The following is a 72,089-nucleotide window of genomic DNA, read 5'->3' on the forward strand; positions in this document are numbered from 1 at the left end:
TTTTATGGTACAGTGCACCAGGGTGATGATACCCCACATCACCAAAGGCCAGATGGTAAGCGCGCTACCAGATATCAGATACTTTCCTCCTCCTTCATAGATATCAATGCATATGATACTAATGCAACCATAAACTGCAATGATGCATGACTCAACAATGCAACCTAATATCGTGATAGTCCACATGGCGGGGCCAGATAACAGAAACAGATACTGGGCACAGGTACCAATTCAAAACAGAAAACCAATTTGTACAAATCAATCAAAATCAATAAAAAATTTCAGATATCAAATAATAACTGATAGTGCAATTCCAATAGTGTATTTCAATAATTTCAGAGAGTCGAATAAATCAAATCAATTCAATAAAATCAAATCAATCTCAAATCAATTCAATAAAATCAAATCAATCTCAAATAAATTAAGTAACACATCGGTAAATTTTATAGTCAAATATCAATCAATATGAATACATTAAAGGCCTGTTCCCGGAATCCTAATGGGTCTAATGCAGAGATAGTTTGCAAAATCAATTATTTAATCAAAATCGAAATAAAATTCAATAATAAAATAAAACTCTAGAAAATCACATATAAAATCATTGTTAAAATATTAATTTAAAATTTTATTTAATAACAAACTTAATGCTAAGAAATTTTAAAAGGGACAAAAACGGTGCCATGCACTATAATTACCACTCACCTGGAATCTCCAAAATAATAGCTAGATTCAATAAAAGAGAGACAATTTCAGCTGACAGAATAAATATTTGAATCTCCTACATACCCAAAATATAAAAGAAAAATATTAAATAATAATAAAATAAAATAATTTTAATATATATATATATATATATTGGATAGACGAACAGGGGGGACGAATTCGTTGGACATATGTGGACGAATTCGTTGGACATATATATATATATATATATATATGGAAGAACGTGGACGAACAGAGAATAAAAGGGGATCAAGGGACGAACAGAAAATAAAGGGTTTATATATATATACGGACGTGGACGAAGGTACAAAGATATATATATAATAATCAATTATTATCTAATAATGATTACGATCAATCCAATTTAATATCAATGATCGAAAATAAATTTTTAGAGTAGTTGTAACAGATCAAGAAAATAAAATAAAATTAAATTCACCCATTATTGAATAAGGAATGAGAATTCTTACCTTGAAAACAGAATCGAATGTGATGAATAGAGAAGGAAAAATTTAGGGATTCTCTGTTGAGAATATTTGATAGAGGTGACAACCAGGTTTTGAGAGCAAAGTTTAGCAGAAGAGATGATTAGGGTATATATATATTTCAAGAGTTCTATTAGGTGTATAATGGGATAAGAGTTATTATTAAACTGGATTGTTCAGATTGCAGATATATATTTAATTTCAAAAATAACATATATATATATTTTATAAATATATTAAATTATTGTTAGCTTATTAAAATAAAATAATAATAAATAATAAATGTATATGGGTTTCCACAATCTCCTTTGCCAAAACATTTGTAAGTGCATCAAACTTTGCATTAATCATGTTGAATGGATCAAGGTCATACATTCCAGCAGCTTGCCTCTTTTGAGTTGGAGCTGGTCCTCTTAGACTACTCCAAAGATGAGTATTCTTTGCAAGTTTCTCCAATAGCTCATAAGCTTCATCTTTATGCTTCATAATCAATTCTCCTCTTATTTGAGCATCAATAATCCCTCTAATTGCAAGAGTAACATTGGTGTAAAAATTCTGGTTTATGATGCATTTTGGAATGGCATGATGTGGACATTGTCTCTCTAATTCCTTCCATCTCATTCATGATTCATAGAGAGTTTCATCTTCTCTTGGTCTGAAAGCTGTCATTTGATTCCTCAATTCTTGAGTTTTTCTAGGTGGAAAATATTGTGCAAGAAATGCATCAGTGAGTTGCTCTCAATTTGTAATAGAGTTGTGAGGTAAAGAATCAAGCCAATCCAATGCTCTATCCTTCAAAGAGAATGGGAATAGCTTCAATCTTGCTGCATCATCAAATACTCCAGGTTGTTCTTGCATATCACAAATCATAGCAAACTTCTTTAGATGTGTGTGTGGATTTGCGGAAGGATGTCCACCAAATTGGGAATTTTGAATCATTTGAAGAACCCCAAAATCCATCTTGTAACTATTTGCATCAATTCTTAGTCTTGCTACACTCTCTCTCAAGTCATCAAAATGAGGAAATGCATGATCCATCATACTTCCCCTAGGCACATTAACATTTACAACCTCTTCACCTTGGGCTGTATTTTCATTGTTTCGATCATTTCCAGCATTACGACCACCAATTCTAATCTTTCATCAGCCATTTCTGCTTCAATTTCAGTTGCCCTCAAGACTTCTTTCCTTTTTCTGGTTTCTTTCTTGTTGGCTCTACAAAATTTCTCAATTTCAGGATTAAACAATAAGGATGTGTCACTTGTGCTTCTAGCTATTCTCATAAAAGATTAAGAGTACCTAAAAAGAACAAACAAACACAAAAAATGAAAAGATAACAAAAGTAAAAAAAAAAAAACTATAAACAACTAAAATAATCAAGAATTCAATATTAAACAAATAACTCCCCGGCAACGGTGCCAAAAAACTTGATGTGGCCCAACCGCAAGTGCACGGGTCGTACAAGTAATATAGAAAAGATATCGTTCCCACAAAGAGTTGTGTTAATGATTGAATTTTTGATATAAAAATTTACTAATTTGAACTATTTTTGAAATTCAAGCAATAGATTGATAGACATTGAAGTGTAAAATCTATATATACAAAATTAATAATCTAATCAACAATGTAAAGATTCAACTAAATTTGTAGCAAATTAAAATAAGCAAATTGAAATATGGCAAGCAATTAAATTTGATTAGAAATTAACAATGATAAGAGGGGCGATTCCGGAGTTTGGGAGTTCATATTCAAGCTATTTTGGGATTTTTAAATTGGTTATCCAATCTTATGGAATTTATGGGTTTAAAGAGATTAATCCTTAAATCCTTTGAATACTTTTTCAAGTGAGACAAAGAGTGCCTTAATCAATCTAATCCTACTTTCGTGGAGTTAAAATTAATCAAGACCCATTAAGTTTCTTAATTAATCTGTAAATCCTCTTAATTCTTAGTCTATTTCTAGATCTAAGTTAATTAAGTCCAATTTCTTGATTATCTATCACAAGGTTTTCTCCTTTCGGTGCTTCAACTATGGATTAAGAACAATACTTAATGGGATCCTACACTAAGCATGTCATTGAGCACACAAGAAATGAATAAAACTTCATTAAAACCACAAAATATGGATTACCCAATCAAAATCCATAAAATATCTCAAATATTATATCCCAACTCCAAAATCTAATTAAAACTACTCACTATCCATAATATTTACAATAAATTCTAAGTAAATATGGAAATAAAACTTGAGTCTATGCTAAGAACTAAGAAACCCAATATAAGAAAGATAGGAAATAGGGAAGAAAAGAAGAAGCCAAATCTGATCCAGAAAAGGGAAGTGGCGCCCCCTTGCTCTGTTTTCTGATGTTTTCTCTGCCTCTCTCCACTTTCTTTTTTTTTTTTTTCTGAAATGGGATAAGGACCTATTTATATCTTTCTGACAAGTAGCCCTAAAATGGTGTGTTTGAGGTGAAGTTCATGTGAGGGAATCTTCTGCCAGCTCATTATGAAGAGTTGCACAGGTTGTGCAAGTTTTTTATGCAGATTCCATGCAAAATTAGTGGTTCCAGGTGCTTCCCGTGATATTGCATAAGCTATGCGTGTTGGTTGTGCAGTTTTTTTTTCAAGCTTTGGAGTCTTTTATGAAACTATATAAGTGGACTGCATAAGTTATGCAGGCCCTTATGCAGTTTTCGGCATGTTTAGGGCTCTCTGCGTGAAGCTGCATAAGCAAAGAATGGATCTGCATAAGTTATGCAATAGCTTATGCAGATTTCGGCTATTTTGATTGTCTCCTCCGTGAAACTGCATAAGCAGAGTGCGAGACTGTATAAATTATGCAGTTTTTCGTGAAGCTGCATAAGCAAGGAGTAAGTCTGCATAAGTCATGATCGGCAGGCTTGGAAAATTACTTATTTTCCCTGTACAGAACTGCACAACTCATGCGGCAAGTTATGCACATTTCAGCTACTTTGCATTCTTCAACTTTCAAGCTTTGTTTTTGACATCTTTGGCTATAGGAATCACTCCTCTCTGGCATAATTTCTTTTTAATTCCTCAAAAATACCATTTTACCTACAAAACAAAGCAAAAAATTACAATTTAATCAAAAAATTGACAATCATGAAAAACTATCTAATAAAATTACCTAAAAGTGACTAACAAATAAATAAAATGGCCATAAAATTAAACTTAAATGACTATTCAAAATGCATATATCATCCAATTTTAGAAATAAATTCGCCATGACCAAAGCTAATTATGTTTGCATTGACACAATCTAAATTGTATCTATTGGATTAAAATCAATAATTTATAAAATAAAATAAATAATGCATGAAATAATTAAAAATTGTATTATATTTATACAATATGATTAAAAAAATCCCACCGCCTACGAGCGGACGGCTGCACAGCATAACACCAATTAGAGCATAATTGTACTAATTCTTTTTAATTTTCACTAAACTATTAATAATCTAAACTATTACCATAATTTTTTTTATGGTAATTTGTAAACCTCTAATTAAAAGTTAAAAAAAAAAAGAAATTTTAAATTTTAAGGGAAAAAAATTGAAAATGAGAGTACTAAAAAAATTACTAAAAATTGAGTGACTGTTACTGAAAATTAACCAGATTAATCTGGACTACAATATCTAATTATATTACCTTTAATAATATTAAATTAAAATTAAATAAGTTTTAGAAAGAAAAATTAAAATTAAATGACTTTTATAAATTAACTCATAAAATTAAGTGATATCAAGTGATAATTACTCCAAATTAAGAGAAGAGAACTTGTTAGTACTTTCCATCTGAATTGTGTGGTTCTGGCTTTACCTTTCTAGTTGCTGACCCACCATCACTTTCTCTCTTTATTTTTTTGTTCTTTTTTTAGGCATCTCTATCAAGGTTATGACGCTCATGTCGATATGTGAAGCAACTTGCTTATAACAAACTACAAACGACAATAAACGAATATATATTATTGAATCGAGAAGCAGTGAAGCACCCACCTTAATTAAAATTTTTTAAAGCGAGTTTACTAGGGCAGCATTCATAATATTTTTGCCCTTAAGACAGTGATACATCGACTAACAAGAATCAAGTGCATGTGAAGATGCAATTTAGTTATGCTTTTAAGCTACTTTCTAAACTGATAATGCCAGATAAAGAACATCACCATTATAGAGATAACCCACATATTGTCGGACGATTATTGCATAAAACCATCTATCACAATTTGCTAATGCCATCGCAATAATTTTGCATGTAATTAAAATTGGTGGTTATCATGTCGTGCAAGATACACTCATCTTGTAATTATTTATGCATCATTGTTTAGCAAATAACTATGCTATACCAACGAGTTTTTGTTGCATATCCAAGTCGTTTTTAAAATTATAATTTACGAGAAGTTTAAGCATTAATTGGAGTTCAATCAATAAGAAACGAGTCTGCATATGAATGGAAATTAAGAGATGAAAATTAAGTATATTGACATATATTGCAAAAATTAGTTGCCTCTTCTCTTTCTTTTCTTCTGCATAGACAATAGAGTAGTTTCATTAGCTTCACAACCCCACATGAATTATTTCATTAATTCATACGTGGGTCTGCCTAATTCTGGTTTCGTACATAGATAAGTAGAAAAGGAAAATCAACCAACCCCTTCTCAAATTCCATCAGAGAGATAATTAATAACCTACACTTCCGTTGAACTATAGCCATTTAAATCTATCAACTACTGTATGTCTGCATCCATGTATATATTTAGCACCTCTCTGATTGAGCATGGCTGATGCTGACACTGTACCAGATATCAAATATTGACAAAAGCATAGAGGTTAAAATAAAAATATATAATATTAAGAGTTTAAAATTAAATAATATAAAAATTATAAACAAAATTTACATAAAAGTGTAAAGTTGAAAAAAAATATAAAAATATTAGAGGAAAAATAGTAATTTAAAAAAATAAAATTTATAAATAAAATTTTTATTTTAAAAATTTTGGAAGCAAATAATAATTTTTTCAAAAAACACATGAAAGTTTACAGGTAAAAATTGATTGTTAATTATAGTAAAAAAGATTATAATAATTATAGTAAAGATGCTGTGTTAAGGGATGCAAATGGGCAGTTTCTTCGAGGGCTGTCGGCGTTCAGGGATGGTTGCTTATCGCTGCTCATAGTTAAACTACCTTATTCTATGCAAGTCCCATTATTTGGTCTCAGCATTCGAATTTTCTTTGTAATACTCGTAATTCTAATTTTATACCAGATTTTTATGGTATGCTAATCTAGATTTAAATTGAAATTTTTTTAGTTTTTCCTTATTGGTCAATAAAATATTATAATTTAAAAAAAGGGCCCATTTTCAGGTCTTTTTCACCCTAACCACCAACGCATCACGTTCACTTAACAACGCGAAAAGCGATAACGAGTACATTTTTATTTGTAAATTCCATGACTCTGTGTAGAGCTCAACTTGAAAAACATGTAATATAAAATAAATATTTATTTTGGTCAATATATAATATTACACCAAATCAAATGAAGTATCGAAGTTATCCACCCATCAGCACTCTATATATTGTTCTTAGTATTGCATCAACCATACCAAATTATCATAAACACTTCCTCAAGAAAGCCTGAAAAGATGGTCAATTTGGCTGATGCAAATCATGATGCTGAGCTTCTTCAAGCTCAAGCTCATGTATGGAACCACATCTTTAACTTCATCAACTCTATGTCCCTTAAATGTGCAATTCAATTAGGAATCCCAGATGTGATCCACAACCATGGCAAACCCATTACCCTTTCCCAGCTTATTTCTTCTTTACCTGTCCACCCAGCCAAAGCTCGCTGTATACCTCGCCTAATGCGCCTTTTGGTTCACTCTGGTTTCTTTGCTCAAGCAAAAATCAGTGAAGATGATGATCAAGAAGAAGGGTATGTTCTCACCAGTGCATCTCAGCTCCTCCTCAAGGACAACCCCTTGAGTGTCACGCCGTTCTTGATGGCCGTGCTTGATCCTATTTTAACAAGACCATGGCATTATGTGAGCACTTGGTTCCTAAACGATGATCCTACCCCATTTAATACGGCTCATGGGAGGACACTTTGGGAGTATGCTGGACATGAACCCAAGCTCAACGATTTATTTAACGAAGCAATGGCTAGTGATGCTAGGCTCGTTATGCATGTGCTGATCAATGAGTGTGAGGGAGCGTTTGAGGGGCTGAAGTCATTGGTTGATGTTGGGGGTGGAACAGGAACCGTGGCTAAAGCCATAGCTAAAGCATTCCCTCAGTTGGATTGCATTGTGTTTGATCTCCCGCATGTGGTGGCTGGTCTGCAAGGCACTGACAACTTGAAGTATGTTGGAGGCAACATGTTTGAGGAGATTCCTCCTTCCGATGCAATTTTACTGAAGGTAAGTCTTACCCTTCTCTCTGATTTTCATTCCTGGTATGCTGTAGCTGCCACTTAACTTCTTGGGGACTGTTGGAATATATTAGATTATTCTTATTTCTTGGGGACTGTTAAGAATATATTAAATTATTCTTCAGAAAAGAGAAGCTGCGGGGATCCTGTAGCCGCCCTATCTCACCAGTGAATAATTGGCCAGATCTGATCATTGGTCCAATTGGCTAAAAGTTCAGTTTGAAGATTCTCGTAGAGAAGTTCAATTCTACACTAGTTTGAAGCTCAAATTTTCAAACCAATTTTAATGGGGCAAGCCCAACCTGCGAACTTAAATAATCTACTATTTGATCTAAAATGACCTATAATTTATTTTAATTTAAAAAAAACTTAAAAAATTCAAAAACACATTAAAGGTTAAATTCCTGATAATCTATATGACTCGATTAATTCATATTTTAGTAAAGATAACTTGTTTTGAATCTGATAGATAAAAGTCTAATTTTTTCCCCTGTAATGATGAGCAGTGGATTTTACACGACTGGAGTGATGAAGAATGTGTGAAGATATTGAAGCAATGTAAAGAAGCCATTAAAGGAAGAGGAGGAGGGAAGTTAATTATCATAGACATGGTGATAGGAAGCCGCCAAAAAGATGAGGATACCATGGAAACACAACTCTTCTTTGATATGCAGATGATGGCCTTACTTACTGGACAAGAGAGAAATGAAAAAGAATGGGCTAAACTCTTTTTCGATGCTGGTTTTAGCGACTATAAGTTAAACCCCATGCTAGGTTTAAGATCCATCATTGAGGTTTATCCTTAATTTAGCTTATAGAGCTTGATTAAATTTATCTTAGCTTTTAATTGTATTTTGCATCACTATGATATTTTCGTTTGCAAGGACTGCGTTGGATATCTTGCTAAAGTTGGATATCTTCAATATTGATCTCCTTTGCCCCTCCTTGATCTTTTAATTATCACTAAAGCTTTTGTCAATGATATGCAAGGTTCTAAGCAACCTGAACACATCTTTAATTTGGATTTTGTAAAAAAAAAAAAAAATTAAAATACAATCTTGTAGGGCTTACAATATATACAAGTAGAAATTTTGTAAGTTATATATTAATGGTTTGAGTAAACAGAAAAACTCAAACTGAATTATATATTCAAAGCATCCCAGCTAACAAAACCCACACTTCTAAGGACTTGTTTTCCTTTTGATTTGACGTAAGATTGATGCACAAACCAACTCTGTTTCACAGGCCTCCGACAAACAAAGCCAGATCACAAACCACCTTTTGAGCTGGAGAAGCAAGAACCAATGCACAAACCGTTAACCCCAGCTGAACCTCCTAAAGAAGTGAAGCCAAGGACCAGGAGACAAGACAATAACCCCTTGGATCCCACACCACATTCTCATAATCCCCTGCACCTCTTCACCACGAAACTCAAAAATTCGCCCACTCCCCACCCATTGCTTCGTGGAGAAGGCTCCGTCGATTTCATTAGCAAAAAGCTAACAATGTTGGACAAAACCACGAAAACAAAATGGAGTTTTCAAACAACCAAGTCAATGGGCTAAACTATTTTTTTAATAAAAATATTATTTTATATGCTATTAAAAAAAGTAATTTGAAAAAAAAAAACAGTTTTATTATTTTAGTGTTCTTATGATCAAAACTTATCAAATTTAATTTTAAATTATTTTTTAATACTCTTTAACTAGTATATTTAAAAAAATAATTTTTTCAATAATAGTTCCAGCAGCAATGCCAAACAGGCTCTAAAACTAGAAAAGATCATTTTTTGTTATTTTATTTTAAAGATGAGCCTATAAACAAATAAACAGTAAAGGGCAGAGGCCTAGTAAAAAAGAAATCCAAGACTCATAGAAAATGTAACGACTCAATCAGAGGCCATTACTAGCGCTAGGGATGAGGTCAGCTTAAAGCTGTCGGAACCCGTAGCAAGCCTAAAAACCTGTTAATCATGAACATAATCCTATAACTCACAATCCAAACATACTCCAAATCCATTACACTTTTAATTTCTCATTCATCATCATCATCATAAAAATCCATTTAGAATTTGAACCTTTCTATACATAAAATACTAATATATAATTGGTTCATACATACATTCTCACATGAGGAGTTAGCTTAGATTTAAAATGTACATAATTACATTACTTATGCTTAATAACAACATCTATTAAACTTGAACACCAATAGAGTAATTATTCCTTTACATATTATATGTCCACTAATCATAAAATATACATTTAAACACTTCACAACTATCCTTGCTGCTCAAGCTCCATAAAACTCTTCTATTCCTATACTCCTACACCTTGGGTTAGGGAAAAGAGGTGAGCTTACACAGGTTCAGTGAGTAAATTAAACACATTAATTATCACATTTATTTCATACATATACATCATTTAGATGAGTTTTCACATTATAAACATTTTACATAGGATAGACATGTCACCATTGACTCCCCTAATCCAATATGTCCGGCTCATACAGAGCCTCCTCAGAACTTCTGCTTATAACATGACATGTGTCATGCATCAAGAGGTATTATAAGGTCTCTTTTTAGATTTTATGGATCCATAATATATATAATATTACATGGTAATAAACATTAAGGGAGTCAATGGGTCATCCATAATCCATCATGCACCATAAAAAAATTATCCAATTATGCAATATATTTACATTCTAAATACATACACCCTAAATAAATATGACTTGATAAATGAGGATGATTATAAGTTGAATTTAACAAGTTACATTTATTAAGGTTAGAATTACTCACCTCTTATAGACTATCAACCACCTATCACAAACAGTAGCTAACCTTGGATTCTTAGTTTCCTGAAACCCTCAAGTTCAATCCTATAACCATCGGAACCTAATGAGTTGTTCGAAACTCTAGAACTCTATACAAATATCAAACATCTTATTTTAGGCCCTTAAAAATCATAAAATCATGTTTTTGAACCTTAGAATCAAAGAAGAAATAAAGCTGGCAGAATCAAGTACGATTGCCAAAGTCTTAGACTTTGGTTGCCGAACCTTTGATCATTGGGTGCCTATTTTGGGTAGTAGCCACTGCAGCTGCCAAAGGCTTGAACTTCGGCTGCTAAACCTAGAATTTCTCTAGATTTTTCTAAGAAACTATATGCTTCGACTGTCGAAACAATGGTATTTGACGACCAAACCTGGGAATTTCCAAAATTCCCAAGTCAAAAACAGCAGAAATCTTCTTCCCAAAACCTCCAAAACATATCCCAAAGCTTCAAATCACAATTCAAACACATAAACACATTCCCAAGGCCTAGAACAACTTGAATCCATGCTCCAAGCTCGCATGCAACACTTACAAACTAATATTCAAGGTTCCATCAAACTTTCATCAACATAAAAACAAGAAATCCTTAGGTTTAACTAAGGAAACTAAGTATTCTAGATCCATAAACACTTGGAATAGACATAAACAAGAACAATACTTCTTTTACCAATCAAATAACCAAAACACATAAAAAAAAAAACATACTTTCTTTCAAAAAACTCAACAAGCAACTTTTTCCAAGATTAAAACTTAAAACCATTTAATAATCACATTCAATTCAAAATCCAACAAACTCATATGCTTAAGTGTACTTGAATTTCTCTAAAGGACCAAAAGAAAGAGGAATTATGTCTTTTCTTTGAAAAGGAGAAAAAAGTGAATTGACAGCTCTAACTTCAATCCATGTCCACCAAGCTTCCCTGAAGAAGAAATCAAGCTTCACCATGTGCAATAGCTAAGAAAATCTCCTTAGATAGCCTTTTTCATGTGTGCCAAGTTGAAAGAGAAAGAGGAATGAGAAAACAAGTCATTTTTGGGTCAGAAAACCAGTTGTGGGCCTTTTATACCATCACTTATCGAGGGACTTTTAGTTGCCGGAAGTCATAGTTTCGGCTGCCAGAGTCAATTCTGCCCAAAATCAATTTGAACAGTTAAAATGACTTCGGCTGCCGAAGTTCCATCTTTCGGCTGCCGAAGTTCCTTCTGCTCAAAAGTTCTTAAAACTTTTCTTTGAGCAAAACCACTAAAATATTTTTTTTTCATATATTTTGAAAACATCATACACTTCTTACCACCATTTCCTTACCTAAGGAATCTTCAAATTCGTTAGAATATTCCATCAATGATAGAAATTCTGACGTCAAGAAATTGCGAGTGTCATAGAAAACATAAGCCCAACTAAATTAAAAACACCCTAATCCCCAAATTTATGACTAGGCCTAAAGCCCAAACAGATGAACCCCTAGGTCTTGGTAGAATCAACCCATAGAGACCTGGTAGATGATGTGTTAGCTATGAAATAGCTTCCGCAAGTGCACGGGTCACAGTAGTATAGTTTTAAAAATAATATCGTTCCCACGGAGAATTGTGCTTAAATTGAAAATAAAAGGATAAGCTAATTAGAATGGTAAAATTTGAAGATATTAAAAAAAATAAAATTTAAAATTTAAAATTGGTATTTAAGAAATTTAAGCTAATAAAACAATTAACTAAATTAATTAAACTAGATTATCAAAATTTAAATTAAAATTGCTAATTATGAAATTGGGAGGAATTAAATCTAAATTCAATAAAAATTAAAGTGATTCTAGAGATAGGGTTTTCAATATTATTTGCATGTGGTTTATATCCCCAATTTAGCCAAACACATGAGAATTGCAATTTTGAGGGAAATCAATTCTTAGTTCAAACCCTGTTTTCACAGTATTTCAAACCTGATAAAAATCCAATTAAAGCTCTAATTGATTTTTGAAAGTCCCCTTAATCCTCTTAGCTTATCTCTAACACCAAGAAAACTACGTTTATTGCAAGATTATCTATCCCAAACATTCACTTTTCAGTCCATCTGTCAAGGATTAAAACTTAACTTAATGAGGGCCCATTCATCAAGCAAGACAACAAGCTCACAAGTAATAAATTAAAATGCAGCAAATCTCATTTAAATGACTAAATCAGTTCAAAAACTACAATACAAAGCAATATTTACAAACTCATCTCTAGAATCTCAAAGATCTACTCACAAATCATGGTTTCAAGACAAACCCAAGTATAGAAATGAAGAAATAACGAAAATCTAAGCTAAGGAACAGAAAAACCCAGTAAAATGATGAAGAATCTGCTGCTGGAGTATTACAGAAAATGTCCTCTGCTGCTGCTGCTGCAAAATGATTTCACGTGCTCTTCTTCCTCTCTGTCTCTCACTTGCAAAATCTCCTTATTTTTTTCCTTATGGAAAGAAAGAGAAAAAGAAGTTTTTATATAGTTCAGAGGTCTGCCCTAGAATGGGTAAAAAGGTAGAAGATTCTGGAGAAAGTGATGTATTAAATCAGAGGGACGAAAGTGTCACGTCAGCCATTTTCATTAAAATGACACTAGCTGAATCGGTTGTGTCGCGCCTTGTGTCGCAAGTTGTGTAACCTTCTGCCCGAGAAAAACTTCATATCTGACAACGACACAACCTATGACACAAGCTGTGTCATAGATTGTGCAACTTTCAGTTTCTTTAACTCAACTTCAAAATTTTGCAATTCAACTCTAATTTCTTCCAAATGACTGTTGTGATCAAAATACACCAAAATTCTTCAAATTTAACCTACAAAACAAATAAATTTCAAATATTTAACAAAAAAAGTGTAAAAAGGTAAAATTGACTAAATATATGCTAATATCTATAGTAATAGCTATAATCAAGGGTAAATTATGTGCAAAAATTATACCTAAATGATGATATAAAATGCATGCATCAAATTCCTCCATGCTCAAACTCTTGCTTGTCCCCAAGAAAAATTTCACTAAAACTCATTTGGAAGGGAATAGAATCAGTCTTTGAAAACACAAAAATTACTAATCCAAACCAGCAACTTACCCCTAGCCACCAACATTCCAAATTCTCACCAGCAAAGCATAAAGAACGAAGCAATCACTCTCAACAATTACAGAATAGCTAAGAATTAACCAATCAACCCAAGCAACAAATACCAACCAGCTACAAGAGTCAATTGTGCCTAAACAAACCTAAATGAAAATAGATAGTCAATGTGTCTCAAATAGATGGTGAGTAATGTATGGAGGATTATATTGCCAAACCCATATGCAAGCATAAAAGATCTAACTCCACTAATATAACAAGCATTTTTCAAAGAATCATTAGGTCTTTTTAAGGGTTGTAATGGGGTCAAATAAGGTAAAATTGTGGTTAACAAAGAAAGGGAATAAGGAAAACAAAATATGAGAATAATATTAATCATGAAACTCAAAGTGCATCCAATATTCCCTTTTTTTTTTTATCAAGAGGAAAGAAATTCACAATGAATCTTAAGTGCTATCATAATGATTATATAAGGGACTACTTTTTATACTCTTTTGATTTTGCACTTGTCCCTATTTCATGTCACACCCAAAATTACCTTTGGGATATTTTGGTGACGCTTTTTTTTTTATCAGCTTTTCAGAATTACTCTAGCACTTTTCAAGATGTTTCAATCCTCCAAGTTTTTTTTTTATGTGCCTTAATTGCTAAAATATTATTCTCATAAATAGGTGGTAGTGTTTAGGTTTTATGGCTAGGTAAATGATTTGTGTCCCAAAGAAATTAGGGAATTAAGGTTCAAGGGGGGTTTGCAAGGGTTGAAATGAAATTAAGGTAGGTTAAGGCTAAATATGAGGTTTAAAATATGAAGGAATGCCTAAATCATATTCTTATCAAATGCAAGTTAAAAATTTCACTTTGAAAGATCTAAGATGTTTGTTCTAGGAATGGTGAGACGACAATGACCATTTTCTTACTTAAAGGCTTATTCAGACACTCAAAAACTCAAAATAACTAATCAGAATCTGCATACCTAGATCAATATATTAATTTTCAGCTATTAAGTAAGAGAAAGAATAATGCTTAAGACTTTGTACCCAACTGGAAACTTTCATTCCACTAACCATCTAAAGGCAAGTTAGATTGCTTGAATAAGCAACTTCTGGAATTCAAAGACTGGTTTCAAAATCCAAAAATTTTAAATGAATAAATGAAATGCATGAATGTATAAATGTATAATCAACCTATATGCAACTAAGTATGCATAACTAAGTATATGAAGCTATATGCAGTGTATATATGTGAATATATACAAGTATGAATTAATGAATGAGAATGTCACTATATGCAAATGAAAAGGAAAAATAATTTTTGCAAAAAATTTACCCTCTCCCCCATACTCAGATTGGACATTGTCCTTAATGTTAAAAGAATGAAAGGAATGGGATAATTTTAGCTATAAATACAATGAGCTCACTCAAACACTGTGCAGAAAATATGTGACTAATTTGTGCATAAAGAATGGATATGTAAGCCTAAAGTGGATAAGGGGTACCCTGTTTCATAAGTGGTAGCACAACTTGTGCTGAAAATAACACAAGTTGAAATAAAAATTGTTACCTCATTGAAGGTGCAGCCAATTTAATTAAATAAAATTTGGACAACTGCTGCACTCATTGCAAAAGAAACAGTGGAATGGAATCCATTAAAGCAATTAAACTCAAAAAGTTGAAATAGGGAGGTTAAGCTAAAAAATATAACCATGAGATATCCACTCATCAAGTGAAATTCCGAAGTAGCATATCAAAAGCAAGTGAGCAAAACACTAAAGATTCAAAAGAAAAATGTACTTATGAGCAACTAAAAAAATACTGAATAAGCAAATGTTTCAAATAAAAGAAAAGCAACACAAGTAAAATATTTACTAAACAAGTCGCTAAAAACACTAATTAATTAAGCAACTAAAATAAAAACATGAAATATGTAAATTGAAACTAAAGGCTGGTCAGTCATGAATGATAACTCCTTTGCCCTTGCCATCTGGTGTAGGTGGTGGTGCAGGGTGTGAGGAATGGGGATGAGAGTTTTCAAAGAAAAGAGGGGAATCGGTCATGGCGAAAATGGAAGAGAGGGAGCAGAATAAAAAAAAAACGAGGAAGAAGAAGACGAGGAAGGTGTAGAAGAAGAAGAATATGGTTGTGAATCGTGGGTTATGGCGATGATTGTATATATCATTTAAATGTCACTGGTTCAACTTACTTATCTTATAAGTGCCCACTATGTTTGTTATATGGCATGAGACTCACCATTCTATCTTATTAATATCTCATACTAATCCATAGAAATAAATAGATGTGACAGTCTATGCGGGTAAATCAACCCAATGAGGTATCATTGACCGTGAACCAAAATTTATAACACTTGTATCATATTATTCCGTTACTCATATTCTTAACATTTTAGAATGGAACATCTAACAAACTGTTAAAGGATAATTTTAATTAAATTTAAACAATTTAAATTAAAAGAAAAGACATATGCCATTGAAAAGAAATTAATATTTATAAGATACAAATTACAAGTTATGCTCTAGGGTATACCACTAACACAAACATTGAGTTTAAAGTTTTAGTTTATTTTTCATATTTTATTCCTTCTTCTACTTTGATTTTATTATAATGAACATGAATTGTGAGTAGTTTCTTTAGATTATGAAGTTGGAGATGCAATATTTAAGTTTCTTTTGTGGATTTGAACTGAGTTAGTCCTGATTTAATAAAATTTATGAGGTTTAGTACATATCTTATCTGCTTATTGACATGCTTAATATAGGGTCTCATTAAGTTGTATTCTTAATCCTTGGTTGAAGGGTCGAAAGGAGAAAACTAAGTCATAGATAATTAAGAAATTGAACTTAATTAACTTAGATCCAGAAATAGACTAAGGATTAAAAGGGTTTCATAGATTGACTAAAAATTTTAATGGGTCTTGGTTAATTTTAAACTCCATAAAAGTAGAATTTAATTAATCAATGCATACTTTATTTCACTCGAAAGAGATCTCAAAAAATTTGAGAATTGATCTCTTTTAAACCTATAAATTTCATAGATTGGGCTAGCTAGAGAAAATCACAATTAACTTGAATAGGAACTCTTAATTCCGGAATCGTCTTTTTATAATTGTTGCTTATTATTTTACTTTTAAGTATTTAGTTTAATCTCATTTCATCAATTTTTATTATTAATCTCTCAATTTCTTTATTTAGTCAATTATTAAATTACTCATTTATTTGAATTTAATTTTACATTTTTAAACCTTAAACTTCATATTCTCAAAATTCTTTTATCTGTCTCGTTAAATTATAATTTTAGTATAGTTCATTTTATATTAAAAATTCAATTGAAAACATAATTTTTCGTAAGAATAATATCTTTTTCTATACTACTTAAATAACTCGTGCACTTGAGATAGTCCGCATCACTCCCTAGATTAAAAAAAAATCAGATATTTGAAAATTTTAAAATATAATAATTATATTATAATTATTAATTATAATAACTGGCGATTGTTAAAAAGAATGCATTGTGAAATTTTTGAATTTATATAAAAATGAGTTTGATAACTATTAAATTAAATATTTACATTTATATTCGTGTATTTATTATATAAATTTTAATATAAATATTTAATCTAATGATTATCTAATGTATTCTTATATGAGGATTAGCTTATATTAGAAATATCTATTTTAAAATAAGCAATTCAAAATCTTTTTCCTTTAAAAATTTTCAACACAGGGAAGAAAAATGCCAAAATTGATCTATTATATCTATAATAGTTCCGCTTAATTTCTAAGCAACTTGACCACTTGCAAAGGCTGGTTTAAACAAAAGTCTTTAATAATTTGTATTATTTTACTGTATATTTTTCAATAGTTAAATCCTGCCAACCTGCGAACCTATAGTTGCATAGCACAAACACGATGTGCGCGGGGACACACATATCCTCGATTAAAATATTATTTTATTATAAAAATTCATTATTTATTATTTAATTTTATTATTTTTCTAAAAATTTAATATAAATATATTTTATTTTATGATAGTTTATAAAATATATTTTTAGTTATTATAAAAATTAAATAATTAAATAAAAAATCTTGTTCAACTTCGATGATTATTATTATTATTATTTTGCCTTGTATGAATATTTAATGGGATGAGAATAAAATGATAAAATTTAATCCTATTTCGTTGTTCATCGTATTGAAATTTACTGTTTTTTTTTAATTGATACTATTCATGAAAATTTATTGTAGATATGAATTTATAAAATAAATAATAAATGGATTAGAGATTTGTTAGGTATTCTTAAAATAGATAGATTTATTAGGTATTCTCAAAATTGACTCTCTAACGCTCAAATTAGAGTTGATATGAGAGAATAATATATCAGATTGATTATGAAGAAAAATATACTTTCAAAAATGATTTGATCTCTTTATATAAAATATAGACAATTATTAATTATGGTAAGTTAATTATGTAAAATAATACCCTCTATTTTATTTTTTTTTTCTCTTTTATACTTTTTTTTAATTATCAATTATCATATAATTTTTTAAAAAAGGCAAGCACTAGAACTAGAAATTTTAATTCTTCTAAATCTTAAAGGGATACATAGGTAAAATTAAATTTATACACTTTTTGCTAATTTCTTTAAAAAAAATTATTTTCATTTCTAGTTTTTTAATTAAGTTCAAGTATTTACTTATTAGATTTTTCTTAAAGATAAATTATTTTCATTCTCCTTTTTCTTATTTTATTTTGATTGAAAGATTTCTAAGAAAAATTAAAATATTTTTACAAATATAATTAAATTCCGAATCAATAAAATTTTTCTTTAAATTTTTTTGTCTAAGTCACCCTTAAACCACCTCTAAACCGCTTCCAAACCGTTCTCTAAACCGTCTTGAACTATCTTTTTTCGAACCGCCCTTCAAACTGTTTTAAACCGAGGCTCAAAGCGGAACCGACGGTTCATAAACCGTTTTCCAAACCGTCCCCTAGCAATTTGGTTCAAGTTCATGATTTTATTGAACCTGAACCGATGATTCTTGAAATGTGGCCACTCCTACTGTTTTGAATATCTTGCCAAAGTTGGAATAGTTAAACTACATTAGCCACTGTAACATGTTCTTAACAACATAATCCTTTTTCCCTCACTTTTTTTTTTTTACTGATTAACTGTCTTTTTCCGTTACCAAACCTGTGGAAAAATTGACTCTCTAACGCTCAAATTAGAATTGATATGAGAGAATAATATATCAGATTGATTGTGGAGAAAAACACACTTTCAAAAATGATTTGATCTCTTTATGTAAAATATAGACAATAATTGATTATTCTAAGTTATCTATGTAATTATATAGATATTATTAATTAGCATAATTATAGACATTATTATATTTGGCAATCCTATCAAGAATATTTATCTTTAAGTAAGATTCTTTTCTTTTACTGAATGGGTCTTACAATGGTTGAACCGATTTAACAAATTTTATGATTGAACCATTAAATACGATTAGATTCATGAATTATCCAAAAACTTATGTCACTAGATTAATTATAGATTTTGAGAAGTTATATTATTAACAATTAATTTTTAAAATTATTTATAATACCAATTTTTATTAGGCAGCGAGCAATTAACGAAATTCACAATATTAAATTTAGTAAACATATATATTCAAATATTTTGTTCAAAACATTAATATTATAAAATTTATAATTTCAGATTTATTCTAATGAGAGCTGATTTTAACAAACACAAAAGTAAGTTTTTTTTTTAGAATATATAAAAAAATAATCTTACTTTATCCCTTTCATTAAATAAATAAGGGTATGGATGAGGCAGCAGTTTTAGTTCTTCTTAAGAAATAGAATTTCAATTTTCTAAATAAAAATTGGAACTGAAATCTCAGTTCTATAATACTGTAAATAATATTTTAGTTTGATTTTGATTTATATTTAATTTTATAATAATTTCAATTCAAATCTTGATTTATGTATTTAAAATTATAATATTTTTATATTTCTTTAAAGAGTAAAAATAATTATAAATTTACTAATAAAAATTAATAATAATATTAATGTTTCAATAACAATAATATATATATATATATATATATATATATATATATATATATATATATATAATCCTATATTAACAAGACCATGGCGTTATATGAGCACGCACTTGATTCCTAAACGGGGATCCTACTCCATTTAATAAGGCTTATGGCAGGACAATGGGACATTATGGGAGTATGCTGGACATGAACCGAACCTCAACAATTTCTTTAACGAAGCAATGGCAAGTGATGCTAGGCTGGTTATTCGTGTTCTGATCAATGAGTGTAAGGGAGGGAGCGTTTGAGGAGTTGAAGTCATTGGTTGATGTTGGGGGTGGAACAGGGACTGTGGCCAAAGCCATAGCTAAAGCATTCCCTTAATTGGATTGCGTTGTGTTTGATCTCCCACATGTGGTGGCTGGTCTGCAAGGCACTGCCAATTTGAAATATATTGGAGGCAACATGTTTGAGGAAATTCCTCCTCCCGATGCATTTTTACTGAAGGTACGTCTTACCCTTTTCTCTGTTTATCATTCCCTGTAGGTTGTAGCCGCCCATGTCCCACCACCATTGGGTAGATCTGATCATTGGTCTAACTAAGCAAAAGTTCGGTTTGAAGATTCTCCTACGGAAGTTCGGCTCTACTGTAGTTTGAAGCTCAAATTTTCAGCCCAATTTGAATGGGGCAAACCCAGTCCACCAACTTAATTAATATAATATTAGAGATGGTAAATTTTCATCTGACTCGTTAATTTAATTTAAATTCGTTACGTTTAGGATGATTTATAATTTATTTTTATTTAAATAAAATTTGAAAGTTATGATTTTATCAAAGACCCTGTGCTTTGTATGTATGTGTGTTTTCTTAACTAATTAAAAAAAAATTGAAACGATTCAAAAATTAAAGGTTTAATTTTTAATAATTTACATGATCTGTGTTCATAAATTAATTATAATTTTTTTTAGTAATTGACAAATAAAAAAATATAAATCTACAATTTAAAATAACTTGATTCATATCTGATAGATAAATTCTAACATTTTTTCCTATCTGATAAAGCAATAGATTTTACACAATTGGAACGATGAAGAAGGTGTAAAGAAATTGAAGCAATATAAAAAAGCCAATAAAGGAAGAGGAGGGAAGTTGATAATCATAGACATATGATAGGGAACCCCAAAAAGATAATGATTCCATTGAAACACAACTCTTCTTTGATGTGTTGATCATGGTCTTAGTTACCGGTCAAGAGAGGAATGAAAAAGAACGGACTAAACTCTTTTTTTATGTTGATGTTAGTGACTAGAAGATAAAATCCAAGTTGGGTTTAAGATCCAATATGCTTTTCAACCTTGTTAATGGAAGCTTTAGTCACAGAAGGACTACTTTATAAGGATGGTCACGGTCTGGTTTTGAATCGAAATCAAATCGGCATCGGTTCGGTTAAAACACCAAAATCAGCTTCTAACCGGACTGAAACCATTTTTCTGCGGTTTGGTTCAGGTTCATATTTTTTAGAAACCGTGAACCAGCAGTTCGAAACCGGATTTAACCGACGATTTCAAATCGGACCAAACCGGCGATTTAAATATAAAAAAATTCAATAAATATCTCACATTACTCCTAATTCATTTATATATATCATTAATTTTCTATACAATTATTTTCTACACTCTCTTTAATTCTTATTACTTTTTTAATTTCTCTCAAATTCTCTAAATAATTATTTTCTACACTCCTTTTAATTCTCATTACTCTCTCAATTTTCTTACTTTATTATTTTATATCCTCAATAAAATTTTCAATACCCTCTATTTTATTTTTTTTCTCTTTTATACTTTTTTAATTATAAATTATCATATAATTTTTTAAAAAAGGCAAGCACTAGAACTAGAAATTTTGATTCTTCTAAATCTTAAAGGGATACATAGGTAAAATTAAATTCATACACTTTTTGCTAATTTCTTTAAAAAAAATTATTTTCATCTCTAGTTTTTTTAATCAAGTTCAAGTATTTACTTGTTAATTTTTTCTTAAAGATAAATTACTTTCATTCTCCTTTTTCTTATTTTATTTTGATTGAAAGATTTCTAAGAAAAATTAAAATATTTTTACAAATATAATTAAATTCTAAATCAATAAAATTCTTCTTTAATTTTTTTGGTCTAAGTCACCCTTAAACCACCTCTAAACCGCTTCCAAACCGTTCTCTAAACTGTCTTGAACTATCTTTTTTTGAATTGTCCTTTAAACTGTTTTAAATGGGGGCTCGAACCTGAACCGACGGTTTAGAAACCGTTTTCCAAACCGTCCCCTAGCAATTTGGTTCAACTTCATGATTTTATTAAACCTTAATCGACGATTTCTGAATTGTGACCACCCCTACTATTTTGAATATCTTCCTAAAGTTGGAATAGTTAAACTACATTAGCCACTGGAACTACTTTGGATATCTTGCTAAAGTTAGAATAGTTAAACTACATTAGCCACTGTACCCTGTTCTTAACAACATAATCCTTTTTCCCTTACATTTTTTTTTACTGATTAACTGTCTTTTTCCGTTACCAAACCTGTGGAAAAATTTTAACATCATAAGGTAATTTTTTTATTTTATAATTCATATTTCATTATTATCTTGTTATGAGATTTTCTATACTGAAAATTATAAAAACTCAATTATAAAATTAAATGAGAAATTATTTATTAAATAATTCTTTGATTGGATATATATGAAGAAAGATATTTCTAATAACTTGAACAGAAAATAAAAATTTATAAAAAACAATGGTAAATTTAAGATTATAATAAGAATTTATTATTTTATAAAATTATTTTTTACTTGATTATTATTATTATATATTAAAAATTTACACATTATTATAGTTTTTTAATAAATAATTTATTATTACATATAATTTTTTTGTCTGTATTAAGAAAAAGTCTTAATATAATTTCGAAGCAGCTTGACCACTTGCAAAGACTGGTTTAAACAAAAGTCTTTAATAATTTGTATTAAATCCTACCAACCTACGAACCTGTGCCTGCAAAGCACAAACACGATTTGCACGAGGATATCTATCCTCGATTAAAATATTATTTTATTTTAAAAATACATTATATTTTTCTAACCACAATTTAATAATCCATAAAACCTAATTGTTATAAAATTAAAAAAATTAAATCGAAAAACTCGTTCTGCTCCAAAATTTTTTTTAAATCTTATAAAATCCAAACTTTCCAATTTGTATAATTGTGTTGAAATAGTGGGTATAGTGATGAACCACTATTTTTAAAATATCAATTACTCTTATTAAATTGCTACAAAATTACAATAATATATCTTTAGGATACAATAAAATATGAAATCTATAGACAACAACTCCTGAAAATTTTTCTTAAAAACTCTTTATACGAATTGAATTTAGAGACATTAGAAGAGAAGAAGAAAAAAAAAATAAAAATAATATATATGTGAATTGAAAACTCATTCATATTTATAGATGATGAAAAGTTATGGCATCTATTCTAGATAAATACATTTATTTATTTTTAATATATATGACTATTTATTTAAATTGATATATTCTCTAACAAATGTGATTATATTTATTCATTAAAAGATATTTCTTCTAATAGTTATTATAACTGTTTGTGAGTAATAGATATATTTATTTATTAACAGATACATCTACTAATTAACAAACACATTTTATAATTTACTTACGAAAATTAAAATAAAATAATTATTTTATTTCACACACATACATGTTAAAGTGTCATAATATAATAATATATATTTATTTAAATATATATATAATTTATGTATATTTTTCATTTTTTTTATATATTTCACTAATATAAAAATTTTTACTATAAAAATTTATTTAAATTTTATATATAATTTAAATATTTTATCTTAAATTAATAAAAAACAACAGGATGAGAATAAAAATGATAAAATTTAATCCTTTTTCTATGTCTATCCTATTAAAATTATTTATAATGCCAATTTAAATATTTAATGGGAAAAGAATCTTTATCTTATACTTTTTTGATTCCCTAGTTCTCACAACTTTTTAGACCAACGTGCTTTCACGCTTTTCGATGAAATGGCGCGCGAATTGTTATTTCCTTTTTTTTTTCTTTTGTTTTTTTTAATATTTTTTTTAAATATAAGACAGGAAGAACATGCGACTTTTTTTTATATAATATTTAACAACTGTATAGTGTGAAAAAAATTTTTTATTATATAAAAAATAATATTACTTTATCATTTTTATGTGACTCCAATCAATTCTTTTCAATTGTAAATAATATTTCAATTTGATTTTGTTTTATATTTCGATCTATTTTATTTTAATTTTGATTTATGTATATATTTTTATATTTCTTTTAAAAGAGAAAAAATTAATTAATTTTTATATATTAATTTTAATATATATATATATATATATATATATATATATATATATATATATATATATATATATATATAATCAATTTGATTGCTCAATTATTAATCTTGTTGAGTTGATGTATGTGTGTGTTTGAAAATTGCATATCAAAGAACATGAATAGATCCACTTTGATATTGTGTTTAGATCTTTTTATGGTCAGGATTGAATTTAAAATTAAATTGAAATTAATATTATTAAATTTAATATCAAATCAATTAATAATAGAGTCTAAATTAATTAGATTAAAATTGTTAATTCTATATCTCTTAAACCTATGACTTTGGATTGATACGTTATAAAGAGCTAAACTTATGCATTTACTAACAGTTTAAACTTTTAATATAAGCGTTCAATTCTATAAAAATTAAAACTTTATAAGATTAGATTTATTCTCTCTCCCTTTAATTTTAAAATTAAGAGACAAAAATTAATAGTGAGATTCAGTTTAATTTACTTTTATTAAAAAAATTAATATTATATTATATAAAAGATGAAATAATTAAACTCATTTTTAAAGTGACGAAAATCAAAATTACAAATTCAAAATAATATTTAAACCAAACTCATGCGGTCCAATTTTAAAAATAAAATCGCCATGACCAAAGCTAATTACCTTTGCATTGACACAATCTAAGTTGTATCTATTGGATTAAAATCAATAATTTATAAAATAAAATAAATAATGCATGAAATAATTAAAAATTGTATTATATTTATACAATATGATTAAAAAAATCCCACCGCCTACGAGCCGACGGCTGCACAGCATAACACCAATTAGAGCATAATTGTGCTAATTCTTTTTAATTTTCACTAAACTATTAATAATCAAATTTTGGGCGGTTGGAGGCCAAAATAAAATATTACAAGAAGTTAAATCAAATATTGACAAAAGTATAGAGGTTAAAATAAAAATATATAATATTAAGAGATTAAAATTAAATAATATAAAAATTATAAATAAAATTTACATAAAAGTGTAAAGTTGAAAAAAAAAATATTAGAAGAAAAATAGTAATTTAAAAAAATAAAATTTATAAATAAAATTTTTATTTTAAAAATTTTGGAAGCAAATAATAATTTTTTCAGAAAACACATGAAAGTTTACAGGTAAAAATTGGTTGTTAATTATAGTAAAAAGAATTATAATAATTATAGTAAAGATGCTGTGTTAAGGGATGCAAATGGGCAGTTTCTTCGAGGGCTGTCGGCGTTCAGGGATGGTTGCTTATCGCTGCTCATAATTAAACTATCTTATTCTATGCATTCGAATTATCTTTGTTATACTCGTAATTCTAATTTTATACCAGATTTTTATGGTATGCTAATCTGGAGTTAAATTGGAATTTTTTTAGTTTTTCCTTATTGGTCAATAAAATATCTTAATTTAAAAAAAGGGCCCATTTTCAGGTCTTCTTCACCCTAACCACCAGCCCATCACGTTCACTTAACAAGTACATTTTTATTTGTAAATTCCATGACTCTGTGTAGAGCTCAACTTGAATAACATGTAATATAAAATAAAATATTTATTTTGGTCAATATATAATATTACACCAAATCAAATGAAGTATCGAAGTTATCCACCCATCAGCACTCTATATATTGTTCTTAGTATTGCATCAACCATACCAAATTATCATAAACACTTCCTCAAGAAAGCCTGAAAAGATGGTTAATTTGGCTGATGCAAATCATGATGCTGAGCTTCTTCAAGCTCAAGCTCATGTATGGAACCACATCTTTAACTTCATCAACTCTATGTCCCTTAAATGTGCAATTCAATTAGGAATCCCAGATGTGATCCACAACCATGGCAAACCCATTACCCTTTCCCAGCTCATTTCTTCTTTACCTGTCCACCCAGCCAAAGCTCGCAGTATACCTCGCCTAATGCGCCTTTTGGTTCATTCTGGTTTCTTTGCTCAAGCAAAAATCAGTGAAGATGATGATCAAGAAGAAGCGTATGTTCTCACCAGTGCATCTCAGCTCCTCCTCAAGGACAACCCCTTGAGTGTCACGCCGTTCTTGATGACCATGCTTGATCCTATTTTAACAAGACCATGGCATTATGTGAGCACTTGGTTCCTAAACGATGATCCTACCCCATTTAATACTGCTCATGGGAGGACATTTTGGGAGTATGCTGGACATGAACCCAAGCTCAACGATTTCTTTAACGAAGCAATGGCTAGTGATGCTAGGCTCGTTATGCATGTGCTGATCAATCAGTGTGAGGGAGCGTTTGAGGGGCTGAAGTCATTGGTTGATGTTGGGGGTGGAACAGGAACCGTGGCTAAAGCCATAGCTAAAGCATTCCCTCAGTTGGATTGCATTGTGTTTGATCTCCCACATGTGGTGGCTGGTCTGCAAGGCACTGACAACTTGAAGTATGTTGGAGGCAACATGTTTGAGGAGATTCCTCCTTCCGATGCAATTTTACTGAAGGTACGTCTAACCCTTCTCTCCGATTATCATCCCCTGTATGCTGTAGCTGCTACTTTATTTCTTGGGGACTATCAGATTAGATTAGATTATTCTTGAGAAAAGAGAAGCTGCGGTGATCCTGTAGCCGCCCATATCTCACCAGTGAATAATTGGCTAGGTCTGATCATTGGTCCAATTGGCTAAAAGTTCAGTTTGAAGATTCTCCTCGAGAAGTTCAATTCTACAGTAGTTTGAAGCTCAAGTTTTCAACCCAATTTTAATGGGGCAAGCCCAACCTGCCAGCTTAAATAATCTACTAATTGATCTAAAATGACCTATAATTTATTTTAATTTAAAAAAAACTTAAAAAATTCAAAAAAAAAAAATTAAAGCTTCAAATCCTAATAATCTATATGACTTGATTAGTTCATATTTTAGTAAATAACTTGATTTGAATCTGACAGATAAAAGTCTAATTTTTTTTATCTTGTAATGATGACCAGTGGATTTTACATGACTGGAGTGATGAAGAATGCGTGAAGATTATGAAGCAATGTAAAGAAGCCATTAAAGGAAGAGAAGGAGGGAAGTTAATTATCATAGACATGGTGATAGGAAGCCGCAAAAAAGATAAGGATGCCATGGAAACACAACTCTTCTTTGATATGCTGATGATGGCCTTAGTTACTGGTCAAGAGAGAAATGAAAAAGAATGGGCTAAACTCTTTTTCGATGCTGGTTTTAGCGACTATAAGATAAAACCCATGTTAGGTTTAAGATCCATCATTGAGGTTTATCCTTAATTTAGCTTATAGAGCTTGATTAATTTTATCTTAGCTTTTAATTGTATTTTGCATCTCTATGATATTTTCGTTTGTGTGGTTAAAATTCATCTCCATGTTATGAGTGAGATGCCTCTGCTTTTTACATTGTTAATGGAAGCTTTAGTTGTGCAAGGACTGCTTTGGATATCTTGCTAAAGTTGGATATCTTCAATATTGATCTCCCTTGTTCTTCCTTGATCTTTTAATTATCACTAAAGCTTTTGTCAATGATATGCAAGGTTCTTAGCAACCTGAACACATCTTTAATTTGGATTTTGTAAAAAAAAAAGAAAAAAATTAAAATACAATCTTATAGGGCTTACAATATATACAAGTATAAATTTTATAAGTTATATATTAATGGTTTGAGTAAACCGAAAAACTCAAACTGAATTATATATTCAAAGCATCCCAGCTAACAAAACCCACACTTCTAAGGACTTGTTTTCCTTTTGATTTGACGTAAGATTGATGCACAAACCAACTCTGTTTCACAAGCCTCCGGCAAACAAAGCTAGATCACAAACCACCGGCAAACAAAGCCAGATCACAAACCACCTTCTGAGCTGGAGAAGCAAGAACCAATGCATAAACCGTTAACCCCAGCTGAACCTCCTAAAGAAGTGAAGCCAAGGACCAGGAGACAAGACAATAACCCCTTGGATCCCACACCACCTTCTCATAATCCCTTGCACCTCTTCACCACGAAACTCAAAAATTCGCCCACTCCCCATCCATTGCTTCGTAGAGAAAGCTCCGTCGATTTCATTAGCAAAAAGCTAACAACGCTGGACGGAACCACAAAAACGAAATGGAGTTTTCAAACAACCAAGTCAATGGGCTAAACTATTTTTTTAATAAAAATATTATTTTATATGCTATGAAAAAAAAAGAAATTTGAAAAAAAATTGTTTTATTATTTTAGTGTTCTTATGATCAAAATTTATCAAATTTAATTTTAAATTATTTTTTAATGCTCTTTAACTAGTATATTTAAAAAAATAATTTTTTCAATAATAGTTCCAGTAGCAATGTCAAACAGGCTCTAAAACTAGAAAAGATCAATTTTTGTTATTTTATTTTAAAGATGAGCCTATAAACAAATAAACAGTAAAGGGCAGAGGCCTAGTAAAAAAGAAATCAGATACTCATAGAAAATGTAACGACTCAATCAGAGGCCATTACTAGCGCTAGGGATGAGGTCAGCTTAAAGCTGTCGGAACCCGCAGCAAGCCTAAAAACCTGTTAATCATGAACATAATCCTATAACTCACAATCCAAACATACTCCAAATCCATTACACTTTCAATTTCTCATTCATCATCATCATCATAAAAATCCATTTAGAATTTGAACCTTTCTATACATAAAATACTAAAATATAATTGGTTCATACATACATTCTCACATGAGGAGTTAGCTTAGATTTAAAATATACATAATCACATTACTTATGCTTAATAACAACATCTATTAAACTTGAACATCAGTAGAGTAATTATTCCTTTACATATTACATGTCCACTAATCATACAATATACATTTAAACACTTCACAACTATTCTTGCTGTTCAAGCTCCATAAAACTCTTCTATTCCTATACTCCTACACCTTGGGTTAGGGAAAAGAGGTGAGCTTACACAGGTTCAGTGAGTAAATTAAACACATTAATTATCACATTTATTTCATACATATACATCATTCAGATGAGTTTTCATATTATAAACATTTTACATAGGATAGACATGTCACCATTGACTCCCCTAATCCAATATGTCCGGCTCATACAAAGGCTCCTCAGAACTTCTGCTTATAACATGACATGTGTCATGCATCAAGAGGTATTGTAAGGTCTCTTTTTAGATTTTATGGATCTATAATATATATAATATTACATGGTCATAAACATTGAGGGAGTCAATAGGTCATCCATAATCCATCATGCACCATAAAAAATTATCCAATTATGCAATATATTTACGTTCTAAATACATACACCCTAAATAAATATGACATGATATATGAGGATGATTATAAGTTGAATTTAACAAGTTATATTTATTAAGGTTAGAATTACTCACCTCTTATAGACTATCAACCACCTATCACGAACAGTAGCTAACCTTGGATCCTTAGTTTCCAGAAACCCTCAAGTTCAATCCTATAACCATCGGAACCTAATGAGTTGTTTGAAACTCTAGAACTCTATACTAATATCAAACATCTTATTTTAGGCCATTAGAAATCATAAAATCATGTTTTTGAACCTTAGAATCAAAGAAGAAATAAAGCTGATAGAACCAAGTTCGGCAACCAAAGTCTTAGACTTTGGTTGCCGAACCTTTGATCATTGGGTGCCTATTTTGGGTAGTAGGCACTGCGGCTGCCAAAGGCTTGAACTTCGGCTGCTAAACCTAGAATTTCTCTAGATTTTTCTAAGAAACTATATGCTTCGACTGTCGAAACAATGGTATTCGACGACTAAACCTGGGAATTTCCAGAATTCCCAAGTCGAAAACAGCAGAATTCTTCTTCCCAAAACCTCCAAAACATATCCCAAAGCTTCAAATCACAATTCAAACACATAAACACATTCCCAAGGCCTGGAACAACTTGAATCCATCCTCCAAGCTCGCATGCAACACTTACAAACTAATATTCAAGGTTCCATCAAACTTTCATCAACATAAAAATAAGAAATCCTTAGGTTTAACTAAGGAAACTAAGTATTCTAGATCCATAAACACTTGGAATAGACATAAACAAGAACAATACTTCTTTTACCAATCAAATAACCAAAACACATAAAAAAAACATACTTTCTTTCAAAAAACTCAACAAGCAACTTTTTCCAAGATTAAAACTTAAAAACATGTAACAATCACATTCAATTCAAAATCCGACAAACTCATATGCTTAAGTGTACTTGACTTTTTCTAAAGGACCAAAAGAAAGAGGAATTACCTCTTTCCTTTGAAAAGGAGGAAAAAGTGAATTGACGGCTCTAACTTCAATCCATGTCCACCAGGCTTCCCTGAAGAAGAAATCAAGTTTCACCATGTGCAATAGCTAAGAAAATCTCCTTAGACAGCTCTTTGCATGTATGCCAACTTGAAAGAGAAAGAGGATTGAGAAAACAAGTCATTTTTGGGTCAGAAAACAAGCTGTGGGCCTTTTATACCATCACTTATCGAGGGACTTTTAGTTGCTGGAAGTCATAGTTTCGGCTGCCAGAGTCCATTCTACCCAAAATCAATTTGAACAGTTAAAATGACTTCGGCTACCGAAAGTCTATCTTTCGGTTACCGAAAGTCTATCTTTCGGCTACCGAAGTTCCTTCTGCCCAAAAGTTCTTAAAACTTTTCTTTGAGCAAACCCACTAAAATATTTTTTTATATATATTTTGAAAACATCATACACTTCTTACCACCATTTCCTTACCTAAGGAATCTTCAAATTCGTTAGAATATTCCATTAATGACAGATATTCTGATGTCAAGAAATTGCGGGTGTCATAGAAAACATAAGCCCAACTAAACTAAAAACACCATAATCCCCAAATTTATGACTAGGCCTAAAGCCCAAACAGATGAACCCCTAGGTCTTGGTAGAATCATCCCATAGAGACGTGGTAGATGATGTGTTAGCTGTGAAATGGCTTCCGCAAGTGCACGAGTCACAGTAGTATAGTTTTAAAAATAATATCGTTCCTACAGGGAATTATGCTTAAATTGAAAATAAAATGATAAGCTAATTAGAATGGTAAAATTTAAAGATACTAAAAAAATGAAATTTAAAATTTAAAATTGGTATTTGAGGAATTTAAGCTAAATCAAACAATTAACTAAATTAATTAAACTAGATTACCAAAATTTAAATTGAAATTGCTAATTATGAAATTGGGAGGAATTAAATCTAAATTCAATAAAAATTAAAGTGAATCTAGAGATAGGGTTTTCAATATTGCTTGCATGTGGTTTATCCCCAATTTAGCCAAACACATGAGAATTGCAATTTTGAGGAAAATCAATTCTTAGTTCTTTGAAACCTTTTTCAAGCATTTCAAAGTTGGTATTCATCAAATTAAACTCTGTTTTCAAGGTATTTCAAACATGATAAAAACCCAATTAAAGCTCTAATTGATTTTTGAAAGTCCCCTTAATCCTCTTAGCTTATCTCTAACACCAAGGAAACTAAGTTTATTGCAAGATTATCTATCCCAAATATTCACTTTTCAGTCCATCTGTCAAGGATTAAAACTTAACTTATTGAGGTGCCATTCATCAAGCAAGGCAACAAGCTCACAAGCAATAAATCAAAATACAACAAATCTCATTTAAATGACTAAATCAATTCAAAAACCACAATACAAAGCAATATTTACAAACTCATCTCTAGAATCTCAAAGATCTACTGACAAATCATGGTTTCAAGACAAACCCAAGTATAGAAATGAAGAAATAATGAAAATCTAAGCTAAGGAACAGAAAAACCCAGAAAAATGATGAAGAATCTACTGCTGGAGTGTTGCAGAAAACATCCTCTGCTGCTGCTGCAAAACGATTTCACGTGCTCCTCTTCCTCTCTCTCTCTCACTTGCAAAATCTCTTTGTTTTTTTCCTTATGGAAAGAAAGAGAAAAAGAAGTTTTTATATGGTTCAGAGGTCTGCCCTAGAATAGGTAATGTGACGTCCCTTACCCGTCTATTGTATAGCCGAGCAAGAAGTGCCACATTCGGTGCCGAAGCACCCTATCTTGTCTTGTCATGTCTATTGTAAATTTTAATGTCGTTTAAATCAGGTAATTTACGTGTAGAATTTTTTTTTTTTTATATCTTATTTTTGTGGAGACCCGAACAGATCCTCCTCTGTTTTATTAGCATCTGGCGGGTTCCACTATCACCTGTTAACATATTCATAGTCATCTCACATATTTCCATATCATATTCTCTTTTATCATATCATTCGCAACTATTTATGAGATCTCAAAATGAAGTGTCATCTATTGCATTCATATTGAAATTCATAGATAATAAATTATAAGTTTTCATTTCAAGTCCAAAATAAAATACATCATAAACTAGTAATTACATCATGACTAGACATAATGAACCAAAATACTAGGCTACACATGGGCCCTACCAAAATACAAAAGACTGATGAGGTGACTCTGATCGGTGGCAGATCTGGTCGGAACTCTGTCCGAATACTACTGTGGCGGCTGCTGATCTTCAGTACCTACGCGATGGAAAACCAACGCGCTAAGCATAACGCTTAGTGGTGCATAATTTATAATAATAATAATAATTAAACAATTGAAATAATATTTACAAATCATAAATTCTGGGTCTTTTACATTTTTTTTATTACACTTTGGAATCAATTAAAATTATTGGGGTCTTTCCCGTTTACTTATTGTATATTCAGTATTAATTAATTATTATCAATGCCCAAGAAACCTATAACAAATTATAAAAGCTAGATACACGGGAGTATACGGGTTAGACAGCCATATGTCTACCCTGTATACATCTGTCAGGCACGAGGCCAACTGTCGGGCACGAGACCCGCTGTCAGGCTTGTAAAGCCAGAAATAAAGTAGGCACAATGGCCAGTAAGTAGGCATATAGCCTGTAGAACAATCATATCAGACATATATTGTCAGTTCATGATTTGCTCTATAAGCAGTACTGCTATCTGTGGTCCCTAATTGGTATACCAATTTATCCAAACTAAATAAATAAGTCTAGGTATACTATGGGCAATTAAACATTTTTAATTATTTTAGCACTATTCACTGTTACTATTTTTTAGTACTGTTCATTGGTACCATTAATTTCATATTAATGGGACATTAGTCCCAATTTACATATTCATATCATTTTTAATATTTAATTATCCTTATGAGAATTTTAATTATCATATATAGCATTTTTCCCATGAACCTTCCTTTAGGTTCATGTTGATGTGTTATCTTTATCTAGGAATTTGACTAGGTTAGGATGTCTATTTAGTCACACTTACTTCATAACAATTGTTCCTCTATGTTTAAACTTGAATTTCAGTTTTTGAATCACTGAATTTGGAGTTATAGAACTCAAGTTATGGTCAAAATACCATAACTGGTCCCTTTGCCTCTAAGCTGTCCAGAATTTACAATTTCTAGTCAATAAACTTTGACCAGTCATTTGATCATTTTATTGTCATTTTTAGACTTAGGTTCCTTCACAAGATATGTTCCTCTATGTCTTAGGGACTCCCAGGTACAATTTCATAATTTTTCAAGCTTGGTATAGTGAGTTATGGTCAATGTATTAACCTGGACTCTCAGTCCTATAAGGGCAAAAATCAACTTCAGGGCAGTATGTTTGACCCTCTTTTTAGGGTCTTTACACTTAGAATTTGGCAAAGGTGTCTAAATCAATATTGTATCCCTAAGTATCATGTTTCTAGATCATATTGGCAAATCTCAAATGGAATTTCCTAGTGGGAGTTATGGCCAAATGAACACACAGGTATCAAATGGCATTCTGGGTTCAACTTAACATTTTCTAGATTTCAATTCCTAACTTTGGCCAATATTTTCCCTAGGATGCAATGGTTTCTAGAGCTTGGTCAAAACATAAAAATTGTTGTGCTATGTCTTATAAAACTTTTGGCACTAGTTTCACTCAATTTGCAGCTTTGCAAACCAAGTTATGGCATTTTTGCCAAAACTGGTCAAGCATACCAAAGGGACAGTATTTTTGGACAATTTCTGGGTCGGCAGTTTTAGTGACTCAACTTGTGCTAACAATTTGAATTGGTTAAAGGCAAAACTGGGTTAAGTGGTCTTCATGAAAAGTGTAGCCCTATGTATAAGCTTTCCATGGGTAAAATTTTAGGTCATTTGGACAAGTATAGAGAGAGTTATGACCAAATGAACACGTATTGTTCATTTGGTCATTTTCTGGGTTGGCAGTTTCAGTGACCCAACTTGTGCTAACAATTTGAATTTGTTAAAGGCAAAACTGGGTTAAGTGGTCTTCATGAAAAGTGTAGCCCTATGTCTAAACTTTCCATGGGTAAAATTTTAGGTCATTTGGACCAGTATAGAGAGAGTTATGAGCAAATGAACACGTACTGTTCATTTGGTAATTTTCTGGGTTGGCAGTTTCAGTGACCCAAATTGTGCTAACAATTTGAATTTGTTAAAGGCAAAACCGGGTTAAGTGGTCTTCATGAAAAGTGTAGCCCTATGTCTAAACTTTCCATGGGTAAAATTTTAGGTCATTTGGACCAGTATAGAGAGAGTTATGACCAAATGAACACGTACTGTTCATTTGGTCATTTTCTGGGTTGGGTGTAGGGAAATCCGAATTTGGGCAGTATTTAGGTCAAGTTTTGGACAGAATTTGGGCATGGTTTCTTCATGGAAAATGGGCTATTTTGGGTCTAGTTTCACCTCCAATTGGCCTCATACCAATTGGGGTCACACAATTTCATTTATGGCCTAAAATGTACACTGCCCTCAACAAACACAACCTGCAGAAAATTGACACTTCCAAAACTCAATCTCCTCCAACTTCCTTACTTCAATTTGCATGCAATACACTTCTATAAGCAATAATCTCATCCCAATTAGGTCAAATTTCAAGCATTTACACAAAATCTCCAAGTCATGTACACAAACCCTAATTTCCAAGTTTCAAACTCAATCAATTCAATCCCTTTTCACTTCTCATACATATAATCATATCAATCATCATCTCTAAACTCATTTACATTATTTGAACACAATAAAGCCCAACACATTTCATGGCTGCCAAAATATGGGGACATCATGGGTTCATGAATTTCTTGTTAATTTCTTGAAATTTCCACTTATCTCAAGTCACTTTTAAGTATTAAAAGAAGAAGGAAGAGAGAAAAGCACTAACCTCTTGTGACCCAACTTGGAAATTTTCTCAAAACTTCAACTTTCCTTCTTCCTATGGGTACCTAGAGCTTCCTTATGATGTGAGCTAAATTTTTAATGAAGGGGACTATGGGTTTTGGTGAGGAGGAAGCTTGGAAAATCAAGCTTTAGGGAAGACAAAAATGGAGGGAGAGAGCTCCCATGGTGGACGGCAAGGAGAGAGAGAGAGAGAGAGAAGAGGGAAGAAGAAGATGGTTGGTGGGGTTTTGTCTCTTGTGGGTATTTATATATATAGTTCCAGACATCCTGACTGTCCGAACAGACATTAGTCATCATAACAGTAAAATGTACGGGCTACCCGGCCCACTAGTGATATTGTCCGCTCTGGACGGAAGCCCTCACGGTTTTAAAACGCGTCAATAGGGGTTAGGAACCTCCATCTTATGAATCCAGCATCTCTCCCGTGTTTTGTCGATGTGGGATTTGCCTAGGGTGTTACAATCCACCCCCCTTATGGGACTCAGCGTCCTCGCTGAGGTTTGCCCCACCATCGTTCAAGGTTGCACGCGGAGCGCTCTGATACCACAAATATAATGGCCCGGCCCACTAGTGATATTGTCCGCTCTGGACGAAAGCCCTCACGGTTTTAAAACGCGTCAATAGGGGTTAGGAACCTCCATCTTATGAACCCAGCATCTCTCCCGTGTTTTGTCGATGTGGGATTTGCCTAGGGTGTTACAGGTAAAAAGGTAGAAGATTCTGGAGAAAGTGATGTATTAAATGAGAGGGACGAAAGTGCCACGTCAGCCATTTTCATTAAAATGACACAAGCTGAATCGGTTGTGTTGAACCTTGTGTCGCAAGTTGTGTAACTTTCTGCCCGAGAAAAACTTCATATCTGACAACAACACAACCTGTGACACAAGCTGTGTCATAGGTTGTGCAACTTTCGGTTTCTTTAACTCAACTTCAAAATTTTGCAATTCAACTCTAATTTCTTTCAAATGGCTGCTCTGATCAAAATACACCAAAATTTTTCAAAATTAACCTACAAAACAAATAAATTACAAAAATTAAACTAAGAAGTGTAAAAAGGCAAAATTGACTAAATATATGCTAATATCTATAGTAATAGCTATGAACAAGGGTAAATTATGTGCAAAAATTATACCTAAATGATGATATAAAATACATGCATCAAATTCTCCCATGCTCAAACTCTTGCTTATCCCCAAGAAAAATTTCACTAAAACTCATTTGGAAGGGAATAGAATCAGTCTTTGAAAACACAAAAATCACTAATCCAAACCACCAACTTACCCCTAGCCACCAACATTCCAAATTCCCACCAGCAAAGCACAAAGAATGAAGCAATCACTCTCAACAATTACAGAATAGCTAAGAATCAACCAATCAATCCAAGCAATAAATACCAACCAGCTACAAGAGTCAATTGTGCCTAAACAAACCTAAATGAAATAGATAGTCAATGTGTCTCAAATAGATGGTGAGTAATGTATGGAGGATTATATTGCCAAACCCATATGCAAGCATAAAAGATCTAACTCTACTAATATAACAAGCATTTTTTAAAGAATTATTAGGTCCTTTTAAGGGTTGTAATGGGGTCAAATAAGGTAAAATTATGGTTAACAAAGAAAGGAAATAAGGAAAATAAAATATGAGAATAATATTAATCATGAAACTCAAAGTGCATCCAATATTCCCTTTTTTTTTATCAAGAGGAAAGAAATTCACAATGAATCTCAAGTGTTATCACAATGATTATATAAGAGACTACTTTTTATACTCTTTTGATTTTGTACTTTTCCCTATTTCATGTCACACCCAAAATTACCTTTGAGATATTTTGGTGACTCTATTTTTTATCAGCTTTTCACAATTACTCTAGCACTTTTCAAGATGTTTCAATTCTCCAAGTTTTTTTTTATGTGCACTTAATTGCTAAAATATTATTCTCATAAATAGGTGGTAGTGTTTAGGTTTTATGGCTAGGTAAATGATTTGTGTTCCAAAGAAATTAGGGAATTAAGGTTCAAGGGGCGTTTGCAAGGGTTGAAATGAAATTAAGGTAGGTTAAGGCTAAATATGAGGTTTAAAATATGAAGGAATGCCTAAATCATATTCTTATCAAATGCAAGTTAAAAATTTCGCTTTGAAAGATCTAAGATGTTTATTCTAGGAATGGTGAGACGACAATGATCATTTTCTTCCTTAAAGGCTTATTCAGATACTCAAAAACTCAAAATAACTAATCAAAATCTGCATACCTAGATGAATATATTAATTTTCAACTATTAAGTAAGAGAAAGAATAATGCTTAAGACTTTGTACCCAACTGAAAACTTTTATTCCGCTAACCATCTAAGGGCAAGTTAGATTGCTTGAATAAGCAATTTCTAGAATTCAAAGACTGGTTTAAAAATCCAAAAATTTTAAATAAATAAATGAAATGCATGAATGTATAAATGTATAATCAACCTATATGCAACTAAGTATGCATAACTAAGTATATGAAGCTATATGCAGTGTATATATGTGAATATGTACAAGTATGAATTAATGAATGAGTATGTCACTATATCAAATGAAAAGGAAAAATAATTTTTGCAAAAAATTTACCCTCTCCCCCATACTCAGACTGGACATTGTCCTCAATGTTAAAAGAATGCAAGGAATGGGATAATTTTAGCTATAAATTCAATGGCTTCGCTCAAGCACTGTGCAGAAAATATGTGACTAATTTGTGCATAAAGAATGGATATGTAAGCCTAAAGTGGATAAGGGGTACCCTATTTCATAAGTGGTAGCACAACTTGTGCTGAAAATAACACAAGTTGAAATAAGAATTGTTACCTCATTGAAGGTGCAGCCAATTTAATTAAATAAAATTTGGACAACTGCTGCACTCATTGCAAAAGAAACAGTGGAATGGAATCCATTAAAGCAATTAAACTCAAAAATTTGAAATATGGAGGTTAAGCTCAAAAATATAACCATGAGATATCCACTCATCAAGTGAAATTCCGAAGTAGCATATCAAAAGCAAGTGAGCAAAACACTAAATATTCAAAAGAAAAATATACTTATGAGTAACTAAAAAAATACTGAATAAGCAAATGTTTCAAATAAAAGAAAAGCAACACAAGCAAAATATTAACTAAATAAGTCGCAAAAAAAATTAATCAATTAAGCAACTAAAATAAAAACATGAAATATGTAAACTGAAACTAAAGGCTGGTCAGTCATGAATGATAACTCCTTTGCCCTTGCCATCTGGTGGACGTGGTGGTGCAGGGTGTGAGGAATGGGGATGAGAGTTTTCGAAGAAAAGAGGGAAATTGGTCATGGTGAAAATGGAAGAGAGGGAGCAGAATAAAAAAGAACGAGGAAGAAGAAGACAAGGAAGGAGTAAAAGAAGAAGAATATGGTTGTGGATCGTAGGTTATGGTGAGGATTGTATATATCATCTAAATGTCATTGGTTCAACCTACTTATTTTATAAGTGCCCACTGTGTTTGTTATATGGCATGAGACTCACCATTCCATCTTATTAATATCTCATACTAATCCATAGAAATAAATAGATGTGACAGTCTATGCGGGTAAATCAACTCAATGAGGTATCATTGACTGTGAACCAAAATTTATAACACTTGTATTAGATTATTCCGTTACTCATATTCTTAATATTTTAGAATGGAACATCTAACAAACTATTAAAGGATAATTTTAATTAAATTTAAACAATTTAAATAAAAAGAAAAGATATATGCCATTAAAAAGAAATTAATATTTATAAGATACAAATTACAAGTTACGCTCTAGGGTATACCACTAACACGAACATTGAGTTTTTAAGTTTTAGTTTATTTTTCATGTTTTATTCCTTCTTCTACTTTGATCTTATTATAATGAACATGAATTGTGAGTAGTTTCTTTAGATTATGAAGTTGGAGATGCAATATTTAAGTTTTTTTTTTGTGGATTTGAACTGAGTTAGTCCTAATTTAATAAAATTTATGAGATTTAATACATATCATACATATCTTGTGTGCTTATTGACATGCTTAATTTAGGGTCTCATTAAGTTGTATTCTTAATCCTTGGTTGAAGGGTCGAAAGGAGAAAACTAAGTCATAGAAAATCAAGAAATTGAATTTAATTAACTTAGATCCAGAAATATACTAGGGATTAAAAGGGTTTTATAGATTGATTAAAAATTTTAATAGGTCTTGGTTAATTTTAAACTCCACAAAAGTAGAATTTAATTAATCAATGCACACTTTATTTCACTCGAAAGAGATCTCAAAAGATTTGAGAATTGATCTCCTTTAAACCTATAAATTTCACAGATTGAGCTAGCTAGAGAAAATCCCAAAAATCTTGAATAGGAACTCTTAATTTCGGAATCGTCTTTTTACAATTGTTGCTTATTATTTTACTTTTAAGTATTTAGTTTAACCTCATTTCATCAATTTTTATTATTAATTTCTCAATTTCTTTATTTAGTCAATTATTAAATTACTCATTTGTTTGAATTGAATTTTACATTTTTAAACCTTAAACTTCATATTCTCAAAATTCTTTTATCTATTTCGTTAAATTACAATTTTAGTATAGTTCATTTTATATTAAAAATTCAATTGAAAACACAATTTTTTGTAAGAATAATATCTTTTTCTATACTACTTAAATAACTCGTACACTTGAAGTAGTCCACATCACTCCCTAGATTAAAAAAAAATCAAATATTTGAAAATTTTAAAATACAATAATTATATTATGATTATTAATTATAATAACCGGCGATTGTTAAAAAAAATGCATTCTCGAATTTATATAAAAATGAGTTTGATAATTATTAAATTAAATATTTACAATTATATTCGTGTATTTATTATATAAATTTTAATATAAATATTTAATCTAATGATTACCAAATGTATTCTTATATGAGAATGAGCAGATATTAGAAATATCTATTTTAAAATAAGCAATTCAAAATCTTTTTCCTTTAAAAATTTTTAACACAAGGAAGAAAAATGCCAAAATTGATCTATTATATCTATAATAGTTCCGCTTAATTTCTAAGCAACTTGACCACTTGCAAAGGCTGGTTTAAACAAAAGTCTTTAATAATTTGTATTATTTTACTGTATATTTTTCAATAGTTAAATCCTACCAACTTGCTAACCTCAAGTTGCATAGCATAAACACGATGTGCGCGGGGATACACATATCCTCGATTAAAATATTATTTTATTATAAAAATTTATTATTTAATTTTATTATTTTTCTAAAAATTTAATATAAATATATTTTATTTTATGATAGTTTATAAAATATATTTTTAGTTATTATAAAATATATTTTTAGTTATTATAAAAATTAAATAAAAAATCTTGTTCAACTTCGATGATGATTATTATTATTATTATTATTATTATTATTATTATTATTATTTTGCCTTGTATGAATATTTAATGGGATGAGAATAAAATGATAAAATTTAATCCTATTTCGTTGTTCATCGTATCAAAATTTACTGTTTTTTTTAATTGATACTATTCATGAAAATTTATTATAGATATGGATTTATAAAATAAATAATAAATAGGTTAGAGATCTATTAGATATTCTCTAAATAGACTCTCTAACGCTCAAATTAGAGTTGATATGAGAGAATAATATATCAGATTGATTATGGAGAAAAATATACTTTCAAAAATGATTTGATCTCTTTATGTAAAATATAGACAATGATTAATTATGATAAGTTAACTATGTAATTATATAGATATTATTAGTTAGCATAATTATAGGATTATATTTCTATCTATAGTGCATAATTATAGACATTATTATATTTGATAATCTCATTAAGAATATTTATTTTTAATCAAGATTCTTTTCTTTTATTGGATGGGTCTTACAATGGTTGAACCGATTTAACAAATTTTATTATTGAACCATTAAATACGATTAGATTCACGAATTATCCAAAAACTTATGTCACTAAATTAATTATAGATTTTGAGAAGTTATATTATTAACAATTAATTTTTAAAATTATTTATAATACCAATTTTTATTAGGCAGCGAGCAATTAACGAAATCCACAATATTAAATTTAGTAAACATATATATTCACATATTTTGTTCAAAACATTAATATTATAAAATTTATAATTTCAGATTTATTCTAATGAGAGCTGATTTTAACAAACACAAAAGTAAGTTTTTTTTTTTTAGAATATATAAAAAAATAATCTTACTTTATCCCTTTCATTAAATAAATAAGGGTATGGGTGAGGCAGCAGTTTTAGTTCTTCTTAAGAAATAGAATTTCAATTTTCTAAATAAAAATTGGAACTGAAATCTCAGTTCTATGATACTGTAAATAATATTTTAGTTTGATTTTGATTTATATTTAATTTTATTATAATTTCAATTCAAATCTTGATTTATGGATTTAAAATTATAATATTTTTATATTTCTTTAAAGAGTAAAAATAATTATAAATTTACTAATAAAAATTAATAATAATACTAATGTTTCAATAACAATAATGTGTATATATATATATATATATTATATAATTAATCCTATATTAACAAGACCATGGCGTTATATGAGCACGCACTTGATTCCTAAACGGGGATCCTACTCCATTTAATAAGGCTTATGGCAGGACAATGGGACATTATGGGAGTATGCTGGACATGAACCGAACCTCAACAATTTCTTTAACGAAGCAATGGCAAGTGATGCTAGGCTGGTTATTCGTGTTCTGATCAATGAGTGTAAGGGAGGGAGCGTTTGAGGAGTTGAAGTCATTGGTTGATGTTGGGGGTGGAACAGGGACTGTGGCCAAAGCCATAGCTAAAGCATTCCCTCAATTGGATTGCGTTGTGTTTGATCTCCCACATGTGGTGGCTGGTCTGCAAGGCACTGACAATTTGAAATATGTTGGAGGCAACATGTTTGAGGAAATTCCTCCTTCCGATGCATTTTTACTGAAGGTACGTCTTACCCTTTTCTCTGTTTATCATTCCCTGTAGGTTGTAGCCGCCCATATCCCACCACCATTGAGTGATTGGGTAGATCTGATCATTGGTCTAAATAAGCAAAAGTTCAGTTTGAAGATTCTCCTGCGGAAGTTCAGTTCTATTGTAGTTTGAAGCTCAAATTTTCAGCCCAATTTGAGTGGGGCAAACCCAGTCCACCAACTTAATTAATATAATATTAGAGATGGTAAATTTTCATCTGACTCGTTAATTTAATTTAAATTCGTTACGTTTAGGATGATTTATCATTTATTTTTATTTAAATAAAATTTGAAAGTTATAATTTTATCAAAGAGTTTCTTAACTAATAAAAAAAAAATGAAACGATTCAAAAATTAAAGGTTTAATTTTTAATAATTTATATGATCCGTGTTCATAAATTAATTATAATTTTTTTAGTAATTGACAAATAAAAAAATATAAATCTACGATTTAAAATAACTTGATTCATATCCGATAGATAAATTCTAATATTTTTTCCTGTCTGATAGAGCAATGGATTTTACACAATTGGAACGATGAAGAAGGTGTGAAGAAATTGAAGCAATATAAAAAAGCCATTAAAGGAAGAGAAGGAGGGAAGTTGATAATCATAGACATATGATATGAAACCCCCAAAAAGATAATGATTTCCTTGAAACACAACTCTTCTTTGATATGTTGATCATGGTCTTAGTTACCGGTCAAGAGAGGAATGAAAAAGAACCGGCTAAACTCTTTTTTTATGCTGATGTTAGTGACTAGAAGATAAAATCCAAGCTGGGTTTAAGATCCAATCTGCTTTTCAACCTTGTTAATGGAAGCTTTAGTCATGGAAGGACTGCTTTGTAAGGGTGGTCACAGTCTGGTTTTGAATCGGAATTAAACCGGAACTGGTTCGTTTAAAACACCAAAATCAGCTTTGAACCGGACTGAAACCATTCTTCTGCGGTTTGATTCAGGTTCATATTTTTCAGGAACCGTGAACCGGCAGTTCGGAACCGGATTTAACCGACGGTTTCAAACTGGACCAAACCGGCGATTTAAATACAAAAAAATTCAATAAATATCTCACCATACTCCTAATTCATTTATATATATCATTAATTCTCTACACAATTATTTTCTACACTCTCTTTAATTCTTATTACTTTTTTAATTTCTCTTAAATTCTCCAAATAATTATTTTCTACACTCCTTTTAATTCTCATTACTCTCTCAATTTTCTTACTTTATTATTTTATATCCTCAATAAAATTTTCAATACCTTCTATTTTACTTTTTTTTTCTCTTTTATACTTTTTTAATTATCAATTATCATATAATTTTTTAAAAAAGGCAAGCACTAGAATTAGAAATTTTGATTCTTCTAAATCTTAAAGGGATATATAGGTAAAATTAAATTCATATATTTTTTGTTAACTTTGAAAAAAATTATTTTCATTTCTAGTTTTTTAATCAAGTTCAAGTATTTACTTATTAGATTTTTCTTAAAGATAAATTATTTTCATTCTCCTTTTTCTTATTTTATTTTGATTGAAATATTTCTAAGAAAAATTAAAATATTTTTACAAATTGTTTTATACCAGATTTTTATGGTATGCTAATCTGGAGTTAAATTGGAATTTTCCTTATTGGTCAATAAAATATCTTAATTTAAAAAAAGGGCCCATTTTCAGGTCTTCTTCACCCTAACCACCAACCCATCACGTTCACTTAACAAGTACATTTTTATTTGTAAATTCCATGACTCTGTGTACAGCTCAACTTGAATAACATGTAATATAAAATAAAATATTTATTTTGGTCAATATATAATATTACACCAAATCAAATGAAGTATCGAAGTTATCCACCCATCGGCACTCTATATATTGTTCTTAGTATTGCATCAACCATACCAAATTATCATAAACACTTCCTCAAGAAAGCCTGAAAAGATGGTTAATTTGGCTGATGCAAATCATGATGCTGAGCTTCTTCAAGCTCAAGCTCATGTATGGAACCACATCTTTAACTTCATCAACTCTATGTCCCTTAAATGTGCAATTCAATTAGGAATCCCAGATGTGATCCACAACCATGGCAAACCCATTACCCTTTCCCAGCTTATTTCTTCTTTACCTGTCCACCCAGCCAAAGCTCGCTGTATACCTCGCCTAATGCGCCTTTTGGTTCACTCTGGTTTCTTTGCTCAAGCAAAAATCAGTGAAGATGATGATCAAGAAGAAGGGTATGTTCTCACCAGTGCATCTCAGCTCCTCCTCAAGGACAACCCCTTGAGTGTCACGCCGTTCTTGATGGCCATGCTTGATCCTATTTTAACAAGACCATGGCATTATGTGAGCACTTGGTTCCTAAACGATGATCCTACCCCATTTAATACGGCTCATGGGAGGACACTTTGGGAGTATGCTGGACATGAACCCAAGCTCAACGATTTCTTTAACGAAGCAATGGCTAGTGATGCTAGGCTCGTTATGCATGTGCTGATCAATGAGTGTGAGGGAGCGTTTGAGGGGCTGAAGTCATTGGTTGATGTTGGGGGTGGAACAGGAACCGTGGCTAAAGCCATAGCTAAAGCATTTCCTCAGTTGGATTGCATTGTGTTTGACCTCCCACATGTGGTGGCTGGTCGGCAAGGCACTGACAACTTGAAGTATGTTGGAGGCAACATGTTTGAGGAGATTCCTCCTTCCGATGCAATTTTACTGAAGGTACGTCTAACCCTTCTCTCTGATTATCATCCCCTGTATGCTGTAGCTGCTACTTAATTTCTTGGGGACTGTTAGAATATATTAGATTATTCTTATTTCTTGGGGACTGTTAGAATATATTAGATTATTCTTGAGAAAAGAGAAGCTGCGGTGATCCTGTAGCCGCCCATATCTCACCAGTGAATAATTGGCTAGATCTGATCATTGGTCCAATTGGCTAAAAGTTCAGTTTGAAGATTCTCCTAGAGAAGTTCAATTCTACAGTAGTTTGAAGCTCAAATTTTCAACCCAATTTTAATGGGGCAAGCCCAACCTGCGAACTTAAATGACCTATAATTTATTTTAATTTAAAAAAAACTTAAAAAATTCAAAAAAACATTAAAGGTTAAATTCCTTATAATCTATATGACTCGATTAATTTATATTTTAGTAATGATAACTTGATTTGAATCTGATAGATAAAAGTCTAATTTTTTCCCCTGTAATGATGAGCAGTGGATTTTACACGACTGGAGTGATGAAGAATGTGTGAAGATACTGAAGCAATGTAAAGAAGCCATTAAAGGAAGAGGAGGAGGGAAGTTAATTATCATAGACATGGTGATAGGAAGCCGCAAAAAAGATGAGGATGCCATGGAAACACAACTCTTCTTTGATATGCTAATGATGGCCTTACTTACTAGTCAAGAGAGAAATGAAAAAGAATGGGCTAAACTCTTTTTCGATGCTGGTTTTAGCGACTATAAGTTAAAACCCATGCTAGGTTTAAGATCCATCATTGAGGTTTATCCTTAATTTAGCTTATAGAGCTTGATTAAATTTATCTTAGCTTTTAATTGTAATTTGGATATCTATGATATTTTCGTTTGTGTGGTTAAAATATATCTCCATGTTATGAGCGAGATGCCTCTGCTTTTTACATTGTTAATGGCAGCTTTAGTTGTGCAAGGACTGCTTTGGATATCTTGCTAAAGTTGGATATTTTCAATATTGATCTCCCTTGCTCTTCCTTGATCTTTTAATTATCACTAAAGCTTTTGTCAACGATATGCAAGGTTCTCAGCAACCTGAACACATCTTTAATTTGGATTTTGTAAAAATAAAAAAATTAAAATACAATCTTATAGGGCTTACAATATATACAAGTATAAATTTTATAAGTTATATATTAATGGTTTGAGTAAATCGAAAAACTCAAACTGAATTATATATTCAAAGCATCCCAGCTAACAAAACCCACACTTCTAAGGACTTGTTTTCCTTTTGATTTGACGTAAGATTGATGCACAAACCATATCTGTTTCACAAGCCTCCAGCAAACAAAGCCAGATCACAAACCACCTTCTGAGCTGGAGAAGCAAGAACCAATGCACAAACCGTTAACCCCAGTTGAACCTCCTAAAGAAGTGAAGCCAAGGACTAGGAGACAAGACAATAACCCCTTGGATCTGATGCATACATTTTGCATAGTCATTTAGGTCTAATTTCATAACCATTTTATTTGATTATTAGTCATTTTTAGCTAATTTCATTAGTTAATTAGTTAGTTTTTCATAATTGTCGATTTTGGATTAATTTGTAATTTTTACTTTGTTTTGTAGGAAAAATGGTGTTTTTGAAGGACTGAAGAGAAATTTTGCTATTGAGGAGTGACTTCTACAGCCAAAGATGTCAAAAACAAGTTTTCAAGCTGAAATATGCATTGACCAAATTGTGCATAACTTGCCGCATAAGCTATGCAGATCTGCATAAGGAGAAAAATCACTGTTCCAGAACCAACCGAAATGTGCATAAGGAGACTGCATAGCTTATGCACATTCACACCTCCCTTATGCACCCTCACGGAATTGTGCATAACCTATGTACCAAGTCATGCAGTTTCGCATAAGTGAACTGTAACCAGTTAAAATCAGATAAGGGACTGCATAACTTATGCAGTCCACTTATGCAGTCCCATAAAGGTTTCATTAATGAGCTGGCAGAAGATTCTCTCAGAAAATTCCTCCTAGAACATACCATTTTAGGGCTCCATGTCAGAAATTGCTATAAATAGTCCCATTTTCCCATTTTAGAGAGGGGGACAAGGAGCAGAAAAGGAAAGGAGAGGAGAGGCAGAATTTGAAGAGTCACTTTCACCTTCCACACCATTTTTAACCAAGATTTGCAGATTTCTTTCCTTCCTTACATTTTTCCTACATTTCTATTGTTTAATTTCTTGTTTCTTATCTTAGATTAAAGCTCATTTTCATATAAACTCAGATTTTCTTGTAAACATTATGGATAGTGAGTAGTTTACTTTTGATTCTGGAGTAAGGGTTGTAATATTTGAGATATTTTGTGGATTTTGATTGGGTAATCCATATTTTGTGATCTTAATGAGTTTTATTCTTTTCTTGTGTGCTTAATGACATGCTTAGTGTAGGATCCCATTAAGTGATGTTCTTAATCCATGGTTGAAGCACCGAAAGGAGAAGGCCCTGTGATAGATAATCAAGAAATTGGACTTAATTAACTTAGACCTAGAAATAGGCTAAGGATTAAGAGGATTCACAGATTAATTAAAGAACTTAATGGGTCTTAATTAACTCTAAGTCCACGAAAGTAGGATTAGATTGATTAAGGCACTCTTTGTCTCACTCGAAAGGGAATTCAAAGGATTTAAGAATTAATCTCCTTAAAACCCATAAGTTTCATAAGATTGGATAACTAATTTAAAATCCCAATATAGCTCGAATATGAAATCCCGAACTCCGGAATCACCTTTTTATCATTGTTAATTTCTAATCAAATTTAATTACTTGCCATTTTTAATCTTGCCAAATTTCAACTTGCTTATTTCAATTTGATGCAATTTTAGTTTAATTAATACATTGTTGAATAGAATATTAATTTTGCACATATAGATTTCACATTCTCAATACCCATCGATTCATTACTTTAATTTCAAAAATACTTCAATTTAGTCAACTTTTATATCAAAAATTCAATCATTAACACAACTCCTCGTGGGAACGATATCTTTTCTATATTACTTGTACGACCCGTGCACTTGCGGTTGGGCATCATCAAGTTTTTGGCGCCGTTGCCGGGGAGTTGTTTGTTTAAGACTGAATTCTTGATTATTTTAGTTGTTTATAGTTTTATTTTTGTTATATTTTCATTTTGTGTTTGTTTGTTCTTTTTCAGGTACTTTTAATCTTTTATGAGAAGAGCTAGAAGCACAAGTGACACATCCTTATTGTTCAATCCTGAAATTGAGAAATTTTGTAAGGCCAACAAGAAAGAAACCAGAAGAAGGAAAGAAGCTTTGAGAGAAACTGAATTAGAAGCAGACATGGCTGATGAAAGAATTAGAATTGGTGTTGGTAATGCTGGAAATGGTCAAAACAATGAAAATGAAGCCCAAGGTGAAGAGGTTGTAAATGCTAATTTGCCTAGGGGAAGTATGATGGATCATGCTTTTCCTCGTTTTGATGACTTGAGAGAGAGCATAGCAAGACCAAGAATTGATGCAAATAGTTACAAGATGGATTTTGGAGTTCTTCAAATGATTCAAAATTCTCAATTTGGGGGACATCCTTCTGAAAATCCACACACACATCTGAAGAAGTTTGCTATGATTTGTGATATGCAAAAACAACCTGGAGTGTCTGATGATGCAGCAAGATTGAAGCTATTCCCATTCTCTTTGAAAGATAGAGCATTGGATTGGCTTGATTCTTTACCTCACAACTCCATTACAAATTGGGAGCAACTCACTGATGCATTTATTGAACAATATTTTCCACATTTAAAAACTCAAGAATTGAGGAATCAAATGACAGCTTTCAGACCAAGAGAAGATGAAACTCTCTATGAATCATGGATGAGATGGAAGGAATTAGAGAGACAATGCCCACATCATGCCATTCCGAAATGGATGATAAACCAGAATTTTTACACAAATGTCACTCCTGCAATCAGAGGGATTATTGATGCTCAAACAGGAGGAGAATTTATTATGAAGCATGAAGATGAAGCTTATGAGCTATTGGAGAAAATTGCAAAGAATACTCATCTTTGGAGTAGTCCAAGAGGACCAGCTCCAACTCAGAAAAGGCAAGCTGCTGGAATGTATGATCTTGACCCATTCAACATGATTAATGCAAAGTTTGATGCACTTACAAATGTCCTGGCTAAGAAGATGGAAGATTTGAGTATGTTGGTTAGTTCATCATCATCATCTGGAAAGTTCACAACAAGTGGCTTATGCAGAGGAAACTACCAGCTGTGGAGTAGATTATGGAGAACAAGCAGCATATGTTGGTAATTATGGAAACAAGCAAATGGGGAATTCTTATTCTCAAACTTATAATCCAAATTGGAGGAATCATCCCAACTTTTCATGGGGAAACCAGCAAAGTCAAGTTCCAAATCAGAATTTTCAACCACAACAGCAACAAGGAGTTCCATATCAGCAAAATAGGCAACCATTGCCTAATTTTCAGCAGAAAAATATGAATCCTCCACCAAAACAGCAAGAACAAAATTCCACCACTGAAGCTTTATTGCAACAGATTCTTGCTAACCAAAATAAGCATGATGAGGAGATGAGAGAGATGAAAGCAAGGCTAGAACAGACGCAGACACATAACAGAATCTTTGTCGAAAATCAGATTGCACAACAAGCATCTTCCTCAAGTACCAAGTCTTTTGGAAAACTACCAAGTCAACCAGAAAACCCAAGAGAGCAGTGTCAAGCTATTACTTTAAGAAGTGGGAAAGTTGTAAATAATGAGAAGAGTGAAAATGATGAGAAGAGAGAAAATGAGAAAGAAACTGATGAGAGTGAAAAACAAGAGAGTGCAGAAAAAGGTAAAGAGAAAATTGAAGAGAAGGAAGAGAAGTATATACCTCCTGAGCCCTACAAGCCACAGCTTCCCTTCCCACAAAGATTTCAAAAAGCCAAGCTTGATAAGCAATTTGGGAAGTTTTTAGAGGTTTTGAAGAAGCTATACATAAATGTGCCTTTTGTTGATGCTCTTTCACAAATGCCCTCTTATGCCAAATTCTTGAAAGAAATTCTCTCAAACACGAGGAAACTTGAAGACCATGAAACTATAGCTTTGACAGAAGAATGTAGTGCTATCCTCCAAAGGAAACTTCCTCCAAAGCTCAAGGATCCAGGGAGTTTTTCAATTCCATGCCACATTGGGGAATCATGTTCTACAAAAGCATTATGCGATCTAGGGGCTATTGTTAGCCTTATGCCCCTCTCCATTTATGAAAAGCTCAATATGGGAGATCTTAAGCCAACCCACATTTCTCTTCAGTTAGCTGACAGATCAATCAAGTATCCTGAAGGGATTTTGGAGAATGTGCCTCTGAAGGTTGGAAAGTTCTATATACCTGTTGACTTTGTCATCTTGGACATGGAGGAAGATTTTAATATCCCAATCATCTTGGGAAGACCCTTTCTAGCTACAGCAGGAGCATTGATTGATGTTAAGGGAGAAAAGCTGACTCTTAGGGTTGGTGAAGAGCAATTGGTTTTCAATATTAATAACACTATGAAGAAGCATCATTCAAGTCGATACTTGCTTGAGAGTTGATATTATTGATGAGCTGGTTGAAGAACATTTCAGAAAGAAATATCCAGAAGATCCACTTGAAAATTGCTTGGTTCATGGAGGAGGCATAGACTATGACAACCCTCATGTGGCTGCATATGCTCAACACTTAGAGGGTAGTCCACCATTTATTTCTGCTCCAGTTTTTCAACTCACACAAAAGGAAAAAGCCGAATTTAAGCAACCATCATTCAAGGAAGAAGATGCACCTAAGGTAGAACTTAAGCAACTTCCTTCTCAGCTCAGGTATGAATTTCTTGGCACTAATAACACTTATCCAGTAATTGTAAATGCAAACTTGAGTACCTTAGAGGCTGATAAGTTGTTAAGAGTGTTGAGACAATTTAGGAAAGTCTTAGGATATACCATAGATGACATTAAGGGAATTAGCCCACACTTTTGCATGCATAGAATCATTTTGGAAGAAAATTGTAAACCATCTATTGAACATCAGAGGAGGTTGAACCCAAATATGAAAGAAGTTGTTAAGAAGGAAATTTTGAAGTTGCTTGATGCAGGGATCATATACCCTATCTCAGATAGTACTTGGGTGAGCCCAGTACATGTTGTCCCAAAAAAGGGTGGAATAACAGTTGTCAAAAATGAAAATAATGAATTAATTCCCACCAGAACGGTGACTAGTTGGCGAATGTGCATAGATTACAGAAAATTAAATGTTGCCACTAGAAAGGATCATTTTCCACTTCCCTTCATTGATCAAATGTTGGAAAGACTAGCTAGGCATTCTTATTTTTGCTATTTAGATGGATATTCAGGTTTTTTTCAAATCCCTATCCATCCAAATGATCAAGAGAAAACTACTTTTACTTGTCCATATGGAACCTTTGCTTATAGGAGGATGCCATTTGGGTTGTGTAATGCACCAGCCACTTTTCAAAGGTGCATGATGGCAATCTTCTCAGATTTCATTGAAGACATAATGGAGGTTTTTATGGACGATTTTTCTGTTTATGGATCTTCATTTGATATATGCTTGGCTAACCTTTCTAAAGTTTTGCAGCGATGTGCAGATACTGACCTTGTGTTAAACTGGGAAAAGTGTCATTTCATGGTTCAGGAAGGGATAGTGCTTGGACATTTGGTGTCTAACAGAGGAATAGAGGTTGACAAAGCCAAGGTTGAAGTGATAGAGAAGATGGCTCCTCCTACCAATGTCAAGGGAATTCGAAGTTTTCTAGAACATGCTGGGTTCTACAGACGCTTTATCAAGGATTTTTCTAAAATAGCCAAACCTTTGTCTAATTTGTTAAGTAATGACACACCATTTGTATTTGACCAAGAGTGTTTGGATGCCTTTTGCAGGTTGAAGCAAGCTCTTATCACTGCACCAATCATGCAACCACTTGATTGGAGCCTACCTTTTGAAATTATGTGTGATGCTAGCAACTATGCAATTGGGGCTGTTCTTGGTCAAAGAAAGGACAAAAAGGCTTATGTTATTTATTATGCTAGTAGAACACTAGATGAGGCTCAAACAAATTATGCAACAACTGAAAAGGAATTTTTAGCAATTGTCTTTGCATTAGAAAAGTTCAGACCTTACATTATTGACTCAAAGGTGGTTATATTTTCAGATCATGCAGCCATCAGGTATTTGCTCCGTAAAAAGGAGGCTAAACCTAGGCTCATTAGGTGGATTCTGATGCTACAAGAGTTTGATTTGGAGATTAGAGATAAGAAGGGAGCTGAAAATGTTGTTGCTGATAATCTTAGTAGGTTGAAATTGGATGAAGAAGAATTGGATGAAATCCCTATTGATGAGTTTTTCTTGGATGAACAACTTTTCTCTCTTGTTGCTAAACTACCTTGGTATGCAGACTTTGTGAATTATCTATCTTGTGGAGTTTTACCTCTAGGTATGACATGGCAACAAAAGAAAAAGTTTTTGCATGAGGTGAAGTTTTATAGATGGGATGACCCTTTACTCTTTAGGAGATGTTGTGATGGTTTAATAAGGAGATGTATTCCTGAAGAGGAGATACAGAGTATTATGCATCATTGCCATGCTTCTGATTATGGAGGACATTTTGGAATCTCTAAAACAGCTAGTAAAATTTTGCAAGCTGGTTTCTTTTGGCCAAATCTTTTTAAGGATGTGAGGAAATTTGTGTTGGAATGTGATAAATGCCAAAGGAGTGGAAATTTGTCAAAAAGAGATCAAATGCCCCTAAATAATATTCTTGAAGTGGAATTATTTGATGTTTGGGGAATAGATTTTATAGGGCCATTTCCTCCTTCATTTGGTAATAGATACATCCTAGTTGGAGTTGACTATGTGTTAAAGTGGGTGGAAGCTATTGCAACTCCAACTAATGATGCTAGAGTGGTAGTGAAATTCTTGAAGAAATTTGTCTTGAGCAGATTTGGAGCTCATAGGGCTGTAATTAGTGATGGGGGTTCCCATTTTTGTAATAAGCAATTTGAGAGCTTAATGAGGAAGTATGGTGTAGTGCACAAGATAGCTACCCCATACCACCCTCAAACTTCAGGACAAGTTGAAATTTCTAATAGAGAGCTCAAGCATATTTTGGAGAAAACAGTGAACAATTCTCGGAAAGATTGGTCTATCAAACTAGATGATGCTTTATGGGCATATAGGACTGCTTACAAAACCCCTATAGGAACTACTCCCTTTAGGTTGGTGTATGGTAAGTCTTGTCATTTACCTGTGGAGCTAGAACATAGAGCATATTGGGCCATTCAGACCTTGAATTTTGATCTTAAGCAAGCTGGTGAAAAGAGGCTATTGCAACTTAATGAGCTTGAGGAATTGAGGATGGATGCTTATGAAAGTGCCCGTATTTACAAAGAAAGAACTAAAGTTTGGCATGATAAGCATCTTAGAAAAAAGGAATTCAAAGAAGGTGATTTAGTTTTGTTGTTCAACTCAAGATTGAAATTGTTCCCTGGAAAACTTAAGTCAAGGTGGACTGGTCCATATAGAGTTTCTAAGGTTTTCCCTTATGGAGCAATTGAAATTTGGAGTGAAAAATCTGGGAATTTTAAGGTCAATGGGCATAGATTGAAACATTACATAACTGGAGACCCGATAAAGGGAGCAAGCTGTTACAAGCTCTCCAATCCCTCACCTCTTTTCAGTGAAATTCATAAAGAGTCCAGCTAAGGACTATAAATTAGCCCTCTTGGGAGGCATCCCAAGTCCTTTTATTTTGCTTTTGCTGATTTACCTTTATTTTCATTGCTTTAGTTTTTATCTTAAATCTCCCCAAATCCAATTTTTGATATTGTTAAATCTTGTCCCTTGTAGATGTATTTCAATGAAGAAAGGCTGGTGAACTGTTGGGGAAGTGATTCTTAACTTGAAAATTTTGTCCTTCAAACTCTCCCAAAAACTGATTGGTTTTTGCTGCATAACCTGTGCAGGAGCTGCAATCTGGTTTATGCAGAGGAAAAATGAAATCTGCAGCAAAAAGGGTGTCTGCAGCAAATGGCTTGAGTTTTTGGTGAGGTTGGGTGTGTAACTTTTAAGTATATGTGCTTTTAATGTTAATATGGTGGTAAGTTGGTCATTTTTGTAGTTTTGAGATTATTTGGGTTGTGGAATTCAAGGTGGACAATATTGCATTCTCTTGGCATAACTTGGAGAGTTCATTTCATCATTTGTAGATAAATGCAACTTTATGCAGATTTTATTGAGTTTTAATGTGCTAAATGTTGATTTGCAGAATTTGAGTAAAAATGGCATGGTTCTCAAAGGTCTTTTATGTAGGATCCATTTCTACATGCTTGTGTGATGCATTTTTGATGAACTTTGTATATATTGATGTGTTTTTGGTGAAAATTTCTCATGGTTTATACTTCATAGAATTATATTTCCTCATTCTAGGGTATTTTTCACACTTGCAATTCATGTTCCATTGCAATCTTAATCTTATTGAATTGTGCATAAGCAACTGCATAGCTTATGCAATCCTGCATAACCACAATTCTTGCCATTTTTCACCTTTATTGCAAGTGCATGAGGAGAGTGCATAGCCTATGCAATTCTGCATAACCTCATTTTGTCAAATTTCATATCTGTCAAACTTGCATAAGGTGAGTGCATGACTTATGCACTTTTGCATAACTTCAGATTCTGTATTTTCTCTCTCTGCCGAAGTCTGCATAAGCAGAGTGCATAACTTATGCACTTCTGCATGACCAAAAACTCAAAAATTTCAAACCTGCCGAGGGGTGCATAAGTAGAGTGCATGACTTATGCACTTCTGCATAACCAGAAACCCAAAAATTCCAAACTTGCCGAGGGGTGCATAACTTATGCACAACTGCATGATCTATTTCTCTAAAGTCCAAAACCCACCGAGAGGTGCATAAGGAGAGTGCATGACTTATGCACAACTGCATGACCACCAACCCCAAAATTCCAAAAGTTGCCGAGACATGCATAAGCAGAGTGCATAGCTTATGCACTTCTGCATAACCTCACATTCTGAAAATCAAAACCCACCGAGGAGTGCATAAGCAGAGTGCATAGCTTATGCACACCTGCATGACCACTCTCCCTGAAGGTCAAAACTTGCCGAATAGTGCATAAGGATAGTGCATTACTTATGCACTTGTGCATGAGCTATTTCTTTGAAGTCCAAAACAAGTCGAGACATGCATAAGTAGGGTGCATAAGTTATGCACACTCACTTTTCACTTATGCAGTCTTACACAACCTAATCCAAAACTCCCATCGGCACCCATTTCTCCCGCCTCCCGTATTTTCTGTTCCCGACCGTCCATTCCCCTCCATTTCTCCCGACATTTTCCTCCTTCCCTTCTTCTCCACACCTATTTTCGCCGCCTAAACCCTAATCTCTTCGTGCATATTTTTTTTTTCCCCTCATCTCCTCCATCTTCTCCATCGGCAATGGAGTCGCCTCCCTATTCCCGTCCAGCTTCTCCTCTCGAGGTCTCGCCACTGTCAACGCTACCTCCCAATCCCGATTCCCCTCCACAAGCGACACCCCCACCACCTCCCACAACCACCTATAAGCGAAAAATCCGATCAAAATCTGTGCGACCCATGTCCTCTGCCCCTCCTCTATCCAAACGCAAAAAACCACCCACCCCATTTTCAGAACCACCACCAAAAAACCCCAAAACCTCAGCCTCCACACAAGCCAAATCACCCTCTTCCAGCAAAAAGCAAATGTCAGCAGTATCATTGGTTTCAAAACTCCCTTGGTCTCTTCCTGACGCAGTTCAAAAGGCAGCTTTTAAGAGACTTAAGGAAAGAAAGGTGCAACCCACTAGGTATATTTCTGTGGACTCTCTCCAGTCACTTGGTTTATTTGACAATGTGGTTGCTTACCTTGATGGTATGGGTTGGATGAAATTTGTGCACAAGCAAGAAATTGTTTACCCAGCCTTAGTATTGGAATTTATTTCCTCATTCTCTGCCAACCTGAAATTGCATGATGTAGATTTTAAGCCAACTATGAAATTTAGATGTTTGGGGCAAAATAGAGAGTTATCATTGGATCAATTTCATAGCATTCTTGGTTTTGCAATGGATGGGCTATTTAGAGTGCCATATACTGGGGTAGAAGTAGCAAATAAGGGTATTTGGAATGCTGCACAATTCTGGAGAATCATCACAAACCAACCTCAGACTTTTTCTGCTGGCAGATCAAAAACCTCTCAAATACTTGACCCTGCACTTAGGTTCATTCATAGACTGATTGCTAGCACTATTTTGGGCAGAGGGACTAGTTCTGGTGCTGTGGGGAAATCTGAATTATTCATGTTATGGTGTGCTTTTCACAAGGTCAAGGTTTCTCCTGGTTATTTCTTTTGTGAGCATGTGTTGCATATTGCCACCAAATCCATAGGTGACATTGTCTTGGGTGGGCTCATAACAGTTATAGCCAAGCATTTTGGTTTTAATCCTGAAGAGCACACAATACCAACACTTGTGGACACCTTATATTTTGATACTGCACACCTATCCAAAACAGGGTTCAGTTTGCCACATTCTGACTTTGCACAACCTGCAGCAGAAACTGAGCCCATTGCACAACCAGAAGCCCAACCTTTCCCATCGGGCCCACAAAGACTCTACCGAACCTACCCCACCCTCACCGAACAGGAGACCCCAGCAGCTTCTGCTCAGCCCACACCTCCTACAGCTGAACCTTCCTCATCCACAGCCCCTCCTGCATTCAACACTAAAGCCTTATTCACCTATCTTGAAAGGCTTAGTGATGATATATACTTTGTGGATAGGAAACTTGACACTGGTCTTGATACACTCAAGGATTGTCATGATAAACTATTTGACCTTGTCATGGAAACCAGGGACAAGCAGAAAGAATTGAAGGAGATGGTGAAGCAACTCATGATCTTTCTGGGAATGCCACCTCCACCTCCATCACCTCCTCCAGCACCATCATTTCGACAGCAACCAGCAGCTACCAACCCCTTAGCAACATCCTTGGACAAGGGTAAAACAATAGAACTAGATTAGTTTTTGCTTTACTTTTGTTCCAGCTTGTAGGACTTTTCCTTTGTAAATATGTTAAAACATTTATAGTTTGTTTTGAATTATGTTTGTTTGTTTTGAATTAGTTTGTTTCAAATTCTATTTTTCTTGAAGTTTCATTGGATAGCTATTACATTAGTTTTCTTTGATTTTCATTGCCCTTTTGTACATATTTTCCCATATTCTGTATATATTTCAATGCTTCTACTGCTGGTTGTACATTTCCCCTTGCTAATCATCATGCAGCAGCTTTTGTATACACTGCACAGGCTATGAATTTCCTTATGCAAATATCCTGCATAGCCTGTGCAACCTTTCTCGCTACTTATGCAGAATCGCACAGTCAGATTCTCTTATGCAAATGTCCTGCATAGCCTATGCAACCCATATTGCCACTCATGCAGAACTGCACGGCTTATGCACCCTACTTATGCACTTGATCTCGATGAGATTTTACTCGCATAACTCGTGCGACTTCTTATGCATCCCCTTTATATCTTGAATTCTCCTCTCCTCCATACCAGGTAACTCTTTCTTTTTGCTCTTAATTTTTACAATTCCTGGTCAATATTACTTGCTTTGAGTTTTGGTTATCTACTACTTGAGACATTGAGGACAATGTCCAATTTTGAGTTTGGGGGTGCACATTTTGATTTTTGGCTTTATTTTTCACATTTTGAGTATAGGAGCATCTCATCCCATTCCATTTACATATATTGTAAATATTTTACATATACATCCATATATACATATACATAACACATTTACACACACATTACACATTTACATACACATTATACATAGCACATATACAAATAGACAAATTGTACACATTGCACACAAATAGACAAATAGACTTCCTCCATTTAGTTAATACATTACTCATTTTAGGAATCATGCACCATGCATTAAAATCTTTTGCCAAATCCCTTGAGTATTGAAAATGTGCCTATGAGAGTGATTTAACTCACCTTTTAGTTGGGTTTGTGGATTGAAAGTTTCCTAAAATGTGCAAGGTTTTGAAGTGTCTATCCCTTGCCTATATCTTCTTAGCCAAAAAGCCACCCAACTAGTCCTTTGGAGATTGGAATGCTTAGAGGGAGTTATTGGATATAAGGTAGTCAAATGATGTCTCACCAATCCTAGAACAAATTTTCTAAACCTTTCAAGGCGAACCAGCTTGTACTTGAAAAGAGAGATGATTAGGCATTCTTTGATTTAAACCTTCTTATTTTAAACCTTTGGCCCTTTTCCTAATTAAAATTGACCCTTGTAAACCCCTTTGAGCCTTTTTATTCCTGATTTTTCTTGAAATCCTTATTGCTACCTAGCCAATGAACCAAACACTCCAACCCTTTTCATGAGAATAATATTGAATATTAGGTACACTTTCTAAAAAAAAAAAAAATACAATAAAAGGGAGAAGAAGTGCTTGTCATCTTGTAAAAGTGCTAGTATATGTGCTTTTCACTATTGCCATTCAAAATGAAAGAAATCCACCCAAAGTATTAAAAGAAATGAGTTTGGGGGTAGCATTTTTAGGGACAATCGTTAAAAGAAAATGCAAAATACAAGTTTAAAGTATCAAAATGTCCCTCCATTTTTATGTGTTTTGCTAGCACTTGACAATTCTCATTGTGTACTTCTCTCCTCCATATATACAAAAAAAAAAGAAAAAAAGAAAAAAAAATTATAATAAAATAAGAAGTGTACCTTATATTGTTAAGATTGGAAATATTCTCATGCTTTGAATCCTTTTTTACTCATTCTTCTTCTTAGCTTCATTTTGAACCCCATGGCCCCATTACATCCCTAAAAAGATCTTTGATCTCTTGATAGTACTTGCTACATTAGTGGAGATGGGAGTAGGGAATTTGCCTATGGGATTGGAAAACTATTCATTCATTCATTCAATTCCATCATTCCATATAGAGACACTTTGACTATTGATTGTCTTAGAATTCCTTTTGAGCATGACTCTCTCTTTTGATTGGTTGGTTTGGGGATTTTGAATGATAATTGACTTGATGGCTAAGCGGTGAAAGCTTGGATAAGCATTAAATTCTTTGCATTTTGAAGGATGGGTATATGGATTGCTGGTATGGCTAAAGGGGTGTTAAGTTACTTTAATAGGTGATTTTCATAGCTCTTTGGATAAGGCACCCCTAAAATTTTTGCACCACATTTTAAAGTTTGCTTGAGGACAAGCAAAAGCTTGAGTTTGGGGGTATTTGATGCATACATTTTGCATAGTCATTTAGGTCTAATTTCATAACCATTTTATTTGATTATTAGTCATTTTTAGCTAATTTCATTAGTTAATTAGTTAGTTTTTCATAATTGTCGATTTTGGATTAATTTGTAATTTTTACTTTGTTTTGTAGGAAAAATGGTGTTTTTGAAGGACTGAAGAGAAATTTTGCTATTGAGGAGTGACTTCTACAGCCAAAGATGTCAAAAACAAGTTTTCAAGCTGAAATATGCATTGACCAAATTGTGCATAACTTGTCGCATAAGCTATGCAGATCTGCATAAGGAGAACAATCACTGTTCCAGAACCAACCGAAATGTGCATAAGGAGATCGATAGCTTATGCACATTCACGCCTCCTTATGCACCCTCACGGAATTGTGCATAACCTGTGCACCAAGTCATGCGCTTCGCATAAGTGAACTGAACCAGCTAAAATCAGATAAGGGATCGCATAACTTATGCACCCACTTATGCATCCCATAAAGGTTTCATTAATGAGTCAAGAAGATTCTCTCTAAAATTCCTCCTAGAACATACCATTTTAGGGCTCCATGTCAGAAATTGCTATAAATAGTCCCATTTTCCCATTTTAGAGAGGGGGACAAGGAGCAGAAAAGGAAAGGAGAGGAGAGGCAGAATTTGAAGAGTCACTTTCACCTTCCACACCATTTTCAACCAAGATTTGCAGATTTCTTTCCTTCCTTACATTTTTCCTACATTTCTATTGTTTAATTTCTTGTTTCTTAGCTTAGATTAAAGCTCATTTTCATATAAACTCAGATTTTCTTGTAAACATTATGGATAGTGAGTAGTTTACTTTTGATTCTGGAGTAAGGGTTGTAATATTTGAGATATTTTGTGGATTTTGATTGGGTAATCCATATTTTGTGGTCTTAATGAGTTTTATTCTTTTCTTGTGTGCTTAATGACATGCTTAGTGTAGGATCCCATTAAGTGATGTTCTTAATCCATGGTTGAAGCACCGAAAGGAGAAGGCCCTGTGATAGATAATCAAGAAAATGGACTTAATTAACTTAGACCTAGAAATAGGCTAAGGATTAAGAGGATTCACAGATTAATTAAAGAACTTAATGGGTCTTAATTAACTCTAAGTCCACGAAAGTAGGATTAGATTGATTAAGGTACTCTTTGTCTCACTCGAAAGGGAATTCAAAGGATTTAAGAATTAATCTCCTTAAAACCCATAAGTTTCATAAGATTGGATAACTAATTTAAAATCCCAAAATAGCTCGAATATGAAATCCCGAACTCCGGAATCACCTTTTTATCATTGTTAATTTCTAATCAAATTTAATTACTTGCCATTTTTAATCTTGCCAAATTTCAACTTGCTTATTTCAATTTGATGCAATTTTAGTTTAATTAATACATTGTTGAATAGAATATTAATTTTGCACATATAGATTTCACATTCTCAATACCCATCGATTCATTACTTTAATTTCAAAAATACTTCAATTTAGTCAACTTTTATATCAAAAATTCAATCATTAACACAACTCCTCGTGGGAACGATATCTTTTCTATATTACTTGTACGACCCGTGCACTTGCGGTTGGGCATCATCAGGATCCCACACCACCTTCTCATAATCCCCTGCACCTATTCACCACAAAACTCAAAAATTCGCCCACTCCCCATCCATTGCTTTGTAGAGAAGGCTCCGTCGATTTCATTCGCAAAAAGCTAACAATGCTGGACGAAACCATGAAAACAAAATGGAGTTTTCAAACAACCAAGTCAATGGGCTAAACTATTTTTTTAATAAAAATATTATTTTATATGCTATTAGAAAAAGTAATTTGAAAAAAAACTGTTTTATTATTTTAGTGTTCTTATGATCAAAACTTATCAAATTTAATTTTAAATTATTTTTTAATACTCTTTAACTAGTATATTTAAAAAAATAATTTTTTCAATAGTAGTTCCAGCAGCAATGCCAAACAAGCTCTAAAACTAGAAAAGATTATTTTTTGTTATTTTATTTTAAAGATGAGCCTGTAAACAAACAAACAGTAAAGGGTAGAGGCCTAGTAAAAAAGAAATCCAAGACTCATAGAAAATGTAATGACTCAACCAGAGGCCGTTACTAGCACTAGGGATGAGGTCAGCTTAAAGCTGTTGGAAGCCGTAGCAAGCCTAAAAACCTGTTAATCATGAACATAATCATATAACTCACAATCCAAACATACTCCAAACCCATTACACTTTAAATTTCTCATTCATCATCATCATCATAAAAATCCATTTAGAATTTGAACCTTTCTATACATAAAATACTAAAGTATAATTGGTTCATACATACATTCTCACATGAGGAGTTAGCTTTGATTTAAAACATACATAATTACATTTAATAACAACATCTATTAAACTTGAACACCAGTAGAGTAATTATTCCTTTACATATTACATGTCCACTAATCATACAATATACATTTAAACACTTCACAACTATCCTTGCTGCTCAAGCTCCATAAAACTCTTCTAGTCCTATACTCCTACACCTTGGGTTAGGGAAAAGAGGTGAGCTTACACAGGTTCAGTGAGTAAATTAAACACATTAATTATCACATTTATTTCATACACATGCAATACATCATTCAGATGAGTTTTCACAATATAAACATTTTACATAGGATAGACATGTCACCATTGACTCTCCTAATCCTATATGTCTGGCTCATACAGAGGCTCCTCAGAACTTCTGCTTATAACATGACATGTGTCATGCATCAAGAGGTATTGTAAGGTCTCTTTTTAGATTTTATGGATCCATAACATATATAATATTACATGGTCATAAACATTGGGGGAGTCAATGGGTCATCCATAATCCATCATGCACCATCAAAAATTATCCAATTATGCAATATATTTACATTCTAAATACATACACCCTAAATAAATATGACATGATATATGAGGATGATTATAAGTTGAATTTAAAAAGTTACATTTATTAAGGTTAGAATTACTCACCTCTTATAGACTATCAATCACCTATCATGAACAATAGCTAACCTCGGATCCTTAGTTTCCTGAAACCCTCAAGTTCGATCCTATAACCATCGGAACCTAATGAGTTGTTCGAAACTCTAAAACTCTATGCACATATCAAACATCTTATTTTAGGCCCTTAGAAATCATAAAATCATGTTTTCGAACCTTGGAATCAAAGACAAAATAAAGCTTGCAGAACCAAGTTCGGCTGTCAAAGTCATAGACTTTGATTGTCGAACCTTTGATCATTGGGTGCCTATTTTGGGTAGTAGCCACTGCGGCTGCCAAAGGCTTGAACTTCGGCTGCTAAACCTGAAATTTCTCTAGATTTTTCTAAGAAACTATATGCTTTGACTGTCGAAACAATGGTATTCGACGACCGAACCTGGGAGTTTCCAGAATTTGCAAGTCAAAAACAGCAGAATTCTTCTTCCCAAAACCTCCAAAACATATCCCAAAGCTTCAAATCACAATTCAAACACATAAATACATTCCCAAGGCCTAGAACAACTTGAATCCATGCTGATGTTAGGGTTGAAATCATTGGTTGATGTTGGTGGTGGAACAGGAACAGTGGCTAAAGCCATAGCTAAAGAATTCCCTCAATTGGAATGCATTGTATTTGATCTCCCACATGTGGTGGCTGGTCTTCAAGGTACTAACAACTTGAAATATGTTAGTGGCAGCATGTTTGAGGCAATTCCACCTGCAGATGCAATTTTATTGAAGGTAACCCCTCTCTCTCTTAGTTTCATCCCCGAACTAATTTCACATTTTTTTACTTGAAATATAATAGCGACTAGTCTGTCCTGAATACGATTCTAGTGTCATACCAAAATAATCAAGAATCAATCTATAATTGGTAATACATAGTTGCTTAAGCACCTAACAACAGCTGCATCTTAATTCAAACTTTACTTGTTTAATACAGATGTATTATATATATAAAGTTTAACAACTTCTGATTTTGTATTGCTAATGACAAACAGTGGATTATGCTTGATTAGAGCCATGAAAACTGTGTTAGGATACTGAAGCGATGTAAAGAAGCAATTAAGGGCAGAGAAGGGGGAAAGTTGATTATTATAGATATGGTGATGGAGACGAAACAGAAAAAGGATCATGAGTTAAATGAAACAGAACTCTTATTTGATATACTCATGATGGTCTTGTATAATAGTCAAGAGAGAAACGAGAAAGAATGGGCTCAACTATTTTCTGATGCTGGCTTCGGTAATTATAAGATAATCCCCATGCTAGGTTCAAGATCTATCATTGAAGTTTATCCTTAATCTCGCAATTGTTCCATGCATTTCCATGCATGGTATCTATATTCATTTATTGTCAAAATAATGTATCACCTTTGCAGGGATTGATAGAGAGGTGTTTAATTTATGAATAATTGTTGCGTTTAGTTTGGGAAGAATAATATTATCCCATATTATTAATTCGATTGTTTCTATATATTATTATGTTCTTTGCTTAATTTTTTAAAACAAGTTTGAAGTATGATCTCTACATTTCAATCGCTCTGTTTATGAAAAATTTTAATTTATCATTGACTCAAGATACAATATTATTTCATAAATGAGTTATCATGCATATTTTGTTTTAAATTTACTATGAACAAAGTCTTGATAAAAATTTTCCTTATTTATATCCTTGAAGTAAATACATCAAGCACATTATTACTTCTTTTATATATAATGAAAACTTCATTAAATTATTAATGACATAAAAATTAAAGGAAAAAGATTTAATCTCTCTATTTTAACGAAACTAACTTGGTCTATATATTTTAAAAATTATAATATTTAGTCCTTGTATTTTACTTCTGTTAAACTCCTTAGTTCCTCCGTTAATTTTTCTACCAGTTAATAGATTTTAATGTTAGTCAAACTACTATTTAATTCTTCTTTTTTTGTGAAACTCGTTAATTGGTCTCTATAGTTTGAAAAATACTACTATTTAGTTCTTCTATTTTAGTCATGTAGTTTGAAAAAACACAACATCTTGAAAAATATATTCCTAGATAAAAATGAAAATTTTTCTTGTGGAGATTAAATTTGAATTTGTATTTTTTTTTTTAATTGTTCAAGTGTTTTCATTCAATTCACTAATAACGCAATATTTACTCCAACCCAAGCCCAGTGAAAAGAGGATTTAAACCCTAAAATTACAGAGCCTTAGTCTAAATGAGTATAATCCGTTCTCCATCTTCAACAGCAGCCGCTGAAACTCCTCCATCCATAGCAGAATTTCATTGGCTTCTAAGAGAGAAACTAGGTAGAGAAACACAACTATACATGGAGATCACACATTAATCTCAAGGGAGAGCATAAGCTTCCCATGCAAGTCAAGGTTCTCCCCTTTTTCTAACACCTGCAAGCCCATAGAATCAGAGGAGATTTGCAACAAAATACCAAATAAGAACTGGGACTTGGACCATGTCGGACAAGCCAGGAAAACCTTGGCACACATTCAGGACTTTGTATTCTTGTGAAGTTTGATGAAAATGATGACCTCATCATCACCAATACTTTCGATACTGCTAGCCAACAATCTTCTCTGAGAAGCATCACCATCAACAGCAAAGGGGAGCACCAATAATAAGCAAAGCAACTCATAGAAATCCAACAAAAACTCCATCCAAAGAGAGGCACTAGAGCTTCAATACTAGAGACTGAGAAAAAAATTAGACAAACAAAAAGGAAACTGAAAAAAAACCCAACAAAAGCAACTAAAGAAGAGGTGGGTGGGGGAGGAAAGATGATGGCTAAAATGGCTAGATCTTCCCTTGGACAACACTTAAAAGAAAGCTTCTTCTTTAGAAAGAGGAAAGAACAAACAAAAGTTGCAAGAAGTCCATAGGTATAACTTTGCAATTAAGCTCTTCTTTAAATCATATTGAAATCAAAATTATTAATTTAGAATAACATTTATATCAAACTGACTTTAACCTAAAAATTGGCCATGATGAGAACTAATTACGTTTGGATAGACATAACCTCCCTGATATATGCATTTCATGTAGTCATTTACGTTAGATTTTATAGTTATTTTATTTTTTTATTAGTTAATTTTAGTTAATTTCATTAGTTATTTTATTAGTTCTTTATATTCTTTAATTTTGGTTTAATTTGTAAATTTATTCTTATTTTGCAGGTAAAATGATATTTTTAAGGGATTACAAGTCAATTGCACATTTGAAGAATGAATTTCAAGTCCAAAGATGCCCAAAATGAAGTTTAAAAATTGATAATTTTGAAGGCTACCAAAAGTTGCATAAGCAGTTGCATAGCCTATGCAGCCTGCATTCAGAAAATGGAAGAAATGCTAAAATCTGCCGAAAGTTGCATAGCTTCATGCATAGGCTATGCATTCATCTATGTAGTTGACCGAAAAATTTCTTAGACCCACCAAAAGATGCATAGCTTCATGCATAGGCTATTGACTTGCCTATGTAGCGTCACAGAGAACCTCTAAAGCTTGCCAAATTATATATAAAGACCTGCCTGGCCATGCGAACCTGTCTTCATTCATTCTTTTCAATCCCGACTTTGCATAGGATGCTGCATTGGCACAATTTGAGTTGTGCATTTTCTCATTAATTGGCTGAAATGGCGAATCTTTCCACACGTGTAGTGACCTCACCTTACACAATTTTTAGACCACTTTAGGGTTTTTGTCAAAGGGTATTTTAAGCATCCTTCCATCACTTTTTGCTACAAGAAGAACAATAAGAAGAATTATATGGAAAAGGAAGAAAAATGGGAACAAAAGAGGAAGAACGCCATTTTTGGACTGCAACAACTTGGATTCTTTTTCTTCTTTTTCTTCTTCTTTTTCTTCTTCACTATTTCTTCACGCCAAACTGAAAGAAAAATAGCACCAAGGGTGCAAACCTAGTAATTTTAAAAATTTTAATTCCGAGTATTTCATGCAACATACAAATGATTTGTACTATTGGAAAATACATATTTTGATTGCAACAATTGTAACTCTATCTCTAAAAAGTCTATTTGCTATTAGAAAATAAAATCCTTAAATAACAAGATAAAAATAAGGATTTTTACCCTAACAGGCACAGAATCAAATTCAACACTAAATCTGGGAAGCAAAGATCGCTAAGAGTCGATCATCTAGTCCGTCCACACGAACAAGATGATCAAAGCACCAATCTTGAACCAAAATTCCTTTGTGCTTCCTTTCTTGTCTTGGCCAAAACTTGCAAAAAGATGGAGTTTAGGGTATTTTTGGTTTTAACCTTATGGAAGTATAGAGACAATTTCTCTACTTTTAATTTAAAAGTGACAACTTCAAATGTCTCTTGAATTAAGCATAAGAGGAAGAAGATGGAAGAGTTTAGTTTTTGAGAGAGAATGGAAGATGGAAAAATTAATTTTCTTGAAATTATTTTTCGATCTATAACATTTAGAGATTTTAATTTCCTAAAGTCAATTAGTGGTTGACCACTAATCATTACTAACTTTACAAGTCTACATCTAATTCACCAATTAGATGTGTTTTCTAATTTTAATTTGGCTACTTGTCATGCTAATATTAATTAGGGAATTAAAGCACCATGCTACTTTAGGGATTCTCATATCCCTAAAGTGTTATGGAAAACACTAATTAACCATATATTAATTTTCTCTCACGACTTCTCAAGTCATTTTAACCAAATTAAAATTTCTTACCTTATAGATTAATTAATCAAGTTTATATTTAAACACTTTAAATATTAACTTTAATACTTTTATCGATGAATTTAGTTTCAAGTCATGTTAAAGACTTTGCATTCTAATTGCAAACTAAAAATATTAATTTAATTAATTACTTAAACTATTTAATTTATTAATCAAATTAATTATGCTTTGATCATGTTATTCTTATTGTGTGTGACGTTTTAAGTTCATTACTAATTAGCAATGAGAATAATATTAACTCTTTAATATTATTGGAACTATTCCATACTTAGAGTGAAATTCTCTTATCACTCTTAGTTCTCATAAATCATGGTTGACACCTAGCATAGTATACCATGACTACCTAACTAGTGATGAATTAATTTATATTTAACTGATGAACCTTGATCATACATACCATGCACTAAAATCTCTCTGTTACATAATCCCGATTTCAGCTAGGGTCATGCTTTATGTCAAACCCTAATTGCTTAGAATCATATGTCCTCATCTTAATTCCAATTCTTGATTAACAAGACTTTTCAATCAGAAATACTTTTCTGAATAAGTCTATCTATCCTGGCAATGAACTTTATTTATCAAGAACAATTAAGATAAACATAGAATTTTATCCCTATTTACTTATGGCAACGGATTCCATTTTGACTAAACACCTATCTCCATATATAACAAGTCAAAGCTAACACACGCCCGTATACTCATACCTAGTACAAGTATGTAAATGGTATTAAACTCAAATCACCTATATACAAGATAACTATGTTATCTCAGGTCAAGAGATTACATGCACTATTATTATCTAGATGATAATACATTGACAAGAGTAAACTCCATGTATATATCATCTAAATGTCACTGGTTCAACCTACTTATCTTATAAGTGCCCATTATATTTGTTATATGGCATGAGACTCACAATTTCATCTTATTAATATCTCATACTAATCCATAGAAATAAATAGATGTGACAGTCTATGCGGATAAATCAACCCAATGAGGTATCATTGACTGTGAACTAAAATTTATAACACTTGTATCAGATTATTCCGTCACTTATATTCTTAACATTTTAGAATGGAACATCTAACAAATTGTTAAAGGATAATTTTAATTAAATTTAAACAATTTAGATTAAAAGAAAAGATATATGCCATTAAAAAGAAATTAATATTTATAAGATACAAATTACAAGTTACGCTCTAGGATATACCACTAACACAAACATTGAGTTTTTAAGTTTTAGTTTATTTTTCATGTTTTATTCCTTCTTCTACTTTGATTTTATTGTAATGAACATGAATTGTGAGTAGTTTCTTTAGATTATGAAGTTGGAGATGTAATATTTAAGTTTCTTTTGTAGATTTGAACTGAGTTAGTTCCAATTTAATAAAATTTATGAGGTTTAATCCATATCTTGTGTGCTTATTGACATGCTTAATGTAGTGTCTCATTAAGTTGTATTCTTAATCCTTGGTTGAAGGATCGAAAGGAGAAAACTAAGTCATAGATAATCAAGATATTGAACTTAATTAACTTAGATCTAGAAATAGACTAAGGATTAAAAGGGTTTTATAGATTGATTAAAAATTTTGATGGGTCTTGGTTAATTTTAAACTCCATAAAAGTAGAATTTAATTAATCAATGCACACTTTATTTCACTCGAAAGAGATCTCAAAAGATTTGAGAATTGATCTTCTTTAAAACTATAAATATCATAGATTGGGCTGGCTAGAGAAAATCCCAAATAACTTGAATAGGAACTCTTAATTCCGGAATCATCTTTTTACAATTGTTGCTTATTATTTTACTTTTGAGTATTTAATTTAATCTCATTTCATCAATTTTCATTATTAATTTCTCAATTTCTTTATTTAATCAATTATTAAATTACTCATTTGTTTGAATTGAATTTTACATTTTTAAACCCTAAACTTCATATTCTCAAAATTCTTTTATCTGTTTCGTTAAATTACAATTTTAGTATAGTTCATTTTATATTAAAAATTCAATTGAAAATGCAATTTTTCGTAAGAATAATATATTTTTCTATACTACTTAAATGACTCATACACTTGAGGTATTCCACATCACTCCCTAAATTAAAAAAAAAATCAAATATTTGAAAATTTTAAAATACAATAATTATATTATAATTATTAATTATAATAATTGGCGATTGTTAAAAAGAATGTATTATGAAATTCTCGAATTTATATAAAAATGCGTTTGATAACTATTAAATTAAATATTTATATTTATATTTATATTCATATTCGTATATTTATTATATAAATTTTAATATAAATATTTAACCCAATAGTTATTAAATATATTTTTATATGAGAATGAGCTTATATTAAAAATATCTATTTTAAAATAAGCAATTCAAAATCTTTTTCCCTTAAAAATTTTCAACACAGGGAAGAAAAATGCCAAAATTTATCTATTATATCTATAATAGTTCCGCTTAATTTCTAAGCAACTTGACAACTTGCAAAGGCTGGTTTAAACAAAAGTCTTTAATAATTTGTATAATTTTACTGTATATTTTTCAATAGTTAAATACTACCAACCTGCGAACCTATAGTTTCATGGCACAAACATGATGTGCAGGTGGATACACATATCCTCGATTAAAATATTATTTTATTATAAAAATTCATTATTTATTATTTAATTTTATTATTATTCTAAAAATTTAATATAAATATATTTTATTTTATGATAGTTTATAAAATATATTTTTAGTCATTATAAAAATTAAATAAAAAATCTTGTTCAACTTCGATGATTATTATTATTATTATTATTATTATTATTATTATTATTATTATTATTATGCCTTGTATGAATATTTAATGGGATGAGAATAAAATGATAAAATTTAATCCTATTTCGTTGTTCATCGTATTAAAATTTACTGTTTTTTTTTAATTGATACTATTCATGAAAATTTATTATAGATATGGATTTATAAAATAAATAATAAATGGGTTAGAGATCTACTAGGTATTCTCAAAATAGACAGATCTATTAGGTATTCTCAAAATAGACTCTCTAACGCTCAAATTAGAGTTGATATGAGAGAATAATATATCAGATTGATTATGAAGAAAATATACTTTTAAAAATGATTTAATCTCTTTATGTAAAATATAGACAATTATTATGATAAATTAATTATGTAAAATAATACCCTCTATTTTAATTTTTTTTCTCTTTTATACTTTTTTAATTATCAATTATCATATAATTTTTTAAAAAAGGCAAGCACTAGAACTAGAAATTTTAATTTTTTTAAATCGTAAAGGGATACATAGGTAAAATTAAATTCATACACTTTTTGCTAATTTCTTTAAAAAAATATATTTTCATCTCTAGTTTTTTAATCAAATTCAAGTCTTTACTTATTAGATTTTTCTTAAAGATAAATTATTTTCATTCTCATTTTTCTTATTTTATTTTGATTGAAAGATTTCTAAGAAAAATTAAAATATTTTTACAAATATAATTAAATTCTGAATCAATAAAATTTTTCTTTAATTTTTTTGGTCTAAGTCACCCTTAAACCACCTCTAAACCGTTATTCAAACCGTCTAGAACTATCTTTTTTCGAACCGCCCTTCAAACTGTTTTAAACCAGGGCTCGAACCGGAACCGATGGTTTAAAAACCGTTTTCCAAACCGTCCCCTAACAATTTGGTTCAAGTTTATGATTTTATTGAATCTGAACCGACGATTCCTGAACTGTGGCCACCGTTACTGTTTTGAATGTCTTGCTAAAGTTGGAATAGTTAAACTACATTAGCCACTGCAACATGTTCTTAACAACATAATCCTTTTTCCCTCACTTTTTTTTTATACTGATTAACTGTCTTTTTCCGTTACCAAACCTGTGAAAAAGTTTTAATATCATAAGGTAATTTTTTTATTTTATAATTCATATTTCATTATTATCTTGTTATGAGATTTTCTATACTGAAAATTATAAAAACTTAATTATAAAATTAAATGAGAAACTATTTATTAAATAATTCTTTAATTAGATATATATAAAGAAAGATATTTTTAATAACTTGAACAGAAAATAACAATTTATCAAAAATAATGGTAAATTTAAGTTTATAATAAGAATTTATTATTTTATAAAATTAATTTTTACTTGATTATTATTATATATTAAAAATTTACACATTATTATAGTTTTTTAATAAATAATTTATTATTACATATAATTTTTTTGTCTCTATTTAGAAAAAGTCTTAATATAATTTGCAAGCAGCTTGACCACTTGCAAAGACTGGTTTAAACAAAAGTCTTTAATAATTTGTATTAAATCCTACCAACCTGCGAACCTGTGGCTGCAAAGCGCAAACACGATTTGCACGATATCTATCCTCGATTAAAATATTATTTTACTTTAAAAATACATTATATTTTTCTAACTACAATTTAATAATCTATAAAACCTAATTGTTATAAAATTAAAAAAATTAAATCGAAAAACTCGTTCTGCTCCGATTTTTTTTTTTTTTAAATCTTATAAAATCCAAACTTTCCGATTTGTATAACTGTATTGAAATAGTGAGTGTAGTGATGAATCATTATCTTTAAGATATTAATTAATTTCACTAAATTGCTGCAAGATTATGATAATATACCTTCAAAATATAATAAAGCTTAAAATCTGAAGACAGCAACTCCTAAAAATTTTCTTTAAAAACTCTTTATACGAATTGAATTTAGAGAGTTTAAAAAATAAGAAGAAGAATAAATAAAAATAGTATATATTTATAGATGATGAAAAGTCATGGTATCTATTCTAAACAAACATATTTATCTATTTTTAACATATATGACTGTTTATTTAAATCCATATATCCTCTAATAGATGTGATTATATTCATTCATTGAAAAGTATTGCTTTTAATAG

The 72,089-nt window shown here is 31.7% G+C and overlaps 4 protein-coding genes, 2 non-coding genes and 3 pseudogenes across 6 annotated transcripts; 8 read left to right on the forward strand and 1 right to left on the reverse strand.

The window, feature by feature from the left end:
- Nucleotides 1-1,785: 1,785 nt before the first annotated feature.
- LOC131169957 (small nucleolar RNA R71) lies at nt 1,786-1,892 on the forward strand. Its single transcript, XR_009140902.1, has one exon. It is a non-coding gene; the product is annotated as a small nucleolar RNA R71 (small nucleolar RNA).
- Nucleotides 1,893-6,775: 4,883 nt separating this feature from the next.
- LOC110662125 (trans-resveratrol di-O-methyltransferase) lies at nt 6,776-8,531 on the forward strand. The gene is made up of 2 exons (XM_058128371.1): nt 6,776-7,645; nt 8,163-8,531. The coding sequence occupies exons 1-2, from the start codon at nt 6,869-6,871 to the stop codon at nt 8,460-8,462; spliced, it is 1,077 nt and encodes a 358-aa protein (XP_057984354.1). The 5' UTR covers nt 6,776-6,868; the 3' UTR covers nt 8,463-8,531.
- A 7,007-nt stretch (nt 8,532-15,538) lies between these two features.
- Nucleotides 15,539-20,963, forward strand: LOC110662095 (probable O-methyltransferase 3; annotated as a pseudogene).
- Nucleotides 20,964-25,675: 4,712 nt separating this feature from the next.
- Nucleotides 25,676-27,497, forward strand: LOC131169266 (trans-resveratrol di-O-methyltransferase-like). Its single transcript, XM_058128372.1, has 2 exons — nt 25,676-26,562; nt 27,045-27,497. The coding sequence occupies exons 1-2, from the start codon at nt 25,786-25,788 to the stop codon at nt 27,342-27,344; spliced, it is 1,077 nt and encodes a 358-aa protein (XP_057984355.1). The 5' UTR covers nt 25,676-25,785; the 3' UTR covers nt 27,345-27,497.
- Nucleotides 27,498-41,854: 14,357 nt separating this feature from the next.
- Nucleotides 41,855-43,097, forward strand: LOC131169429 (probable O-methyltransferase 3; annotated as a pseudogene).
- A 1,085-nt stretch (nt 43,098-44,182) lies between these two features.
- LOC110632587 (trans-resveratrol di-O-methyltransferase) lies at nt 44,183-45,997 on the forward strand. The gene is made up of 2 exons (XM_021780861.2): nt 44,183-45,049; nt 45,545-45,997. Exons 1-2 carry the CDS (start codon nt 44,273-44,275, stop codon nt 45,842-45,844), a joined length of 1,077 nt encoding a protein of 358 aa, XP_021636553.2. The 5' UTR covers nt 44,183-44,272; the 3' UTR covers nt 45,845-45,997.
- Nucleotides 45,998-48,851: 2,854 nt separating this feature from the next.
- Nucleotides 48,852-48,958, reverse strand: LOC131169911 (small nucleolar RNA R71). The gene has a single exon (XR_009140858.1). It is a non-coding gene; the product is annotated as a small nucleolar RNA R71 (small nucleolar RNA).
- Nucleotides 48,959-55,555: 6,597 nt separating this feature from the next.
- On the forward strand, nt 55,556-57,184 carry LOC131169430 (proline-rich extensin-like protein EPR1). The gene is made up of 2 exons (XM_058128658.1): nt 55,556-55,941; nt 57,178-57,184. The coding sequence occupies exons 1-2, from the start codon at nt 55,556-55,558 to the stop codon at nt 57,182-57,184; spliced, it is 393 nt and encodes a 130-aa protein (XP_057984641.1).
- Nucleotides 57,185-62,965: 5,781 nt separating this feature from the next.
- Nucleotides 62,966-63,918, forward strand: LOC110652078 (trans-resveratrol di-O-methyltransferase-like; annotated as a pseudogene).
- Nucleotides 63,919-72,089: the final 8,171 nt, after the last annotated feature.

The sequence above is a fragment of the Hevea brasiliensis genome, chromosome 10 (assembly GCF_030052815.1).
Source record: "Hevea brasiliensis isolate MT/VB/25A 57/8 chromosome 10, ASM3005281v1, whole genome shotgun sequence".
Taxonomy (NCBI): Eukaryota; Viridiplantae; Streptophyta; class Magnoliopsida; order Malpighiales; family Euphorbiaceae; genus Hevea; species Hevea brasiliensis.

Bases quoted from the DNA above. Each gene is read 5' to 3' on its own strand.
- LOC110662125 (XM_058128371.1), top strand. From the start codon at position 6,869: ATGGTCAATTTGGCTGATGCAAATCATGATGCTGAGCTTCTTCAAGCT. The intron at 7,646-8,162 runs GTAAGTCTTACC...AATGATGAGCAG, and splicing joins CCGATGCAATTTTACTGAAG to TGGATTTTACACGACTGGAG.
- LOC131169266 (XM_058128372.1), top strand. From the start codon at position 25,786: ATGGTTAATTTGGCTGATGCAAATCATGATGCTGAGCTTCTTCAAGCT. The intron at 26,563-27,044 runs GTACGTCTAACC...AATGATGACCAG, and splicing joins CCGATGCAATTTTACTGAAG to TGGATTTTACATGACTGGAG.
- LOC131169430 (XM_058128658.1), top strand. From the start codon at position 55,556: ATGGAGTCGCCTCCCTATTCCCGTCCAGCTTCTCCTCTCGAGGTCTCG.
- LOC110632587 (XM_021780861.2), top strand. From the start codon at position 44,273: ATGGTTAATTTGGCTGATGCAAATCATGATGCTGAGCTTCTTCAAGCT. The intron at 45,050-45,544 runs GTACGTCTAACC...AATGATGAGCAG, and splicing joins CCGATGCAATTTTACTGAAG to TGGATTTTACACGACTGGAG.